Genomic DNA, 64,202 nt, shown 5'->3' with positions numbered 1-64,202 from the left:
AAGAGAGAAGGATTTGCCGGGGAAGAGAGAGGGAAGCGCCTGTGCTGGAGCAGAGGATCGATCGCCAGAGGGAGCTGGAGGTGGAGGTCTCTGAGCGCCGCAGCCGCCAGACACGGGACAGGGGGGAGAGAGGGGTCATCATTGACCAGAGAGAGACCCGGGAGCTGGAAGAGGATGGAAGGAGAGAACGTGAGTCAGTGAGGTACGAAAGGACAAGAGACACCAGAGCAGCAGCAGCAGCAGAAGCTGATGTGAAAATCCACAGAGAGATTCGTGAACTGGAGCCACGGGAGGAGCTCAGAAGGAGAGAACGTGACAGAGAAGTGGAAGAGAGGAGGGTTTGCAGGAGAAGAGACAGAGAAGAGCCCATTCTGGAGAGGAGGATCGATCACCAGAGGGAGCTGGAGCTGGAGGTCTCTGAGCGCCGCAGCCGCCAGACACGGGACAGAGAGGAAAGAGGGGTCACCATCGACCAGAGAGAGACACGGGAGCTGGAAGATGATGGAAGGAGAGAACGTGAGTCAGTGAGGTACGAAAGGACAAGAGACACCAGAGCAGCCGCAGCAGAAGCTGATGTGAAAATCCACAGAGAGATCCGTGAACTGGAGCCACGGGAGGAGCTCAGAAGGAGAGAACGTGAAAGGAGAAGTGGAAGAAGAGAGGAGTGTTTCTGCAGGCGAGAAGAAGAAGAACAGAGACGTAAGAAAGAGCCCATTCTGGAGCGGAGGATCGATCAACAACAGGAGCTGGAGGTGGAGGTCTCTGAGCGCCGCAGCCGCCAGACACGGGACAGAGAGGAAAGAGAGACCCGGGAGCTGGAAGAGGATGGAAGGAGAGAACGTGAGTCAGTGAGGTACGAAAGGACAAGAGACACCAGAGCAGCAGCAGCAGAAGCTGATGTGAAAATCCACAGAGAGATCCGTGAACTGGAGCCACGGGAGGAGCTCAGAAGGAGGGAACGTCCCCGTGAAGAGGAAGAGAGGAGGGTTTGCAGGAGAAGAGACAGAGAAGAGCCTGTGCTGGAGAGGAGGATCGATCAACAACAGGAGCTGGAGGTGGAGGTCTCTGAGCGCCGCAGCCGCCAGACACGGGACAGGGAGGAGAGAGGGGTCACCATCGACCGGAGAGAGACCCGCAATGAAACCACACTCGAGGTCCTCGAAGAAGAACAGGAGGTGGATGAAGGACGAAGCCTCTTCCAAACCGTGGAGGTGGACAACAGGGACCTCTTCCCCCCGGGAGAGGAAGGGCCCGTGAGCGACCTGAGGGTTCGCTACGTCCCCGCTGACCCCGCGGAGCGCCCGGAGGTGCGAGTGGTGCCCCAGCCCTGCGACCCCCAAACCATCGCCTACCTGGTCCACGTGATCCAGAACGGGAGAGACCCCAGCGCTGCCACCTACGAGATCGTCTGCCAGCAGCCCGGCGAGCCGGGCCGGCCCCTCTGCGTCAGGAAGTGCTTCGTGTCCGCCAAGCCACCGACCGTGCCCTGCGACAGGAGCCACCGCCCCGAGCCACCACCCCGGGGGGACCAGAGGGAACCTGGGGAGCTCCAAGTGCCGCCTTCCAGCTGCCAGGAAAACACAAGGGAGCTCGGTGGGGAGAGAGCCGGAGCGGGGGGGAAGGAAGGAGCTCCCCAGGCTGCTGCCCCCCAGCCCGAGGCTGTTAAAGGCGACCCTTGCAGGGCGAAGACCAAGGAGGTCCCCGACACGGAAAAGAATCAGCCCCAGGGAGATGGATCGAGAGCCACCAGGGAGAAGGTCCCCCAGGAGCCAGGATCCAGCTGCCAGGTGAGGGAGCACGAGGACAGGAAGGCCAAGAGTTGCCCACCTCTGCTCCAGGCTCCCGACGCCGACGGGAGCCGTCCCCGCGCGCCCCGGAGAGAAGGAACCGGCCGCGCCCGCCAGGACGTGGAGCTTCTCCCCCCGGAAAAGAGCTGCCAGGAGGAGACCTGCAAGAGGAGCCCCCGGCAAGGGGGGGATGCCCAACTGGCACGGGAGGAGGAGCCGCGTCCTGGCACCAAGCAGAGCCAGGGGACCCCCGGGCTGCCGAGCTCCCGGGAGGAACCGGGCGGTCCCGCGGGGGATGGAGCCAAAGCATCTTAGGGGGGGAAGCTGGTGGGGCTTCCCCGGGTCTTTTTGAGGATCGTCTGTGCCCTGTTTTGGTTCAGGATGTGATCGGCTCAGAAGGGTTCATGAGGTGCCTCGAGAGGGTGTCAAGTGGGTTTGGGGGGTTTTCCATGTAACAAATCCTCGAGTTACCTCCGGATCTGCTTCCCTGCGTGATGCTTCTCCACCAAAATACAGCATTTAGTCACTTTTTCTGCTCTAATTGGAGTCCTTGGGTCTCTCTGTCCTTGGGTCTCTCTGTCCTCTCTTCCACCCTGTGGTGGGACCACTCTGCACCTCCCTCTGCTCACGTCTCCCCATGGCTGGTTCTCACCAGCTTCTGCTCTGCAACGCCAAAAAAATCCCAGTAGCTCAACCATCCTCATTCTGGGGCCTGGAAGTCCTCAAAGCCGGGAAAAATCCCACTTTTGTGGACTATTACACCAAATCCAGCCGAGCAGAATCCCAGTTCCAGCCTCGGGGAGGGTTTGGAGCAGCCGAGTGATGTCGAGGTCACCTCAGGGTGGTGGTGGGTGGTGGGTGGGGGGTTCTTCTTCTTCTTCACGTTGATGTATTGCATGAAAAATCAGAATAAACAGCTGCTGACTGCACTGAGAGGTGCCAGCCTTCATCCTTCCACCGCTTTTCAAGGATCTGGGAGGGGCCACATGTTCCCGGGTGGGATCATCACACATTCCCGGGTGGGATGATCACATATTCCCGGGTGGGATCATCACATATTCCTGGTTCACATCACACGTTCCCGGTTCACATCACACATTCCTTGTGATCCCGGGTGCTTCCCGCAGGCGGGGGCCACTGGAAATCCCACCAAGCCCCTGCTATGAGCCCACATCCTCCTCCAAGCCGGTGCCAGAGGGATTCCCGAGGGTCCGTCCCAGCCCAGAGCACTCGGAGCCGCTCCCGGCGACGTCCCCTCGGCGCACGCGACGGTCACACGTCGGGGTGACAAACATACGGCAGCACAGATGGTGTGTCTGCGACCGGGGCCTGGCCTGGCCTGCAAACCCCCCCAGCAGCTGCCAGGAACGGCCCCGGATCCTCCCCCGGCCACGGCTCCTCCGGGATCTGCTCCTGCAGAGGAGGAAATGCCGCTTTCCTGCTCGGCTTTTGCCAAGGGGAGTTTGTAAAACGCGGGAGTTTTCCTGCCCTCGGCTCCCAGGTTTGGAAAACTCAGTCCAGGAGGGGCTGGGCTGTGGGAGGAGGTGCTTTTTTCCCTGTATGTGGGGGAAAGAAAAGAGTTGGGGGCAGAAAATCAGGGCTAGAAAGGAAAATATCTCGGACACGGTTCCTTGCTGCTTCCCACAGGAATTCCCAAAGAGCTGTCCCAGATCCCAGGACACATCCTGGCTCCTGTGTTACCTCTCTGCTCCAGGATCCCCTCGAAGCTCTGGGGGGGGAACAGATTTCCCTGTGATTCAGGGGGAGCTGAGCCCTGAGGACTGGAGGAAGGGACTGACAGGAACGTTCCCAAGGACCGGGGGGGGCGAAAACGGACGAGGAGGAGAAAAGCTGAGCGTGAATAACTGCGAGGAGCAAAACTGGGGAGAGCCCAAGGAGGGGCCCGGCACATTCCTGAGGCGAAGGCGGGAGCGTGGGCAGGCCCGGATCTGCCGTTAGGGCCGGGATTGCCCAACCGGGCTGGGGCTGGGCTGGGCTGGGCTGGGCGGGGGCCGCGCCCGGACACTCCCCGGGGCCCCGATCCCGCTCCGGATCCGTCACATCCCACCCGGCCGTGCCCAGAGAGGAGCCTCCTCCCAGCCCAGCCATGGTGAGCGAGCCGGGACCCCCGGGATGGGCACGGAGAGGGGGTTCCCCCCCTGGGGGGGGGACGGGGCAGCAGAGCAGCTTTTCCTGCCAGAGCCGGAGCGAGACGTGTTTGGCTCCGGAGAGAGCGGACGGTGCCAAGGCTGAGCTGGGCTCTGCTGGGGAAGGGGCCTGGGCGTGGGAAGGGGGCAGAGAGGAGGGCAGGGGGTCCCTGCGGGCGTGGGGACAGGGAGGGGGTCCCACAGGGCACGGCAGAGGAGTTTTTCCTGCAAAGAGCCCCCGAGCTGAGGCCAGACGGGTTTGGCTCTGGAGAGAGCAGGTGGGGCCAAGGCTGAGCTCGGGCTCCAAATCCTGAAGGAGAGGGAGCCTGGGCATGGGAAGAGTGGGCAGAGACAGAGGGCAGAGGGTCCCTGCAGGCTGGGGGGGTCTAAGGAGTGGCATTTGTGTTGTTCCCCTCCCTTTTCCCACTCTTTCCATGCCCATAACCAGGCTTGGGGCTCTGCCACCCCCCCCGAGCACTGGGAAGGGGGAAGAGGAACCAAGAGCTGAGGGTGGAAGGAAGTTGCACCTCTCAAATTAACCAAAAAAAGGCTGAATTGAGCCTCGGGAAGGGCAGGATGTGGCAGGGAGGCCCCGGGAGCCGAGATTGGGATGGGAAGGGCGGGATTCCCTCCCGGCTCTCCCTGCACTGCCCTTCCCTAGAAACTGGAGGCTCTGGAAGCGGGAAAAGCCCCACATTCCCTCCTCTCCTCTCCATCTCCTCGCCTTGCCCTGTCCATCCCCGCGGGAGGAGCCCCCGGCCAGCCCTGCTCCAGCCCCGCTCCAGCCCCGCTCCAGCCCTGCCCAGAGGGAGGAGATCCAGGAGGCCACTGGAATTTTTCTCTCCTGACTCAGTTTCTCCGGGGCTCAGGCGGGGCCGGGGGAGGGGAGAGGGGGTGGAACGGGTTTATCTCTCCAGAAAAGCAGCCTCGGCCAGGCCTGGTTGCGCCACAAGCTCTTCCCCGTCCAAAGCCACTCCTCCGATGGGAGCCGACACCCCCCGGGGGATTTTCCACCTGCCCCTCCCCGGGTCCTTCCCGTGCCAGGGCGGCGGAGAAGCGAATTCCAGGGAAAAATGCGGCCGGACAGGCTGGGCAGAGGAGGACCCCCCAGCCCTGCCCTGCTCCTGGGATGGATCCGGGGTGACACCCGGGGCTCCCAAATATGCCAGGGTGAACCTGGGGCTCCCAAATATGCCAGGGTGAACCGGGGCTCCCAACCCTGCCCTGCTCCCGGGATGGATCCAGGGTGACACCCGGGGCTCCCAACCCTGCCCTGCTCCCGGGATGGATCCGGGGTGACACCCGGGGCTCCCAACCCTGCCCTGGTTCCCGGGATGGACCTGGGGTGACACCCGGGGCTCCCAACCCTGCCCTGCTCCCGGGATGGATCCGGGGTGACACCCGGGGCTCCCAACCCTGCCCTGGTTCCCGGGATGGATCCGGGGTGACACCCGGGATGGATCCGGGGTGACACCCGGGGCTCCCAACCCTGCCCTGGTTCCCGGGATGGATCCGGGGTGACACCCGGGGCTCCCAACCCTGCCCTGGTTCCCGCAGCCCACGGAGACGGAGCGCTGCATCGAGTCCCTGCTGGCCGTGTTCCAGCGCTACGCCGGCCGGGAGGGGGACAACTGCACCCTGTCCAAGCGGGAATTCCTGGCCTTCATGAACACCGAGCTGGCCGCCTTCACGAAGGTGAGCAGCCCTGCCCGGGGGGGAGCAGATCCAGCTCGCCCCGAGGAGCTGGGGGTGTTCCCGTCCCCCTGGAATCTCCCAAGGTGGGATGAGGTTTGGAGGAGGAACCTGCTCTGGGGGGGGTGTCCCTGCTGAGCTTTGAGGTCCCTCCCGACCCGACCCATCCCGGGATCCCACGAGCTCACCGGGTGCAGTGTGGGGGGGTCCAGCCTCGGGGCAGGGGGCTCCATTCCCAGCTCTCTCGCAGAACCAGAAGGATCCAGGGGTCGTGGACAGGATGATGAAGAAGCTGGACCTGAACAGCGACGGGCAGCTGGACTTCCAGGAGTTCCTGAACCTCATCGGGGGCATCGCCGTGGCCTGTCACAACAGCCTGGTGGTGAAGGCCCCCGGCCCGTAGGGGGGCCCTGGGGGGGCCACATCTCCCCCTCCACTGTGAACATTCCCAGGCACAACTGGAAGCACCAAGACGGAGACATCCCCTTTCCTTCCTTCCTTCCTTCCTTTTTATGGATAAAATAAAAGGTTTTATATCCGAGTGTAAGGTTTTGTTTCAGCACCGGGAAAGCAGCCCCAGAGGGAGCAGGATCCCAGAATCCCTGAGGATGGAAAAGCCCTCCAAGGTCAGCAAGTCCCCCCTGTGCCCCATCCCCACCTTGGCCCCAGCCCAGAGCACTCAGTGCCACAGCCAGTCCTTCCCTGGACACCTCCAGGGCTGGGCACTCCCCCACCTCCCTGGGCAGCCCCTGCCAAGGCCTGAACACCCTTTCCAGGGGGAAATTCCTCCTCATGGCCAACCTGACCCTCCCCTGGCACAGCTTGAGGCCGTTTCCTCTTGTCCTGTGTCATCACCTGGGAGAAGATTCTGACCCTCACCCGGTTCCCCCCTCCTGTCAGGGAATTCCAGAGCCAGAAGGTCCCCCCTGAGCCTCCTTTTCTCCAGGATGAGCCCCCCCAGCTCCCTCAGGAGTTCTCCAGACCCTTCTCCTGCTGCTCCAGCCCCACCTTCTGGAAACTTCTCAACCTTCCAAGCATTCAAAGGAGGGGGAAGGGGGGAAAGGTGGGAAGAGGAAATTCAGTGTCACCTCCTGCGTCTCGGTAAAACCAACTGAGCTACAGAACTGGAAGATCAAGGTGGTTTAATTACTTTATTCATGAGTGAAGCTGATTAGTTTGAGAAATGTTACCAGGGCAACAAAACAAAGAGTCACCACGACCACAAATGTTGAGCCAATGCCATTTCCAAGGGGGGAGAACTGCCCTGGAGTTGGGATGGGCTTTGCACCGTCCCGGTTCCCGACAGTGCCACATTCCCAGAGCCATTCCTGGCTCTTCCAAGCAATTCTTTCAGGACCTAAAGGGTGTCAGAGGCAGCTGCTGCCTCTGGAGCAGTTTCCAACGTGCTCTGTGGTAACCAGGGCTCGGCAGAGCCACCCTTTCCCCTCTGGAAAAGATTTGCCACAGGACAACGGTCCAGAAAAACTTCCCATCAGCCGGTCTGGAAACAAGGAAAAGCTGCTACTACCTGGAAGCAGAGTCTCACTACAGCATTCCTGGGGGGGGAGATCAAGTGGGACAGCACAGGCAAGGCTATGGGGGAGAGATGAGGCTACAGGTGGGGATGGGGGAGTGGAATTTGCCCTCCCAGGCAGGAATTCCTAACGGAACTGCAGAGGGCTGATGCGCAGCCCGATGACGTCCTTGCCGATCTCCGTCACCTGAGGGACAAAAGGAGATGATTCACGGTCAAAAGCAGCTCCAAATCCCAACCCCAAGTGCAGCCCTTGGAGCCTCCTCAGCTGCTCTGGAGAACAGAATCCCAGCTGGGGTTGGAAGGGACCTCTGGAGATCACCCAGAGCAGGTGACACAGGGACACCTCCAGGTGGGGTTGGAATGTCCCCAGAGAGGAGGCTCCACACCCTCCCTGGGCAGCTGTTCCAGGGCTCTCCCACCCTCAGGTTTAGTTTAAGGCCATCACTCCTCGTCCTGGGCACCACTGGGAAGAGTCTGGGACCATCTGACACCCCTTGGAGATGTCTGAATGGATGGATGAGATCCCCTCTCACATGAGGAGTTTGTAGGGATATCTGAGATGTCTGTAAGGAGGGATGAGATCCCACCTCAGAGGAGAGATTTGTAGGGATATCTGAGATGTCTGTAAGGATGGATGAGATCCCACCTCAGAGGAGAGATTTGTAGGGATATCTGAGATGTCTGTAAGGATGGATGAGATCCCCTCTCAGGGGAGGGGTTTCTGTGGATATCTGAGGTATTTGGATGGATGAGATCCCCCCTCAGTCTTCTCTTCTCCAGACTAACCAGGCCCAGCTCCCACAGTCCCTCCTCAGGGAGATGCTCCAGGCCCCAAATCCCCTCTGAACACACCCAGCCCATCCCCACGAGCTCACCCCCAAATTCAGGCACCGTTTCAACCTCACGGTCCTCACAACGCCCCAAACTCTTCTCCCTCCCACGCCAAGACCTCTGACACGCCCCAACCCCACCGAGTCAGCCCAGGAGGGCACGGGAGGAGCCGTGGAAGGGAATTCCCGAGGGAAATGGGGACGCCCTCACCGTGGTGACGCGGCAGATCTGCCCGTGGAACTCGGGGCAGTAGCAGGCCCCGCTGAGAGGACACTTCTCCACGGGCTTCCCGCGGTAGATGGGTCTGTAGGAGGCGGCACAGATGTCGAAGGGGTTGTGCATGTCATAGTTGAGCTGGTGGGTGTCCGTGGGGTTCTTCTCACACGCCGACAGGATCTTGCGCGTCTGCGGGAACGGCGACCGCGGTGAGCGGGGCAGAGGCACGAGGAGACCCCAAAACGGGGTCTGTCCCACCAGGGGCTCCCCCCTGAGCACCTCCCGGACGTACCTGCTGGGCCACCTCGGGCTTGGGGCCCAGCTCCAGCAGCCTCCGGGCGAAAGTCGCCGCGGTCTTGAAGTTCTTGAGCTTGAAGAAGAGGTTGAGGGCGGTTCGGAGCACCAGGATCATGTGCACGGGCTGCAGGTTGGAGTGGGTGAAGTAGGCAGCCATCTGCAGGAGGGAGCAGGGAAAACAGGGATACAGCCACTGCCGGCAGCAGGGAGACTGGAAGTGCTGCAGGGAACCTGTCCCTGCTGGGGAAGGAGGGAAAACAGGGATACAACCCCTGCATTGGACAAACGGGGATACATCCACTGCCAGGCATGGGGATGACTGGAAGTGCTGCCAGGAACCTGTCCCTGCCAGGAAAGGAGGGAAAACAGGGATACAACCACTGCCAGGAGTGGGGAGGACTGGAAGTGCTGCAAGGAACCCATCCTTGCTGGGGAAGGAGGGAAAGAAGGGATACAACCCCTGCATGGGACAAACGGGGATCCAACCCCTGCCAGGGAAGGAGGGAAAACAGGGATCCAACCACTGCATGGGACAACCAGGGATCCAACCCCTGCCAGGCACGGGGATGACTGGAAGTGCTGCCAGGAACCCGTCCCCCCACATAACCAACCCCTGCTTTAAAGGTGGAAGGGGCAGGATTCCAGACTCCTGCTCCCCTTTTTAACCCCCCGTGAGGGTACACCCAGGCAGGGAAGGAATCCTGCACCTCACAAATCCGCTTCTGCTGCTCCAGGGTCTCCTTGGGCAGCTTCTTCCGCTCGATCTCCATGGAGAGCCCCACGATGTACTCCCGGCAAATGGCGATGAGCTGCTGGGCCTTGGGGAGAGGGACGGGCTCAGGAGCGGCCTCTTTACCACCACGGACACGGGGAGGGGGGGGTCTGTCCCTCACCTCGGCGATCTCCTGCTTGTTGTCCACCACCAGCAAGGGGACGCTGAGCAGGATGGAGCGGAACTTCTCCACGGCCTCCTCGAACTTGCCGGCGGTGGTGAGCTGGTAGCAGAGCTGCAGCCGCTGGATCAGGTCGTTGAGCTTCAGCCCCACGGCGGGGAGGGCGTTTTTCAGGCCGGCTTCTTTCCTGGGGACACCACAGAGGGAGGTTGGGGACACGGCAGGGTCACTGCCAGGCCGAGCAGGAACGCGCCGACCGCGACTCGTCCCGGTTTTCACGGGATCACCGAGGTTGGAAAAGACTTCCAAGGTCACTGAGTCCCCCCTGTGCCCCATCCCCACCTTGGCCCCCAGCCCAGAGCACTCAGTGCCACGGCCAGTCCTGCCCTGGGCACCTCCAGGGATGATGTACCAGACTTCCCAGCCGGCACCAACGTGGAGAAAGCTGGGGATTGTGTGTGGAGGCAATTGTGGAGGCAAAGATAAAACAGATCCAAACCAGGTCACCAGTTTGCCCTGGTGAGGCCCCACCTTGGGTGCTGCGTCCAGGGCTGGGCCCCTCAGGGCAGGAGAGACATTGAGGGGCTGGAGAGTGTTCAGGGAAGGGAACAGAGCTGGGGAAGGGGCTGGAGCAGCAGGAGAAGGGTCTGGAGAAGTCCTGAGGGAGCTGGGGGGGCTCAGCCTGGAGAAAAGGAGGTTCAGGGGGGACCTTCTGGCTCTGGAATTCCCTGACAGGAGGGGGGAGCCGGGGGGGGTCGGGCTCTGCTCCCAGGGAACAAGGGACAGGAGGAGGGGAAATGGCCTCAAGCTGTGCCAGGGGAGGGTCAGGTGGGGCATCAGGAGGAATTTCCCCCTGGAAAGGGTGTTCAGGCCTTGGCAGGGGCTGCCCAGGGAGGTGGGGGAGTGCCCAGCCCTGGAGGTGCCCAGGGCAGGCCTGGATGTGGCACTGAGTGCTCTGGGCTGGGGCCAAGGTGGGGATGGGGCACAGGGGGGACTCTCAGAGATCTTTTCCAACCTCACCAACTCCGTGATTTTTCTACAGTGGCTTCCAGGCTAGGCTGGAAAAACCAAGCTGTGGCTCCCCCTGCCCAGGAGCTGGGAGGTCCCTGGCACAGGGGAGGGGCCCAGAGGGGCTGCCCAGTGCTCACCAGTTGCGATGTGGGAACCCGTACATGGCCGGCAGGCTGGGCAGCGCCTGGTAGGTCGTCCGGCCCCGGGCAAAGGTCTGCAGGAACAGCTGCTTGTAGGGCCCAAAGTTGGTCACTCCCACCTGGTCATGGAGCAGCTGGAAGGGACACATGGATGTGCTGAGGGAAAGCTGGCACAGGCACCAGCGAGGCCTCCCCACGGCTCGTGTCACACCCGCACAGAACGAGGCACAAAGCGATGCCCAAAGGGGCACAAAACGAAGCTTCAGGGGCAAAAACTCGAGGGGAAAGGGAACAGTTTATCCCTGGAAAGCCCACAGGGAAACTTACTCTCATGGCTGTCTCAAAGGAGCCTGCCAGGATGTGGTCAACAGGCAGCTGGGAATTGTTGCACCACACCTGCAAGAAGGGAAGGGAAACACATGGAAGAGCAATTCCATGCCCTGCCCTCACCACCCCTCAAAAACTGGGCCCTGCCCTCACCACCCCTCAAACACTGGGCCCTGCCCTCACCACCCCTCAAAAACTGGGCCCTGCCCTCACCACCCCTCAGGGTCCCTGTAACAAAATCCCCACGTTGTGCTCACAAGGATTGAACCCCCCCCAAAAAAATATCACCAACACAGAGAATTTCTGGGAAAGGCAATCCAAGAGCTGCTTTGGCATTACCTGAGCTGGGCTGGTGCCCTTGGTGGGAGGCACAAAGAATCCATCCTCTGCTGCTCCTGCTGGCCCAGCGGGAACATCCTGGGGGAATGCACAGAGCAGGGATTAGTGGGGACGTTCCCAGCACCCAGATGGAATCAGAGCTGTGGGGACCAAGCCTGAAGAAGCCCAGAAGACACTTCCCCCACCTCCCTCACCAGCTGCCAGTGCCTTCCCAAGGAACCACCAAGGAGCCTCCTACCAGTTCAGGGGGAAGATCCAAATCTTCTTCCACTTCCCATCCACCTCCTTCTTCCTGCCCTTTCCCCAGACCTTCCTCTCCAAAGCCCTCTCCAGCATCCACAAAACCATCTGGAAGGAGGGGGAAAGGTCAGAGCCCCGACACAGGCACAGAGGCTTTTCCAAGGAAAGCTCTTGGATGCACCCACCTTCATCCAGCTGCAGCTCTGCATCTTCTCCCCAGCCCTCGGTGCCCACGGTGTCGATGTCGATGTCGGCGGCCAAAGCACCTCCTTTGCCTAAAAACAGGGGCAGGAGCCTCCATCAACTCATCCCTCAGGTGTTAAACAAAGAATTCCAGGAGGGCAGCACCCCCCCTTTAATGGTCCAGTCCCAGCTTGGGCTGAAAGGTCAAAGATTTCACACAATCCCAGAATCATCTGGGTGGGAAAAGACCTCCAAGATCCTCCAGTCCCCCCGTCAGGGAGGAGCTGAAGGTCCCCCCTGAGCTTTCCAAGTTTTCCAAGGACAAAGCCATACCTTTGCTAGCAATTGTCCCCTCGAAGAAGCCCTTGGAGACAGTCAGCAGTGGCCAGTTGGTGTCCAAAGGCATGACAGGAGCAGGAGGCTGCAGCAGCTTCGCGTTGGGATCGATGTCCGGGATCTGAGAGGGAAACAGGTAAAGCCACCTCAGGACAAACCCCTCCTGTGACCTGATGTGGAGATGGTTCCCCCCTCCCAGCCTGTCCCTCTGCCCCCAGACCCCACTGTCACCCTCCTGCCCAGCTCCAGAGCTCTCGAGGAGCTCTGATCAGCTCACGAACCGTCTCCTTCTCAGGGTCAAAGGTTTCCTTCAGGCTTTCAGCTTCCTCATCCAGACCGTGAGTGGCAGCTGTGAGATAGGCCAGGGACTCTGGAATTAGACACAGGGAACCCTTTAGGTTGGAAAAGGCCTCTAAGATCATCCAGTCCAACCTCTGACTCCTTTGATCACCACCCTGGAAACAACGTGAGCAACGTGTTCTCTGTCACCCAGAGACGTCCCCCAGCAGCACACACGGACACACAGGGGGGATCAGCAGGACATCAGGGGGTGGGATCACACCCCTAAGGTGTCCCTGGATTTAGGAGTGATCACTGGAATAAGGTCTGCAGCTGATTCAGGTCTCAGAGATGCTGCTCCAGCTTTTCTGCTCACCCAATTCAGCTCCTCGGGTGAGGGATCGTTCTGAGCCACCTCCAGAATTTATTGTTCATCCCAAAAGCTCCTCCCCGGCTCACAGGGACAGATTTGAGTCCGGAATTACTCACTTTGCCCACAGTTCTTCAGGATCCTCACTCTCTCTGCCACGTCCCCCAGGTACAAGGCGTTCTGGTAGTGCCCACTCATGTCCTTACGGATCTCGGCTACACCAAGAGCAAAAAGCCACAGTAACTTTGCTGCTCTTGGCCCTGCACCACAATTCCCTCTGGGAATGCTCCTGGGACCTCCTTTGCCACCACCCTGGCACTCACCAATCTTCATCATCTTCCTCAGCTTCTCCAGGTTGCCCGTGATGAGGTAGAGGAAGGAGAGCCTGTCGAAGTTCTTGGTGCGCTGGTAGCACATCTCCACGATCTGGTGGTTCCCCTGCAGCAAGGCCACCTCTCCCAGCTTCTCCCAGCAGTTCTTGTCATCCAGAGCTTTGGCTGCTTCCAGAGCAATCTAAGAGGAGAGCTGACACGGTCACCAAGGCCTGGCAGGCCGGAGTTTTCCCTGCAGGCTTCTGTTGATCACAAGGATCACCGCCTGAATCACAGCCCGGCACCTCAACCCTCAACTTCTTCTTCCTGCACCTCATCCCCAGCCCCACCACCCTCAGCTCCTTCTCCCCCAGGCTCCTCCTGCCCCCTGCACACAGAGAGGTCTGGCAGGGAGGTTGTGCCTCCCCCTCAGCACCACCAAGCACCCGCTCACCTCGATGTTGCCACACTCCAGGGCCAGGCTGAAACGGGTCTTCTCGTCCTTGACAAAGTGCAGGGCCACCTCTGGGTAGCCCTTCTTCTGCAGGTAGGCAATGATGGACTGGCCCACCAGCTTGGCATTCCTCACCATGTGCAGCACCTGCCCAGGAACAGCCCCGTGAGCACCTCCCCTTGGTCCTCGGGTTTGGGGGAGTGACAGGACAAGGGGGATGGATATTGGGAAGAAAGGTCGTCCCAGTATCCAACCCAGGGACACCTCCCACCAGCCCAGGCTGCTCCAGCCTGGCCTTGGACACTCCCAGGGATGGGGCAGCCACAGCTTCCCTGGGCAACCTGTGCCAGGGCCTCCCCACCCTCCCAGGGAAGGATTTACTGGAAAGATTTGCCCTGTGGTCTGTTCCCAGCAGGAGTTCTGGGAAGAACATCCCTCTGTCCTTCCCTCACACCGTTCCCTTTGCTGTGCCTTTTCCCTGAGAGTCCATCCCCTGCTGATCCGGGTTTTGGGGTGACCCTTCTCCATTCACAGATGCTCCATCCCCAGAAACTCCTCATATCCACACCTTTAAAATTCCCATTCCTTTCCCCCCCTCCCTGTGCCAAGTGATGCCTTTATATTTTACACCTTGGTTTGCGAGTTCCAGCTTCCAAGCAGGACATTTCATCGATGCTTCCATCAGGAATTGGAGTGACAGACAAAGGGGAATGACAGAGGGGAAATTCAGGTTGGATACTGGGAAGGAATTGTTCCCTGGGAGGGTGGGGAGGCCCTGGCACAGGTTGCCCAGAGAAGCTTTGGCTGCTCCATCCCTGGGAGTGTCCAAGGCCAGGTTGGAGCAGCCTGGATTAGTGGGAGGTGTCCCTGCCCGTGGCAGGGGTGGAGTGGGACGACCCTTCCGATCCCTTCCAACCCAACCATTCCGTGACCCCGTGACCCTGCGCCCCCTCACCTCATCGTACTTCCTGTTGATCAGGGCCAGCTTGAACTTGAACTCGGTGGGGTCGATGGTGAGGACGCGGGGCCGGCACTCCCTGTCCAGGCAGTACACGTTGTTCCCCTTCACCCGCGTCACGTAGATGGGCAGGTCCAGGGTGCGGATGATCCCGTGGTCCCTGGGCCAACACAGCACCCCCGTCACCCCCCGGCCGACCCGACCCCGTGTTCTCCCCCTCTGAGGAGACCCAGCACCGTGTGTGCTGTCCCAGCCTGTGCTGGGGGATGACATGGCCCCCTTGGCCCCAGACCCACCCCGTGGTCACGGCGTATTTGATGTGGTTGCTCGTGGTGTAGATGAAGACCCCGCTCTCGTCCCAGGCCCCGCTCTTGACTCGGATGTTCTCGTGGATGTTACAGAGCGACTCCAGCTTCCTGTTGCAGATCATGATGGCTGGAGAGGGAAGGAGAACAAAAGTCAGGCCGGGGGAACCCTCTGCTGTTAAACAGCTGAACTGTAGGATTGTGGAATGGTTTGGGCTGGAAGGACCTCGAAGACCGTCCAGTTCTGTGAAGAGATAAAATGGCAGGGCCTGCACTGCCAGTGCCTTCAGCTGCACCTTCACAGCTTCTCCTGGGCTGATCCCAGCAAAGGCAGAGGTCAGAGTGCCAAAGGGTGCGGGTGAAACACGGGTCACTCACCGTGCTTGGCCAGCAGGGCCACGTGGGACATGTCGGCCGACCAGATCACGTACTTCACCTTGGAGATCTTCACCGAGGCCAGAGTCCTGGGGGGGACAGCACTGCCATCAGGAGCTGAACACCCCCACCCCAGCAAGCTCCAGGACCAAGAACCCCCAGTGCCCAAGAGCCTGGACCCAACTTCAGATGCTCCAAAGCTGCTTTTTCCCGTCCCGGAGCTACAAAATCCTGAGGCAGAACTGGGGGTTTCTGCAGCAAAACCAACCTTTCTCTGTATCTGAGCAACAACAAATATGTTGGAGGGACAACTGACTTCCAACCCCAGGTTTCTGAGAGGCTTTAGGGACAGGAGGAGAGGAATCAGGGATTTCCAAGCAGCGTTTGCATCGCTGGATTCCCTCATCGCTTTCCCAGCAATGGAAAGGCAAGGCATAAAAACAGGGAAAGGAGGCAAATTCTGGGATACAATCAATCCATAATTTATCTGCAGACAACCCAGAACCTTCTGAAGCCTCCAAAGATGGCCAAAAGCACCAACCCTGTGCCTGTTCTTTGTGGCCAGGGTCCAAAGGAGCGCCGAGACACAAAACCTGAGGACACGAATCCAAACAAGCTGAGCTTGATTGAGTTTGGGCTTTCTGATGCCTCTCCCCTTTCCCAACACCCCATTCTGCAGTCCCAGGCTTTCCAAACATCTCCCTGTGATCCGTGGCACGATGCCTGTGGCATAAATTACTCCTTGGCTGTGTTTACTCTGCTCTTCCTAAACAGTTGTTGGCCGTGGTTTGGATCAGCCCGACGCAGCTGAGGCTGAATTCTGAGGGCATTAATGGCCACCACTTGTCCCCTGAGGGCTTCAAACTGCAGGATTAGGATATTAAAGCTTCCAACTGCAGGATTAGGGTCTGGAAGGCTCCCCCAGCAGGCAGGGTCTCACCGTTTCTGCTGCACGTCGAAGAGGGTGATGGAGTCGGTGTCGCGCAGCAGAAGGTTCCCGGTGCCAGCGTAGAAAATCTCATCACAGTTGGGCACCTGCACCTTCTTTGTGATCTCGTTCTTCAGGTTTTTGATGAGGATCTGCCAGTGGATGAGAGGGAAATTTTAACAAGGTGGGAGATTTCACGGTGGGATTCAGGATTGCTGGGGAGAGCACGAGATGTTTCTTCCCCTTCCTATAAATTTTACCAGGGTCGTGTTCCCACGACTGTCTTTCCCCCTCCTTCCTCCTGTCTTTCCCCCTCCTTCCTCCTGCTGCACTCCAGTGCAAATAAAGAGCTTTATTAAAAATCTAACCTGCATTTTCACAGAATCCCTGAGGTTGGAAAAGCCCTCCCAGCCCATGGATCCCCCTGTGCCCCATCCCCGCCTTGGCCCCAGCCCAGAGCACTCAGTGCCACAGCCAGTCCTGCCCTGGGCACCTCCAGGGCTGGGCACTCCCCCACCTCCCTGGGCAGCCCCTGCCAAGGCCTGAACACCCTTTCCAGGGGGAAATTCCTCCTGATGTCCAACCTGACCCTCCCCTGGCACAGCTTGAGGCCATTCCCTCTCCTCCTGCCCCTTGTTCCCTGGGGAACAGGGAGCAGAGCCCGACCCCCCCCGGCTCCCCCCTCTTGTCAGGGAATTCCAGACCCAGAAGGTCCCCCCTGAGCCTCCTTTCCTCCAGGATGAGCCCCCCCAGCTCCATCAGGACTTCTCCAGACCCTTCCCCAGCTCCATTCCCTTCTCTGGACATGCTCCAGCCCCTCCATGTCTCTCCTGCCCTGAGGGGCCCAGCCCTGGACACAGCACCCAAGGTGTCCCTCCCCAGTGCAATTTTTGCTGTTTCCCCATTCCCTTCCAGCTGCTGGAGTGCCCTGGGTGGCTTCCCAGTGCTTTGGTTGGATTTCCCTCCTGAACCCACCTGCTGCAGCGGCCTCCGAGCTCAGCTCTGCCCAGGAGTTCAGCAGCATTCCCACTCATCCCATTTCTCCACTAATCAGAGATCTCCCATAATCCCGTTAACCCAACACGTCCCAGTTTCCCACCAGCACCGTTCCCAAGCACCCCCCCCCGGTCAGGAGCTGAGCCCTCACCGAGTGCATCCGGTCGAGGACGGCGAAGCGGTTCCGAGCCACCCACACGGCCGTGAGCCCCGAGGAGCGCTTCCCTTCGGGAGCTGGGGGTGGCAAACAGGCAGGGAATGAACCTCTGCCAGGGAGGGAAACCTCTGCCGGGGAGGGAAACCTCTGGCAGGCTCTCCCTCCCAGCAGCACAGCAGCTCCCGGGCTCTTCCCAGCCCATCCCGGCCGCTGGAGCCGCTTCCGACCGACTCCTGTTCCACCCCGAGCTGTTCCCAGGAGTTGTTCCCTGCCCCGTGTCCTCCTGGCTCGTGGTGTGGGCAGTGCCAGCCTCGAGCCCGGCCAAGGAACAGGGGTTGGCACGGGAGGGGGCCGTGCTGGGGGACAGCAGGTCCGTCACACCAACGACCTGCCCCTCGTTGGCCGAAGGAGCGGCGAGAGCAGAGTCCGTGTGACCCCCCTGGCACTGCCCCTCCTGTGCCACCTCCATCCCAGGTCACTCCAACCTGGCCTTGGACACTCCCAGGGATCCAGGGGCAGCCACAGCTTCTCTGGGCAACCTGTGCCCCACCCTCACAAGGAGGAATTTCTTCCATGTATCCAACCCAAATCTCCTCTCTGTCGCTCTGAACCCACCCCCTTGTCCTGCCACTCCAGGCCCTTGTCCAAAGCCTCTCCCCACATTCCTTGGAGCCCCTTCAGGTCCTGCAAGGCCACAATCAGGTCACCCCAGAGCTGAACAATCCCAATTTTCCCAGCCTTTCCTGCCGGCAGAGCTGCTCCATCCCTCTGCTCAGCCCCTCTGCAGTGGCTCCAGCAGCTCCAGGGGCTCCCGGGGCTGTTCCCCAGCTCTGCTGGGGGGTCTCCCCTGAGGGGGCAGAGGGGGGGACCAGCCCAGGGCACGGGGGCTTGGGGGATTTACCCCTGACTGTAGATATTCATCAACCACTCAAATTTCGGGAAAATGCTCTTAAATTTCGCATTTTCACGAGGCTGAGACATTTTCTCCTCTGCAAGATGAATGTTTCAAGTGACACCAGCTGGGTGTCCCCAGACAAGTCAGGCTTTGAACACCTCCAACGAAATATCTGAAATACATTCAGCAGTATTTCAGCTGTAAAAACTTCCCAAAATGCCCCTTTTCTCCTTCCCTTTCTGAATCCACCTCTGACTGTGCCCAGCAGAGAAATATTCCCTTCACCAGCCCCTCAGGAGCCAATAAATCTCTGCCCAAGTGAGCTGCTTTCCAGCCCCACTCATCCATCACTCCCCCTCATTCCCAAATCTTTACTGCCCTGACGACAGAGGCAGGAGGGACCAGCTGGAGTTTCAGCTCCCAAATGGAATTCACACCAGTTATGAGAAAGAATGATTTGGGTTTGGTTTTTTTTTCCCTAAATCATGTTCTGACTTGTAAATTGCCCAAAACTGATGTGGAATTTGCCGAGAGGAAAAATGACTCCTGGCACTGTCACTTTTACAGCCACTTTTCAGAGGATAAAACCCCTCAGAACAAACCAAATCTGGTGGAAATCCATCTCTGGTTGACAAGCCAGGAAATCTCCTGCTGCGTGGAAAGGGGGGAAAACGGAAAGTTCCTAATCACCAAATTATAAAATATAGATTTGGAGCAGTAAAAGTTTGGGATGAACATGAATTTTTCAAGTCAGGCTGGGGGTGATGGAGTGGGCAGGGAGCTGCCAAACAACATGTGCTGCAGGGACACTGGGAAAAACAGAGGGGAGGAGGGAAGTGAGGGGGTTTTCTGTGTGAGACACACACACATAGAGCTGGAGAGAGGAGGAGGGGACAGGGATAACCCCCCGAGGAACACCCACCATCCGGATTTTGGGAGTCAGCATCCTTGGGAATGGTGTAGAGGTCGTAAGTGCTGTTCTCCAAGTTGCTGGCTCTCTGCAGAGAGGGGGGGAAAAGCTCATTTTGGGGAGGATTTCAGGGAATGACCATTCCCGAGGCGGGTCTGGGCAGCAGGGGGGACTCACAGTGCACAGCAGGACGGCGTTCTCGGCCGGGTTGTAGGACATGTTGAACACGGGGAACTTGGAACCACTGAGGGAGAGCCAGGAGAGAAAAAAAAAAGGGAAACTCTGAGTGGAACAAAGACATCTTCTGATAAATGGCCTTTGTCTTCCGAATGGAGCAAAGACCAGAAGAGCTCATCAAAATAATTGCCTCAGACCCCTCTGGAAACACCCCAAGAACATCAGCATTTCATGAACTAAAGAGCTGCCTCTTCACTTGGAAACTCATAACTAGCTAACTGAAAAGATTTGATCTAAGCAGAGGTAAAAACCAACCTAAACCCACTTTTTTTTTTAGGTTTTCTAAGTCCTTCAGAGGTACCTGAACACAACACCACGACCTGAGGGGCAACAAACACGGGACTGAGGATACTGGGACACCTCCTGGAAGAGGCTGAGCCACCTCTCACCTTCTGAGCTGCATGACAGCCACGTCCTTGGAGCTGTTGAAGTCCAGCTGGCGGAGGAAGCGGTCCTTGACGTAGTAGAGCATGTTCCCGTGCACGGCGTAGGCGGGGCGCTCCCGCTCCAGCTTGAACACGATCATGCCCCCGTCGTGGCCTGGGAGAAACACGTGGGAATTCATGGGAAGGAAAGCAAATCCCACCTGGACTTCCTCTGCCCCGAGGAGGAGAGGTTTCTCACCTGCAGCAAAGAGGTTGAGGTTGGGGTGAGCGGCCAACACCCAGAAGCGATCGTGGTCGCGCCGGAAGGTCTGGACGCCCGTCCTGCACGGGAGGAACGAGGGGATTGAGGATAAAAGGATAAAACTTTCCTTCCTGGGGATCAAAAAAGCTTCCTGCTGCCGGTGGCTGAGGGGCACTGACCGCTTGGACATGTCCCAGACCCGGATGCTCTTGTCCTCGGAGTTGCTGAGGATCAGCTCCTGCCGCGGGTGGAACACGGCGCACGAGACGTTGTTGTAGTGGCCCCGGCACGTGTCCACCTCCCAGGCCTTGGATTCTGACCAGAGGGGGGAAAGGAGGAGGAAAATCACTCCCAGACCTTCCTGAGCTGTCTCCAGCCACCAGCCCAGCTCAGCCCAGCCACTGATAACCCACAGGAGCGCCGAGGGTTGTGTTCTCTGGGGGGACTGAGCTGACGAGAGCACAAACGTTCCCCGTGGAGGCTCCTGGCTCTGGAATCATCTCCCTTCCTTACTCCATCACTGCACGTCCAGAACACTTCAGAGAGTCAACTTGTTTTACTCCTACAAGCTTCTGCTCAGAATCCCACAATCCCTGAGGATGGAAAAGCCCTCCCAGCCCATGGATCCCTCTGTGCCCCATCCCCACCTTGGCCCCAGCCCAGAGCACTCAGTGCCATGGCCAGTCCTGCCCTGGGCACCTCCAGGGCTGGGGACTCCCTCACCTCCCTGGGCAGCCCCTGTCAAGGCCTCAGCACCCTTTCCAGGAGGAAATTCCTCCTCATGGCCAACCTGACCCTCCCCTGGCACAGCCTGAGGCCGTTTCCCCTCCTCCTGTCCCTTGTTCCCTGGGAGCAGAGCCCGACCCCCCCCCGGCTCCCCCCTCCTGTCAGGGAATTCCAGAGCCAGAAGGTCCCCCCTGAGTCTCCTTTTCTCCAGGTTGAGCCCCCCCAGCTCCCTCAGGACTTCTCCAGACCCTTCTCCTGCTGCTCCAGCCCCTTCTCTGGACGTGCCCCAGCCCCTCCATGTCTCTCCTGTCCTGAGGGGCCCAGCCCTGGACACGGCACTCCAGGTGCCCCTCCCCGGTGTAAATCACCTCCAGGTTCAGCTCCAACCCAACCCTGAACTCAACCCAAGCCCCTTCTCCCCACGGGCTGCCCCAGAGAACCCTCTCACCGTTCATCCTCCAGATCTTCACCTGCCGGTCGTCGGCTCCCGACACGATCAGGGGCATGGTGGGGTGGAAGGCGGCCCAGTTCACCCCCCTGTCGTGGCCCTGCAGGGGAAAAAGGGGCCACCTGAAGCCATTTGGGGACAGAAAGGAACAAGCAATGGAAGGACAAAGCCACAAAGACTTGAGGCAGGTTTGCCACAGCGAGAGACGGCTCTTGCTGATTCCACAATCCACAGGATTTTAATTGTTGGACCACCAGAAGTCTGGTTTGAACTCTGCTTTCCTGATATTTTTAACTCTGGTTTCCTGATACTTTTCAGGGCTTTTGGAGGATCACAGAGATTCCCTGACACGGCTCTGCAGGGGCTGTGCTGCCCACCCAGGCTGGGGCTGTACCTCCAGGACGTGTTTCACCACCGCGTCCGTGGTCCCGAACAAATCCACGCCCGTGATCCCCCTGACATCCGACTCCACGGCTCCAGGGGACAGGTTCTTCTTCCTCAGGCCTTGTGGAGCAAAGGGGAAAAGGAGGCAGCATTAGGGGAAGCAAAGATTTTATTACCACAGAACCCCTGAGGTTGGAAAAGCCCTCCAGGATCAGAGTCCACCCTTTATGTCTCTAATTTAACAACCCAAACGCTCTCCTGGGCTGCTGTCACAGGTGAAAACCAGGAGCTCTCCTCATCCCTCACCCCCTCTGCTGAGGGGAGGAGGATTTTGGAATGTGACCTTTAAACTCATGGAGCTGAGGGCATCAAAACCCGCCACTGCTGCCAACAGTGCCCAGCACACACGGAGCTCCACGACGAGGATTATGGACACAACAGCACCAGACAAAACGGGAAATAACTCTTCCCAGGGGACTGCTGGAGCCAGAGCAGAATCCTGATAAGGACATAAGTCATCCTGGAGAAAAGCTGTGGGGTGGGATGATGTTTGGAACCCGTTCCTCGTCTCCCTGTCGGTTTTTGCACACGCCAGAGTTGTTGTCCGAGCGGAGCGACAGCTGAGTCAATAATCCAGCACATCCCTAAACCCCCTCACCACGGATCAGCCCAGGAAAAAACAGCCCTGTACCATCTCCAAACCAATTTGGCAGCTGGAACTCTGCTGAGAGGGAGGTTTTTGGGAGGATGGAGCAGCAAAGCTCGGTGGCTGAAGAGCTGTTACGCTCCCCGTGCTGGCAGAGCCGAGGGGGGACAGGTTTTAAATATCCAGGATATCCTGTCCCCTGGATATCCTGGCTGTTGACACAGCTGGCAGTGCCTGAGCCCGTGCCACGAGCACAGTATGTCCAACCAAAACTGCCACAGGATCTAGAACAATCCATGCTCTCCCATCACCAGCCCCCCACCAGTTCACATCACCCTTATTCCCAGCTTTTCCTCCAGGGATATTTCATTCCAGCACCCTGTGGCCTGGACAATAACTAAGAAACAGCCTCCTTTTCTCCAGGATGAGCCCCCCCAGCTGCTCCTCAGCAGGTGGACTCTCCAGACCCTTCCCAGCCCTTGCTGTGAGGTGGGCTTGGCCCCCTGGCAGCTCACCAGAGATATCCCAAACCCTCACGGTCTGATCCAGGCTGGCAGACACCACCAGGTCCTCCGAGGGGTGGAACTGGGCACACATCACGTAGTGGTTGTGCCCTGTGAGGACACTGCAGGAAAAAAAAAGGGCAGAAAAAGCCATTAAAGCTGAAAATACATCAATAAACATCTCAGTTTGCACCAACGGCAACGAGCTCGGGCTGGGGAAGGAGCAGGAAGAGCAGCACTGCCAAAAGCACCTGGAATCATGGGATGAGCTGGAATGAGCCTCAAAGGTCATTGAGATCATGGGCAGGGACACCTCCCACTATCTCAGGTTGCTCCAACCTGGCCTTGGACACTCCCAGGGATGGGGCAGCCACAGCTTCTCTGGGCAACCTGTGCCAGGGCCTCCCCACCCTCCCAGGGGACAATTCCTTCCCAATATCCCAACTAAATTTCCCCTCTTTCACTTTGAATTCTTTGCCCCTCGTCCTGATAAAGGATCCCTCTCCAACATCCCTTCTCCAGCAGGGATTGTTCTCCCTGAAAACCCCAAATCCCACCCCAAAACCAGGCTGTTCTTTTTTAAAAAGCAGCCCCTTGGTCTCACCAGACACAGGTCCTGGACTGCCAGTTCCACACCCGGATGGTCTGGTCATCGGAAGCGCTCAGGATCCAGGGGTATTCCTAAAAAACCCCAAAGGATTCTGTGTGCCAAGCAGTCCACACCCCCAGCATTCCCTCTCCACCATCCCCAGGAATTCCAGAATCCTCAAGGTTGGAAAAGACTCCCAAGCTCATCGAGTCCAACCTGTGACCCGTCCCCACCTCGGCCCCGAGAGCCACATCCAACCATTCCTTGGACACTCCCAGGGATCCAGGGGCAGCCACAGCTCCTCTGGGCAACCTGTGCCAGGGCCTCCCCACCCTCCCAGGGAAGGATTTCTCCCCAGTATCCCATCTAACCCTTCCCTCTGTCACTCTGAAGCCATTCCCCCTTGTCCTGGCCCTTGGGAAAGTCCCTCTCCATCCTCCTTTAGCACCAAATCCATCCCAGGGAAGGGCTCCCTGTCCCACCCAGGGAGCAGGAGGACTCACATGGTGGAAGAAGGTGGTCCTGATGTAATCCAGGTGCCCCAGCAGCGTGAAGAGGCAGCGGCGCAGTTTGTAATTCCAGACCTGGAATCACAGAGTCGTGGGATCCCCTGAGCTGGAAGGATCCTCCAAGTCCAGCCCCACAGCACAGGAGCAGAACGATGACAGTCCCACCTCCTTCTGGGATTTTTTTTCTCTCCATTCCCACGTTTCAGATCGATTTTTTCATCTTAAAAGTTGTTTTTAATTCGAGTTACAACAAAACTTTACTCTCGTGCCCCTGAAACAGGCGAATCACGACTCCCAAACTTATCCTTACCATCTTTTCCTACAATATCCTGAGCTGGAAGGGACCCACAAGGATCATCCAAGTCCAACCAGTTTCTTTGCCCCTTCCCTTCCCTGGGTGGCACCTTTTAGAGACCAAGAGCCCAAAAAGGAAATATTTTACCTTTATTTTGTAATCGTCACCTCCAGACACAAACAGGGGCTGCTGTTTGTGGAAATCAATTCCTCGGACGGGTCCTGCAAGCGGGAAAAGCAATGGGATGGTTGGAGCAATCCCTGCACCCCTCACAGGCCACAGTTTGTCCTTCTCCTCCCTCCTGCTACTCCTGAGAAACCCAGAGCTTCAAAGCACAGCAAAAAGTTGTGTAACAGCCTGAAATTCCATCCCCGAACCCTTCCTTGCGTAGAATCCTGGAATATCCTGAGTTGGAAGGGACCCACAAGGATCCAAGTCCAACTCCTGGCCCTGCACAGACACCCCAACAATCCCATCGTGGCCCTGAGAGCTTTGTCCAAACACTCTGGCAGGTTTGGGGTTGTGACCGTCCCTGGGGAGCCTGTTTAGTGCCAACCACCCTCTGAGGGATGAACCTTTTCCCAGTATCCAGCTGGGATATCCCCTGCCACAGCTCCAGATGTTCCTCCAGGCCCTGTCACTGCTCACACAGAGCAGAGATCGGAGCTGCCCCCCTTGAGGAAGCTGCAGACCCCCGAGACCCACCCCCAAAATTCATTCCTTTCCACCAGGGTGTTCCTGCAACCACCACAGAGCCCCCAGATCCGTATCTGGAGCTTCATCTTCCCACCAGGAACAAACCTCCCACCCCACTCCTCGTGTCTGCGGCGCCAGCAAACCGTCCACAGGGAAAACAGGGCTAATCCCCTGGGATCAGAGGCCTCAGGAACCTCCAGCTGAGGCCAGTTCCTCCTCCTGCAACCCCAACACCCCTCCCCAGGCAGCTCCCACCCTCCTGCCACCCCACCGACCGTCGTGCTCGTCGAACTTGTCGATGAGGGTGCACATGCGATAGTCCCACAGCTGGATGACCCCATTGTGGAGGCTGGTGAGGATCCAGGGCCGCTTGGGGTGGAAGCTGAGCCCTGCGGAGACACACGGGGAGCTGAGGGACCAGGGGATGCCCAGGGGAGCTGCCTCCTGCCCCGCTCAGGGACCCCAGGGCTGGGTGGGACCTCGTGGCTCAGCCCCCCGTTGATCCCCCGGCGCAGCCCCGCTGGCACTGAATCATTGATGGATTAATTAGAGAACCAGGGAACGCTCTGGGTTGGGAGGGACCTTAAAGACCATCCTGCCATGGGCAGGGACACCTTCCACCAGACCAGGCTGGTTCAACCCGGCCGTGAACGCGGCCAGGGACGGGGCAGCCACAAGGATGGATTTAGGTTGGGAAAGCCCTCCAAGGTCACCGAGTCCCCCCCGTGCCCCATCCCCACCTTGGCCCCAGCCCAGAGCACTCAGTGCCACAGCCAGTCCTGCCCTGGGCACCTCCAGGGCTGGGCACTCCCCCACCTCCTGGGCAGCCCCTGCCAAGGCCTGAACACCCTTTCCAGGGGGAAATTCCTCCTCATGGCCAACCTGAGCCTCCCCTGGCACAGCTTGAGGCCGTTTCCCCTCCTCCTGTCCCTTGTTCCCTGGGAGCAGAGCCCGACCCCCCCCGGCTCCCCCCTCCTGTCAGGGAATTCCAGAGCCAGAAGGTCCCCCCTGAGCCTCCTTTTCTCCGGGATGAGCCCCCCCAGCTCCCTCAGGAGTTCTCCAGACCCTTCTCCAGCTCCGTTCCCTTCCCTGGACACGCTCCAGCCCCTCAATGTCCCTCCCTGGGTCGAAGGGCCCGGCCGGGACCCCGCACTCCCCGTTCCCTCCCCGGACCCCGCACTCCCCGTTCCCTCCCTGGGCCGAGGGGCTCAGCCCGGACCCCGCACTCCCCGTTCCCTCCCCTCCGTCCCCGCCCGCGCCGCCATCGCGGCCCCGCTCCCGCTCCCTCGGCCCGACCCGGCCCGTGTCCCACCCGCCCCTTTTCGAACACGTATAACACACACACACACACAACACACATCCGACATCCACCCCCGTTACCTTTCACCCGCGCCGACTTGGTCTCGAACTTGGTGAGCATCGCCCGGCCCGGCCCCGCGGCCGCCGCTCCACGTCAGCGCCCCGGAACCGCCTCGGCCGCGGCCGCTTCCCCTTCCCGCTCCACCCCCGCTCCCGGCGGAAAGGGAAGCGCCGGGAACCCGAGCCGAGGGGCAGGGGCAGGCCCGGGACCCGCCGGGGATGGAGGCAGCGCCGGGCCGGGGCCGCGGCTCCCTCGGGCTCCGCTGGGCGCTGCTCGTGGCCGCGCTGGCGGCGGGTGAGGGGGGACCGGGGGGACCGGGGGGGCCTCTGGGAGCCGGGGAGGGGCTGGGACCGTCACCCCCCGAAATTTGGGGCACGGGGAGAGCCTGGGGTGTGTCCTGTGAGCTGGGGAGGGGCTGGGACCGTCACCCCCCGAAATTTGGGGCACGGGGAGAGCCTGGGGTGTGTCCTCTGGGAGCCGGGGAGGGGCTGGGACCATCACCCCCCGAAATTTGGGGCACGGGGAGAGCCTGGGGTGTGTCCTCTGGGAGCCGGGGAGGGGCTCAGATTCACCCCCCTGACCCCATTGGGTGCCCCCTCCAAGCTGGGGAGGGGCTTCTGTCCCGACTCGACCCCTTTGGGTGCCCCCTCTGAGCTGGGGAGGGGCTCAGATTCACCCCCCCGACCCCTTTGGGTGTCCCTTCGGAGCTGGGGAGGGGCTCAGATTCACCCCCCCGACCCCTTTGGGTGTCCCTTCGGAGCTGGGGAGGGGCTCAGATTCACCCCCCCGACCCCTTTGGGTGTCCCTTCGGAGCTGGGGAGGGGCTCCTGTTCCCCCCCCCGACCCCTTTGGGTGCCCCCTCCGAACTGGGAAGGGGCTCAGATTCACCACCACCACCCTATGAGCCCCCGGGGTGCCCCCTGTCTGCTGGGGGGGGTTCAAACCCCATCCCACCCCCTCTGGAGCATCCCCTGAGCCGGGGCCGGGTCTCCTCCGCAGGTTCCTGCCGCGGGAATTCCGTGGAGAGGAAGATCTACATCCCCCTGAACAGGACGGCCCCGTGCGTGCGGCTCCTCAACGCCACGCACCAGATCGGCTGCCAGTGTGAGCCGGGGGGCCTGGGCTGGGCCTGGGGGGGTCTGACCGTGGGGGGGGGCTGAGGAACCCTCCTGGTGCCCCTTGTCCCCAGCACCTCTTAATCCTGCTCATAATGAACCGTGGAGTGGTTGGGGTTGGAAGGGACATTAAAGATCACCCCAATTCCACCCCATTCCATCCCTCCCGCGAGCCCAGGTTGCTCAGAGCTCCATCCAGCCTGGCCTGGGACATTCCCAGGGATGGGGCAGCCACAGCTTCTCTGGGCAAGCTCTGCTAACCCAGGGTCCAAGGTCCTCTGGCTCCTCTGCCACCCTTGGCCTGATCCCAGTGTTGGGACAGGAGTTCCCAGCAGTTCGTGGGTGTGGACAAAGGGCTTGGTTTTATCAGCAGCGTCCTCTGGAAGTGGTTTGTCCATCTTTACTCTGGAAGTGGTTTGTCCATCTTTACTCTGGAAGTGGTTTGTCCATCTTTACAGAATCCCAGAGTAGGATTGGGGTTGGAAGGGACCTCTGAGGGTCACCCAGAGCAGGTGACACAAGGACACATCCAGGGGAGGCTGGAATGTCTCCAGAGAGGAGACTCCACACCCTCCCTGGGCAACCTGTTCCACCCTCCATGGAAAGAAGCTCTTCCTCATTTTGAGGTGGAACTCCTGGAGGTTTAGTTTCTGGACATCACTCCTTGTCCTGGGAGGAGTCTGGCACTGTCCCCTTGGCTTAGGAGCAGCACTAAGCTGGGCCTGGGCTCCTGCTGTCCTTCCCATTTCCTTCAGTCACGGGACACTCGGTGCTTGGATGGCTGAAGGTCCTTTGAGGAGCTCAAACAAAAGGTGCTTTCAAAGCCTGAGAGGTCATTTCTTCACCTCTGCTGGATTTTCCCAGCTAAAAGCGCCGTGTCCTGCTCAGCCATTCCCAAATTCCTTCCTCCAGCCCCCTCCTAATCCCAGGAGCTGCCCTTCCCTAAAGCCCTGTGCACACTGCCCTGCCCTGCTTTCCAGGGTGGTTTTTTGGGGGGGTGTGAAGGAAACAAATGCCCTGAAGGGCACGTTGTCACCCCACAGCCTCCATCAGCGGGGACACGGGGGTGATCCACGTGGTGGAGAAGGAGGAGGATCTGCAGTGGGTCCTGGCCGATGGTCCTCACCCACCCTACATGATCCTGCTGGATGGGAATCTCTTCAACAGGTCAGTCAGCACCTGCTTTTATCCCCCCAGGGAGCCCAGGGGCCTCTGATCTGGTGATTAAATGTCATTTTCTGACTGACAGGTGACGGAACCAGCTCTGACTGCAGCCAGTTCTTGTGAGGTTGAACCATTAGTGGTTTTTTGCTGGGCTTTAGTGACTTTTCCTTCTTGCCTTTGCTGTGAAAAGAGCTCTGCTGTGTGTGAACCCTCACACCCTGTTCCCCTCTACATTAAATAGCAGTCCATAATTTAATTACAGCCCTGGCACTGCAGCCCATTAAACCCCAGCACGGAGTGGTCCCTCCCCTCCCTGGGCAGGGCAGGAAGGACGGGGCTGAAGTTTTCTCCTTGTTGCTTTTTTTTTGCACAATGAGATAAAAACCAAAGGTTCCTTTGATCACAGGCTCGGCTGTAATTCACCATCACCATCACTCTGTCTGGGATTGCAGCTCTTCCTCAAGGAATCCCTGATTCCTGGGCTGTTTTCTCTCCTCCAGGAAGGTGTTGCTGCAGCTCAAGGGAACCTCCCGGGTGTCCGGCCTTGCCGTGGCCGCTGCCAAACCCAGCCCTGCCCAGGGGTTCTCCCCTGGCTTGAAGTGCCCCAACGATGGGTTTGGTGAGGAGATGTTCCACCTTCATCCCTGCTGGGGGGAGGGAGGGAGGTGCCTTTTCCTTGGATGCTCCGAGGAAGCGCAGAGGATCTCAGGGGAGCTGGAATGGCAGAGACACTTTGATCCCTTTGGGATTCTTCCAGCACAGGATGGGCTCAGAAAAGGGATGGGTCTGAGGGGTGGGCTGCCAGATGGTGAAAAACGTGGTTGGGGTGGTTGGAATGTCACATCCAGAGGCTCAGCTGGACATCAGGGCCCAGTGGTGACCCTCAGGGGCCGAACTGGGACCAGTGTCGTCATCAATGACACAAACAGAGGGGCTTGGAGCAGCCTGGGCTGGTGGGAGGTGTCCTTGCCCGTGGCAGAGGGTTGGAACTGTGCAAGCCCAGAGTCCCTGAGCTCAGTTCCCCTCCTGCAGGCTCAGGTGTGCCCGTTCTCTCTGTTCCCAGGTGTGTATTCCCAGGATTACGGCCCCGAGTTCGCCCACTGCAACACCACCGTGTGGAACCCCCTGGGCAGTGGCATCTCCTACGAGGACTTTGACTTCCCCATTTTCCTTCTGGAAGATGCCAACGAGACCCAAGTCATCAAACAGGTACCTCAGCAGGCAGGGGGAGAGAGAGGAGAGAGGGGCTGGAGTTCTGCTCCCCGGGGTGAAAGCGCCACAAATCCCGTTTCCTGCGCCTCAAAAACGCCGAGCTGAGCCGTGCTTCTCCTTCCCCCCCAGTGTTACCTGGATCACAACGTACCCAGGGATGGCTCTGCCCCCCAGTACCCCCTGTGTGCCATGCAGCTCTTCTCCCACATGCACGCCGTGACCAGCACCGTGACCTGCATGAGGCGCAGCTCCCTCCAGAGCACCTTCAGCATCAACCCAGGTGAGACCCCCCATCCTCAGCACGTGGGGCTCCAAATCCCTGGGGAATTACAGCTTTCCCTGGAGCCAGGACTCCCCTGGAGCCAGGACTCCCCTGGAGCCAGGACTTCCCTGGTGCAAAGCAGAGTTTTTTGCTCGTTGACTTAAACTCCGGGTTGAGAAAAAAAACCCCCTCGTTTCTCACTTGTCACTGCTGTGATCCCAACTCCAGGAATGTTTCTCTTTCTGCTTCCCAGAGATCGTGTGTGACCCTCTCCTCGACTACAACGTGTGGAGCACTTTGCAACCCATCAATTCCTCTGGAAAAGTGGACCCTGAGAAGGAAGTTATCATGGTGGCCACACGAGTAGGTACCTCTTAATCTTGCTCTGTGGAGCTCGGGCTGGGAGAATTCTGGGAATCTGGGAGTTCCCAGTCTCGTGGGAATGTTTTTGTCGTGTATTTTGGTTTCTTGCCATGTTCCAAACCTTCTGGCTGCTGTGTTCTCGGGATCCAGCAGTGGCTCCATCCCTTGGGGCAGCGGAGGGACATCCACAGTTCGGGTCTTTCCATCTTGTTGTGGGAGACTTTTTCCAGCATTTTCTTCGCTGGTGGAAGCAGACGAGGAGAAACAGTCCGTGGCAAAGCTCTGAGGCCTCAAGGCTCAAATTTTGGGGAAATATAGGTTGGATATATGGAAGGAATTCCTCCTGTGTGGGTGGGGAGGCCCTGGCACAGGTTGCCCAGAGAAACTGTGGCTGCCCCATCCCTGGAAGTGTCCAAGGCCAGGTTGGACGGGGCTTGGAGCAACTTGGGATAGTGGGAAGTGTCCCTGCCCATGGCAGGGGGTGGCACTGGATGATCTTTCAGGTCCCTTCCAACCCAACCACCCCATAAATCCCTGCCTGCCACAGCAGCACGATGGTCATTTCAAGCTCCACCATCCCCTCGGTCCTTCCCTTCCCGGCGGGACGAGTGGGATCAGGGAGAGACAGAGAGTGCTGGATCTGCTTTCCCAGCCCAGAATCCCTGTGTGTTTGTGCTTGCAGATTGACAGCCACTCCTTCTTCTGGAACATTGCCCCCGGGGCCGAGGGCGCCGTGTCCTCCTTCGTCACCCACCTGGCCGCGGCCGAAGCCCTTCACAAAGCCCCCGACGCCCCTCTGCTCCCCAGGAACGTCATGTTCACCTTCTTCCAAGGGGTGAGAGCAGCAGGATCACTCCACCTACCCCCCCTGAGACCCCAAATCAGCCCCTGGCTGCTGCTCCCCCTGTCCCTGCTCTTTGGGTTGGGATTGTTCATCTCCCTCCCCGGGCTGTGGTTCCCTCTGCTCCAACGGGGTCCTGGTTGCTCTGGGAGGACATGACAGGAGCAGATGGAGCTTCCACTGGGGCAGGAATGGGCTGCATCCTCCTGGATGCATCACCCAAACTTTGCTCTCCCTCCTGTCTCCTCCTTTCTGTTCCCTCCCTTGCTGGGGATGAACTTCCAGGCTGGAAATTCTGAAGCAGAGCCCAGAAAAGGCAAAATTAAAAATATATGGGAGAGAAATGCGGCTCCTTCCTGGGAGCCCAGAGCTGGAAGTGGCAGCTGTGGAGAAGCAGAACGAGCTGGAGGAGGGACTGATGGCCAACAGCTGATGTTCCCCTCAAGGCATCAGCTCTGATGAGTCCTTTGTGCAGCTCTTCCCGTGCCAGGGCCATGTGATTCCCCCTCATTCACCCTCCTCGGCACATCCATCCCCAATTTCCCTGGAGGAGAGAGGCATCCAGGCTGTGGATGTATCCAGGAGGAGGGATGAGAAGAGCTGGCTGTAAATTAGGGAAGGGGGAGGCTGGTGGCTCCTGACTTCCCTGCCCTGCTCCAGTTTTCCAAGGGCACCTCGTCCTCCCCCAGCCACTCTCAGCCTTCCCAACCCTTTTTTCCAGGGAAGGAGACACCACTCCTTTCAGGAAAGCTTTGGATGCTCAATTCCTGGAATGGGGGGTTCTCCCTTTTCCCTGGTTTGTTGTCTCCCTTGTCAAAAACAATTGGGATTGTTCAGCCTGGAGAAGAGGAGCTTCAGGGAGACCTCAGTGGGACTTCCAGGACCTCAAGGAGACAACAGAAAACATGGGAAGAGATTATTTCTGAGGGTCTGGAGTGACAGGAAAAAAGGGAATGGCTTCAAACTGACAGAGGGCAGAGTTAGATGGGATATTGGGAAGAAATTCCTCCCTGGGAGGGTGGGGAGGCCCTGGCACGGGTTGCCAAGAGAAGCTGTGGCTGCTCCATCCCTGGAAGTGTCCCAGGCCAGGTTGGAGCAACCTGGGCTAGTGGAAGGTGTCCCTCCCCTGGGGATGAGGTGATCCTTAAGGTCCTTCCATCCCAAACCATTCCATGACCCCATGTTTTCATTCCCAGCAGGATTAAGAGGGCAGAAAGTCCTCACTGAGGTGGTTTTGCCTCTGTGCCTTTCTTGTGGAATTCAACACCCTTCTCCTGTTTTTTTCTCTTTCCCCTCCTTTTTGCCCTTTTGCTCCATCCCCTTCCTACAAATCCCTTTGGTTTTGGTGCCTTTGGTGTGTCCCAGGCTGTCCAAACCTCTGGAATTACCAGTTGGCCCCCAAACTCTTGGGTCGGTTCCACCTCAGCCCCTCGGATGTTGCTGGTGGAGGTGCCTCCACCCTCAGATGGGATTCAGGATTTGGGATTTTTCCGGATTTTTCCGGATTTTTCTTTTTCTCCTGCAGGAGACCTTTGACTACATTGGCAGCTCCAGGATGGTCTATGACATGGAGCAGGACAAGTTCCCTCTGCGCTTGGACAACATCCACTCCTTCGTGGAGCTGAATCAGGTGTGGCAAAAGTTTGGGGGCCTTTCATTGCCTGGGTGTGAATTCCCCCTGGATTTCCCTGCTCTGGGATGTCCAGCCTCGTGTTTTAAGGTGGTTTTCCTTGCAGGTGGCCCTCAGGAATGGCTCCATCCTCTGGATGCACACGGACCCCGTCTCACGGATGAACCGGTCCGTGGACGCGCAGGTGAGGGAGAAACCGTGGAATGTCCTGAGCTGGAAGGGGCCCACGAGGATCAGGGAGTCCAGTTCCTGGCCCTGCACAGCCCCAGCAATCCCACCGTGTCCCTGAGAGCTCCAGGTGCTCCCTGAGCTCTGGCTTCCCTGTGGGACCTGTCCCAGCTCCCGACCACCCTCTGCGGGAAGAACCTTCCCCTCGTATCTGACCCCTGGCACGACTCCACGGCCAAAACTCCGGGATCTCGAGCGGGGTTTCAACCTTCCCAGAGAAACCCCGTCCCAAAGAGCAGCAGCACAGGGCAGGTTTTCCTCCTTGCAGGTCAGGAACCTGCTGGCCACCCTGAGCAGGAGCAGCGCGGGCTCGGCCGTGACCCTGCAGGAGGCCGGATTTTCCCAGCCCCTCCCTCCATCCTCCTTCCAGCGCTTCCTCCGGGCTCGCCACATCCCCGGGGTGGTCCTGACTGACCACAGGACAGCCTTCCAGAACAGGTAGGGGCTCCCAGAGGACCCCTGGGACGCTGGAGGGGGGGTGTGAGCGGGAGAAGCTCCGTGTCCGACGAGCGCGGCAGAATCGTTCTGACAGGCGAGAGAAATCCGGTTTGATGTGGAAAATGTTCCCCCACAGCTGGCTGGGAGCCAGAGGTGAGCAAATGGCAGCAGAGCGTTGCAGGAGCCTCAGCTGTTCTTCCAGAAGCTGCCTTTTTTTTTTTTTTTTTGGTTATTTTTGGTTTTTTTTTTTTATTTATTATTTAGCTTTTTGTTTGCGCTGGCAGAAAGCCCCAGGCCTTGGAAAGGGCACTTGGGTTCACCCCACACGACCCTGTTCCTCAGGGATCCCCTGCTCCTCTTCAGCTCTGGGGTGGGAATGGGGGGTACAGGACAGGGGTTGGGTCTCTCCTCTCTTCCCAAATGCTTGAAATTATCCCATTCCCTTCCTGGAGTCCTGGAATGGTTTGTGTTGGGAGGGACCTTCAGGATCATCCAGTTCCACCCCCCTTTTTTTTTGGGTCGCCTTCCACTGTCCCAGGTTGCTCCAAGCCCTGTCCAGCCTGGCCTGGGACACTTCCAGGGATGGGGAATCCATGGAATAACCTGTACCAGGGTCTCCCCACCCTCACAGGAAAGAATTCCTTCCTGATACCCACCCTAAATTCCCCTATTTCAGTGTGATCCCACCCCCCTTGTCCTGCCACCCCAGTTCCTGAGGAACATCCCTCTCCAGCTTCCCTGCAGCCCCTTCAGACCCTGGAAGGGGCTCTGAGGTCTCCACACAACCTCCCCCTCTCCATCTTTTATCCTTCTCTGCTATTTCTGGGAGTCTCTGTAGAAATCCCTGGGAAGGAGCTTCCCTTTCCCCCCTAACCCTGCCCGGAGCAGGTGGAGGAAAACACAACTCAGTGCTGGGGGATCCATTTTTTAGGGATCCCAGGGAGTGCCAGGGACACAGTGTGTCAACCCCCAGTAGGGAATCACTTGGAATTCCTTGGATGAGGCATTAACAGATCCCTGCTGGCCTTGCCTCAGTTTCCCTCCCTGTTTCACAGCTCAGGCTCAGCCCCACCTAAAATTCCAGTCACAGCCTGGAAATGGCTCGGAGAAGCTCAGATGGGAGAAGCTGTGGAAGGGCCAAGTTAATTAGAAATCCTCATTAAGGGCTTTCAGGAGTGAGTGGCAGGGCTGGAGCTTCGCTCCCGGGAGGCTCCGCTTTGGACACGCTCGGAATTGAATTCCATGCCCTGTGGTTTCTCCCTGCCTTTCCCCAAATCCCTGCTTCTCTCCCTCTTTTCAGATACTACCAGAGCATGTATGACACTCCAGAGAACATTGGGATGCAGTATCCCGAGGGGCTGAGCCCTGAGGAGACCCTGGAATACGTCACGGACACAGCCAAGGTTCCTGCTGGACCCGGGGTGGATGGGGAGGGGCAGGAGGGAGCAGGGACGTGGGGAGAGGGGGGAAATGTTTGGAAAAAGGGCTGGAAGAAGGTGGGGAGGGATGTGGGAAGGGGCAGGAAGAAGCAGGGACTGGGGAGAGGTGGGAAAAGCTGGAAGGAGGGCAGGAAGGAGCCGGGAGGGCTCTGGGCAGTGCCCAGGGGCCCCGGAGCGTTGGGGTGGATTTGGGATGGATCCTGGCTCCCTCCCGGAGCCCCTTTCCCTGGATCTGCCTGGCTGGATTGACACGGATCCCTGTCCCCTCACAGGCCCTGGCAGAAGTGGCCACCGTGGTGGCCCGAGCCCTTTATGGCCTGGCTGGAGGGACCAACAGCACCTCTGCCATCCAGGCCGACCCCAAAACGGTAGGAGCACGTGGAGCCCTGTCCCTGGAACCTCCCAGGAGCCCTCACGTCCCTCCCTTCTGTCCCTGTCCGTGTGTGTTTCCACAGCATCCTGTCCTGCATCCCCCCCTCCCCTTTTCCCTGTTTTCCCCCTGAGCAGAGTGAAAACCCCTCCCTCGTTTCCTGGGGCAGAACCGAAGCTCCCTCATCCCCAAAGAAAAGGTGGAATTGCCACCTGGGCCACGGGGATCAGCCAAGGAATCCCTGGGGCTGGAATCCCACCCGGTTTTCCTAGCTCTGTCTGGAATTCTGGGCAGCTGGGCCGGGGTCTGTCCTTGGCTGTGCTTGGGGAACATCCCTCAGCAGGAGGGGCTCGGGGCAGAGCTGCTCAGATGTTCTTTTCTCTCCCCTGCACAAACCAATCCCGTGTCCTCCCAGGTCACCCGGATGCTTTACGGCTTCCTGATCAAAATGAACAATTCCTGGTTTCAGTCCATCATCAAACCAGACCTCAAAGGAATTCTGGGTGAGAACAGCACAGGGAAGGAGAGCAGGGAGGGGGTTCGACCCCCGATGTTCCCTGGTGGGTTCTTGCTGGTTTTCCACCCCCCCAATCCCGTTTTTCCTGCCGTTCCAGGGGATGTTCCCCAGCACTACGTGGCAGTTTCCAGCCCTGTGAACACGACCTACCTGGTGCAGTTTGTCCTGGCCAACCTGACGGGCACGGTGGTGAACCTCACCAAGGAGGAGTGTCTGAGCCCCGAGAAGAACCCCCACACTGAGAGGGAGGTGGGTGCACATCCCCCCGGGAATGGGCACATCCATGGGGCTGCTTCAGGGATGGGTTTTATTGCCTGGGAGAACAGGGAAGCTCCTCCCTGAGGAGACATCTCAGTGCCCGAGGGCAGGGGAGGAACGGGCACGACCTGAGCCCGGGTGGGCAAAGAGGAACCTGGGTGGGACCAGCCAAGGGGTGGCCACAGGAGCAGAGGGGCTGGAGCAGCAGGAGAAGGGGCTGGAGAGCTCCTGAGGGAGCTGGGGGGGCTCAGCCTGGAGAAAAGGAGGCTCAGGGGGGACCTTCTGGCTCTGGAATTCCCTGACAGGAGGGGGGAGCCGGGGGGGGTTGGGCTCTGCTCCCAGGGAACAAGGGACAGGAGGAGGGGGAACGGCCTCAAGCTGTGCCAGGGGAGGGTCAGGTTGGCCATGAGGAGGAATTTCCCCCTGGAAAGGGTGTTCAGGCCTTGGCAGGGGCTGCCCAGGGAGGTGGGGGAGTGCCCAGCCCTGGAGGTGCCCAGGGAAGGCCCTCAGTGGGGTGGGGGTGGTCACAGGGGGGACTGGATGACCTCGAAGGTCTTTCCCACCCTGCCAGAAGGATCCTTTCCCAGCCAAGCCCCTTTTCCCTGCCCCAACCCCCCGGGGAACATTCCAGAAGTCGGGAATGGCCACTGACTGTGCCTCCCTCCCCGTGTGGCAGCTGTTTGAGTACTGGTGGGTGCAGGGCCCCCTGCAGCCCAACTCGTCGGCCCGGGCCCCGCGCTGTGTGCGCTCGGGCGCGCGGCTCAGCAAGGCCCTGTCCCCCGCCTTCGAGCTGCGCCAGTGGGCGTCCCGGGAGTTCTCCACCTGGACTGAGAGCCGCTGGAAGGACATCCGGGCCCGCATCTTCCTGGTGGCCAGCAGGGAGCTGGAGGTGGGGCTGCCACGGGGACCGGGGAGGGGGGAGAGGGGGGGCACTCGGGGGAGCTGGGGGGTGATGGCACAGCCTGGCAGGTGGTGTCACTGTCAGGTGATGGCACTGTCAGATGGTGTCATACCCTGTCAGGTGATGTCACTGTCAGGTGATGGCACTGTCAGGTGATGGCACACCCTGGCAGGTGATGTCACTGGCAGGTGATGTCACCCCTTGTCAGATGATGTCCCACCCTATCAGATGATGTCACTGTCACGTGATGTCACTGTCGGGTGATGTCACTGTCAGATGATGTCACTCCCTGTCAGATGATGTCACTGTCAGGTGATGTCACTGTCAGGTGATGTCACACCCTATTGTGTGATGTCACTGTCAGATGATGTCACTCCCTGTCAGATGATGTCACTGTCACGTGATGTCACTGTCAGGTGATGTCATTGTCAGGTGATGTCCCCCTCAGGTGATGTCCCTGTCAGATGATGTCCCCCCCTCAGGTGATATCACCCTGTCAGGTGATGTCACTGCCAGGTGATGTCCCCCCATCAGGTGATGTCCCCCCCTCAGGAGATGTCCCCCTCAGGTGATGTCCCCCCCTCAGGAGATGTCCCCCATCAGGTGATGTCCCCCCCTCAGGTGATGTCCCCCCCTCAGGTGATGTCACTGCCAGGTGATGTCCCCCCCTCAGGTGATGTCACCCTGTCAGGTGATGTCCCCCCCTCAGGTGATGTCCCCCCCTCAGGAGATGTCCCCCATCAGGTGATGTCACTGCCAGGTGATGTCCCCCCCTCAGGTGATGTCCCCCAGGCCCTGGGTGGCTCTCAGGGGTGGTTGGATCTCCGGGTGCTCCTCAATCCCCCTTGGAGCTGCAGCTCCGTGTGTGACCACAGCCCCGGGGGTTCCCTTCCCTCCCCAGATGCTCACCCTGCTGCTGGGAATCTCCATCCTGGTCCTGTCCCTGCTCACCACCTACTTCATCAACGCCAAGGCCGACGTGCTCTTCAGCCTCCCGCGGGAGCCCGGGGCCGTGGCCTACTGAGCTGCTCCTGGGGCTGGAAAACTCCTGGAGTGCAGCTGCCAGGGCTGAGCCAGCGCTGGGATGGCCCTCCCTCTGCAGAAGGTTCCCTCCAGAACCTTCCACGTGTTCCCAGGGCTGAGCCCTGAGAGACTTCCCCAGGAAAAGGCACCGACCGAGCCCCGAAGGAACTTCGGGACAAATTCCCAGAGTTTGTTTGATTTGTCCTTGGAGCAGCCTGAGGATGGTCCTGGATGCTGCTGGGAGCACCCTGGGATGGATTTCTTCCCTGAGCCAAGCCAAGGGTGGGAAGGATGAAGGTGTTTCCTCCTGGAGCAGTGGAATTCCGAGGTGTCCAGCAGCCCCAGGATGTCCCCCAGGAGCCGTGGAAGGTCCATCCCAAGGTGTCCTCAGCAGGTGATCAGATGTAAAACAACCTCTTTTCTTTTAATGGTGCAATATTTTCTGGGCTTTGTACATATATAAATAGTTCCCTTTAATTAAAAAACGGCCACTTCCAAATGAACCCACCCTTGACCTGCTTTGTCTTCAGTCCCTCCCCAAAATCATCCCAGTGGGCAGTTTGTGGGTGTGGGAGCGTTTGGGGGAGGCAGAGGGTTTTCTGGGATGTGCTTTTCCTTCCCTGGGGTGAGTTTTTTGTGATGTTTTCTTACATATCTAAATCTCTTACACACCTAAATGAAAATGCTTCATCCAGGACGGAGCAGCTTTGAGGAGAGACCTTGGGATTGGGGAGGGCTTGGACTTCCATGGTCCTTGTGGGATCCAGCTCAGGATATCCCATAACCCAGCACTGATCAGCAAGTTGGGTCAATTAAAGGGTTCCTGGTCATTCAAAGCATCTCCTTCCCGCTCTGCTCCGTCCTGCCTTTCATTCTGGACCCCGGGGAATTACAGGAATTAGTTTTCCTCCTTTTTCCCCCCCTCCTTACAAACAGAAAGGGACCCTTTTCCCCCTGGCAGCCCCTGCTCTGTCCCTCTGGAGCAGCTCCAGCAGCTCCGTGTCCTCCCTGGGCTGGGCCTCCTCCAGCTGCTGCTCCTGGATGGATCCCGGGGGTTCTCCCGGTCCAGGGGCAGCACCAGCTCGTGCACTCAGGGCCTGAAGGTGCCAGAGCTGCCAAAGAGCCCTTGGACAGAGCTCAAAGCTGTCCAGCACCTCCCAAGTGTCAGGAAGAACCGGTTGGACCGGGAATGATGTGGAGCCACCTCCAAACGGAGCAGCCCTGGAAGGAGTTCAAGCTCCGGGGCTTTGGAGGGACGTGCCAGCGTCTGAAAGAGGCAGGAGAGGCCTTTTCCCAGCACCTGGACCCGGCTGGGAGCCTCTTCTGGAGGAGGGTTTGCATAATTTCCCTTGCAAAGTTCCCTAATTCCCGGAGCAAACGGGCTCTGGGTGAGGGGAGGGTGGGGAGCAGCTTTGGGGGACGAGGAGTGTCTGTGAGCAGCAGTGAGATCCAGGGGGATCCCAGGGGAATTAGGGCACTGCCAGAGGCACATCTGGGATGTTCTGTCCAGCTCTGGGGGACGAGGAGTGTCCGTGAGCAGCAGTGAGATCCAGGGGGATCCCAGGGGAATTAGGGCACTGCCAGAGGCACATCTGGGATGTTCTGTCCAGCTCTGGGGGACGAGGAGTGTCCGTGAGCAGCAATGGGATCCAGGGGGATCCCAGGGGAATTAGGGCACTGCCAGAGGCACATCTGGGATGTTCTGTCCAGCTCTGGGGGACGAGGAGTGTCCGTGAGCAGCAATGGGATCCAGGGGGATCCCAGGGGAATTAGGGCTCTGCCAGAGGCACATCTGGGATGTTCTGTCCAGCTCTGGGGGACGAGGCGTGTCCGTGAGCAGCAGTGAGATCCAGGGGGATCCCAGGGGAATTAGGAAGGGCACTGCCAGAGGCACATGTGGGATGTTGTGTCCAGCTCTGGGGGACGAGGCGTGTCCGTGAGCAGCAGTGGGATCCAGGGGGGAATTAGGAAGGGCTCTGCCAGAGGCACATCTGGGATGTCGTGTCCAGCTCTGGGGGACGAGGCGTGTCCGTGAGCAGCAGTGGGATCCAGGGGGATCCCAGGGGGAATTAGGGCTCTGCCAGAGGCACATCTGGGATGTCGTGTCCAGCTCTGGGAGGTTTGGAGTCCCCAGCCCTGGAGGTGTCCGAGGAGTGCTCTGGGCTGGGTCAGGAGTTGGATTCCCTGATCCTGGAGGTCTTTTCCGACCTCTGGGATTCTGGGACTCAGCTGCTCCTCAGAGCTCCGTTTGCCCTGTAAAGATAAAAATAAACCCACGTATTTAAGGACACCCAAACGAGCTCCCCCGTTAACGTGCTCGTTCCCCAGAGCTCATTAGCATTAGGGACGCTCTAATTAATGCCCATCATCTCGGGGGTGAGGACGGGAGGGTGTCAGGGGACGTGTAACAGTGAGGTCGGTGCAGCTGCTGGGCTGGGCTGGGCAGGACGGGGACACAGAGAGGGTGGGGAGGCCCTGGCACAGGGTTTCCAGGGAATTCGTGGCTGCCCCATCCCTGGAAGTGTCCAAGGGCAGGTTGGGGGGTCCCCCATGTTCCCTCCCCTGCTCCAGAGTGGCCTGAAAAAAATCAGGGAAGAAAGGCAAGAAAGGCTGAGCAGCCAAAGGCAGATTCCCCCCGGGGAGATGGAGCCCGGGAGAGGCCAAAAACCAAGTGATGCAACTCGTGGCAGGTCTCGCCGGGCTGCTCCTCCCCACGCCCCGAGGAGGGCCGGGAGCTCTCTGGGAGCTCTCCCGCCGCTCCTCGGGCTGGGATTCGCTCCCGAGGGGAAAGGCTGCCTGTCCCTGCCTCCTCCTGGCAGGACATGAACCCCCCCCGGGCTCTGCTGCAGCCCTCGGGTCACCCCGAGCCCCCTCCAGCTCCAGCGCAGCCCGGCTGTGGTTTTTGGGCAGCTGGCGGGGGCTGTCCCCGCCCCGGAGCCCTCGGGCATCTCGCTGAGACATCCCCCCCTTCCTCCTCCTCCTCCTCCTCCTCCTGGTGCACATCGTCTGCAAACATCGCTTTCCTCCCCTCCCTCTTCCCGGGATTTCTGCACAAAAAGAAGATGCCACCGACCCTCCTGACCCCCTGAACTCCCGGGGGGGGCCGAGGGCTGGGGCTGCAGCTGCCCCCGTGCCCCGAGGGGGGGACATATGGGGGTGACAGTCCCCCAGACGGGGAGGAAGGAGAGGAAATGGGTGTCTTCTTGGTGCTCGGCCTTCCCCGCTCCTGGGAACTCGGTGGCTCCGGAATATTAAGAGGCAGGAAAGTTAATTAATACCCAGAACAAAGCCAGGGCTGTTTTGGCTTCTGGGAGAAGGAAACAGTGGAGACAGGAAGGGGAAAACTGGTGTCTTCTTCAGTGGTGTCTTATCAGCAGCTAAAATCGAGGTGAAGCCCGGGGTGGGGGGGGAAGGGAGTCATTTTTTGGAGGGTTTGTGGCAAAGGGCAGGAGGGTGTTGGGAGAGCCATGGGAACAGCTCCCCTGTGCTGAGGGGCTGGGGGGGCTGTCTGGGAGCAGCACAAGGTCCAGCTGAAGGAACAAAGGCAGCTCAGGAGCAGGAGAGGAGCGAGCCAGGGCCTTGGCTGGCACCCAGCAGGAATCTGAGTCCAACATGTGTTTGAAATCAGGGGCTGAACTGCTACAAATGGGAGCAGAGGAATTGCCAGCTTGGATCGTGCCCAGGGTCCATCCTTTCCACTGCCCTTGGCACCACCGGGGACGAGCACCCGGCTCTGGGAGAGGCACCAAAGCCCCCGGAGCGACCCCGTGTCCCAAATCCACCCCACGGGGGGATCCCTGGGCTCCTCATTCCCGCTGCAAAGTCCACAGGAACATCCAGAGGGATCTCACCGTCCCAAATCCACCCCACGGGGGGATCCCTGGGCTCCTCATTCCCGCTGCAAATCCGCTCTCCCTCGTCCACAGGAACATCCAGAGGGATCTCGCCGTCCCCCCCCGTCTGTCTGTCCGTCCAGCCGCGGGAATTCCTGGGGGAAAACAGCCCAGCCGGGGAAAGAGGGAGGTGATTTGGGGACAAACTGAGCTTGTCCTTCCCCCCTTTGCCCCGCGCAGCTCCCGGGGCCTCCCCCCGTGCCCTCCAGCGGAGGAAGAGGAGGGTGAGGAGGAGGAAGGGGCGGAGGACGGGGCTCGGGCTCTCTCTGCCGCCCAGGTGATGCTTCCCCAGCGCCAGCAGAGGTGCCGGGGGCTAATCAAGATCGACGTCGGAACAAAACAGCGGCTCGGCAGCTCGGAGCCAGCGGGAAGGGGGAAGCAGATGGGCTGGAGGAGGCAGGAGCTGCTCTAAATGGATTGATGGAGGGGCCTTTGAGGGAGATGGATTGGAGACGGAGCCGCTGGAGGAAAGGGCCGGGGTGGCCACGCTGTGAATGGGGCAGGGGCCCAGGGACGGGCGGGGAAGGGAGAAAGGCCCGCAGATAACAGATGGATGGACACAAAGACTGGAAGGGAAGAGGGGGACAGATGGACAAGCAATAGAGAGAGTCGGGAGGAGAGAGGGATCTGGACATAATTAGATTGGATCTGATTATGACAGACTCGATTAGAGCAATATTATGATCAGGAGCTTCTGTCGCTATTTGGCTTTTAGGGGGGAACAAAAGCCAGGGGAGGGGGGACGAGCAGAGGCGCAGGGAACGGGGCAGGATGAAAGGGAAAAAAGGGAAGGGGCTCCTTGTGAAAGCTGTCAGGGGTGGTGGTGACAGATTGTGTGGTTATGGAGCACCGGGGCCGTCTGTCGCCGACAGAAACCTGCCCGGAAAACAGACAAAAGGGGCTCCCAGAGCCCGGGGCTCCGGCCCTGCCCGGGGCTGAGCACTCCAGGAGCTCCCTGGGAGGAGTAACCAGGGCTGGGTGTGCACACACCCCTTCCTCAGACCCCCCCTGCCCGCCTGAGGGTGCGAGCACACGGGTGAACACGCGTGGGGACACACGGGGGGCACGGCCTGGCCCTGCACACGCGGGTGCCAGCCCTGAATTCCTGCCCCCAAAAGCCTCCAGTCCCGGCTTTCACACTCTGGGGGGGCCCAGTTGGGGGGTTCAGGACCTGAAGGGGCTACAAGAGACGTGGGAGAGACTTTGGAGGAGTCCAGGACAAGGGGGCGGGTTCAGAGGTTTGGGTGGATATTGGGAAGGAATCCTGGCTGGGAAGGTGGGGAGGCCCCGGCACAGGTTATTATTCCATGGCTGCCCCATCCCTGGGAGTGTCCAAGGCCAGGTTGGAGCAACCTGGGCTGGTGGGAAGTGTCCCTGCCCATGGCAGGGGGTGGAACGAGGGGAGATTTAAGGTCCCCTCCCACCCAAACCGTTCTGACACTCTGACAGAGGATCACCACCCCAAGTGAAGGTTCACAAGCTGCCCCGGTGCTTCTCCACAGAATCCCAGAATCCCCGAGGCTGGAAAAGCCCTCCCAGCCCCTGGATCCCCCCTGTGCCCCATCCCCACCTCGTCACTCAGTGCCACGTCCAGTCCTCCTGCAGAGGGACCTTCCTGGAGGGGTGGGGGCACAGCCCCCAGTGGGTGACGGCCCCAGAGCAGGGGCAGGAGCTGCAGAGCCCCCAGGGATTGATCCTTCCAGGGTCTCTGGGCTGTGCCCGGGATCTCCATCCAGGTCTCCCCCCCCCGTGGGCTGGAAGTGCAGCCCCTCCCCGTGTCCCATCCCAGCAGCTCGAGGGTTAAACCTGCCCAGACAGGGCCGCTGGTCCCCGGTGGCTTCGCACAATATGTCACCTCCTCTCCTGCCAAATGCTGCCTCTTCCAGCCTCCCTCCAAACCTCTCCCTGCGCACACAGGAGCTGCTCAGGGTCCCCCCAGCCCCTGCAGCTGATCCCTGAGCCCCCCGGGGTCCCAAAATCACAGGATCCTGCAATGGTTGGGGTTGGAATGGACCTCAAGGAGCGTTTTGTTCCAACCCACCTCCCACCAGACCGGGTTGCTCCGACCTTGGACACTTCCAGGGGTGGAGCATCCACAACTTCCCCAGGCACCTCGTGCCACCACCCTCCCAGGGCAGGATTCCTCCCCGATATCCAGTCCAAGCCTCTGCTCTGGCAGTTTGAAGCCCTTTCCCCCTGTCCTGTCCCTCCATGTCCGGGTCGAGGTGGACAAGCCCCGGGGGGCTTCACCCCCTTGGATGGAAACACCACCAAGGCCCCCCCTGGGTCCCTCAACCTCGCAGGTAAAACTGAAACCAGAGACAGGTGTGAAAACCTCGGCTCTGCTTCCCACAGGTGCCCCCCAACCTCTTCCTTCTTGCCCCCCTGTGTTGAAATGCAGGCCCAGGAATCCCGAGGAAAGAGGGATTTCTGCAGGCTCCAGTTCAGGGGCTCCTGCCAGCGAGAAACCAGGTTGGTTTTGACGTGGAAAACCAGTTTCTTCCAACCAGGAGCACTCGGAAGGGAAGGACAAAGCCAGAGGGTAAAATAGGTGAATATTTCCAAAGGATTTCGAGCTGTGGGCTCCCCATCCCTGGGAGAAACTCACTGGACTGGAGACGAGCTGGAGGGAGCTGAAACCTTCCCGTTAATTTGGCCGAGGCTGAGCCCGGTATCCCAGCGGGAAAGCTCTGGAAGCGGCTCCAATCCTTCCCCCTCTCTTCCCGGCAGGATGCCCGGAGCAGCCCGGGATCAGCTGCGGGGAGAGGGGGGGCCCTGCTGGCGGCCTGGCAGGGGGAGCAGAGCCGGGCCCGGGGGTGGGCAGGGAACAAACACCGACAGCCCTTCCCGCTCCTCCGGGAGCCCCGGGAAGGAGGGAGGAGGGGGATGCGCCTGCCCGCGAGGGGGGCGTTTGGGGTGGGATGTGCCCCGGGAGGTTTGGGAAGGAGGGGGGATTTGGGATGTGCGAGGGATCGGGAGGTTTGGGAAGAGGGGCGTTCGGGATGTGCGGGGGGGGCTGGTGGGTTTGGGAAAGGGGGGGATTGGGGAAGGGGAAGATTTGGGATGTGCAGCGGGCTGGGAGGTTTGGGAAGGGGAGGATTTGGGATGTGCAGGGCGCTGGGAGGTTTGGGAAAGGGAGGATTTGGGATGTGCAGCGGGCTGGGAGGTTTGGGAAGGGAAGGATTTGGGATGTGCAGCGGGCTGGGAGGTTTGGGAAGGGAAGGATTTGGGATGTGCAGCGGGCTGGGAGGTTTGGGAAGGGGAGGATTTGGGATGTGCAGGGCTCTGGGAGGTTTGGGAAGGGGAGGATTTGGGATGTGCAGGGCTCTGGGAGGTTTGGGAAGGGGAGGATTTGGGATGTGCAGGGCTCTGGGAGGTTTGGGAAGGGGAGGATTTGGGATGTGCAGGGCGCCGGGAGAAGGGGCTGGGGGGGTGTGGGGGTGTGTTCCCTGTGGAGAGCGGGGATTTGCGCTGGATGCGCTGGATGCGCTGGATGCGCTGGATGCGGGACGTGCGGCGCATCCCGGGCGGGATCCAGGCGGGATCCAGGCGCGCCTCGGGCTCGGGGCGGACTCTCCCGTCGCCGCGAGCTCATTAAGGGAATATTGTCTCCTAATCGGTGCCATAGCAATGGCGAGGAGGCTCCGGAGCCGCCACCTGATCCCTCCGCCTCGGCAAACTCCGGGACCATCTGCCGAGCCGTGCCAGGCGCTGGAGCCCACCCAGGCGCCCGTGCCCATCACCTGGGCCTCGCCTGCTGTGCGGGGAGGGCACCGGCCCCCGGGGCTGCCGGGGGGGGCACGAGGAGGAGACAAAGGTGGGAGAGCCCAGCGAAGGCGCTGGGAGGTGAGGGAGGCCCCCAAATCGTGGGGGTGACACGAGGATTTAGGGGCAGTGGGGATGAACCGGGGCAGGTTTTCTCCAGGCGGAGTTTTGACGGGAGAATTCGAGCGGGGTGAGAGGCAGAGGCCGAGGGATCGTCGTCTCCTGCTCCAAGTGTTTCGAAGCAGTCCCCGCGTCCTCCGGGGGGATTTTCCTCCCCTTTCCTCCTCTTTCCCTCGGTTCCCTCACCAAACTTGGCTCAGGTGGATTTTCCAGCAGCTCGCAGGCGGGACCTGCGGGATGGGGGCTGTCCCTGGTCCGGGCGCCCACCCGGGCTCAGCCACCCCCAGGGGCACCCAGGGCATCCTCGGGGAGCTCCACACGGACACGCGGACACGCGGACACAGGGACACGCAGCCCCGTCACACCCACGGCCCCGGGGGCTGCGCGCCGCCGGGATCCACTGGGAATGATCCCCCTTCTCCCGGCGCCGCTCCCGCCTCCCCTGTCCCCGTCCCGTCCCCTCTCGCCGCCCCCCTTTATGAAATATGCAGGGGGAACAGATGTCGCCTTCTCCCGGAGCACCCCCGCCCTCCTCCCTCCCTCCCGCCCATCCCACCACCCCACCCACCCTCCCGGACCGCAGCCAACCTCCCCCTCCCTCCCCTCCCCTCCCCTCCCCTCCCGGGGCTCCCCCCTCGCCCCCAGCCAATGGCAGCCCCTCGCCCGCCCTAAATATTGATGAGGGGGGAGCGGCCGAGCGGCCAATGAGACTCTCGGGGTCGGGCCCGGCGAGCGAGGCCGGGCTGGATAAATAGGGTTTGGGGAACATGCCCCCGTGGAGGCTCCGAAGCCACGCTCCTGCCCGGGCCGGACCATGGCCGGGCCCCGAGGCTGCCGGGATTCTCCCTGATTTTCCCCCCAAATCCACCCCGCGGAGCAGAGAGAGCGCCCAGGGAAACTTTCTCCCCCCTCGATGGATGGATGAGCCAAGGGGTTCCTCCCTCCTTGGATTACCGGAGCTTCATCCCGCTGGAGAGCTGGACCTTGGGAATGGTCATCGGGCTGGGGGTAAGGGGGCTGTCCCGGGGGCGGGCGGCTCTGGAATGGGGGAGGGATGGAGAGTTAAACAGCACAATCCATGTGGGAATGTGGCCCTGCACTCCCGGGAAGGGGCTTGACCCGGGCGGCAGGTTTAGCACCCAAACCCGCTCGGCACTGGCACGGGAGGACTCGGAGCAGGAAAAAGGAAAGGAACCTCCGTCCAGGTGGCCTGAAAGTGGGGCCCGGACGCACTTTGCGTGGCCAGGGAGTTTCCAAGGAGAATCGTCGGGAAAATTGTCGCCTCAGGGGCCGGAAGTGGAAGGAAAAGGGTGAGAGAGGAGGTGGGAAGCTCCCACTGCCCCTCGGGGGTCTGAGCGCTGGGGGGGCTTTGCTGAAGGCAGGACTGCAGCAAGTGCAGGTTAAAGAAGTTCTTGCAGTAGATGAAGTCAGGAAGGTGGCAATTTGCAGCTTATCCAGACGAAAGAGGGGGGAAAGAGCCACTTGGAGCACAAGCCTCCCGTGCCAAGGAAAAGCTTTGGCGGGACTGGACTAACCCAGCGAAGGAGGAGCGGGAGAAGGAGTTTATTTGAGTCCGGGATTGAAACTGGGCTTCAGGGGGTCTGGGGTCTCCTGCCGACATCCTGAGCCCCCCGGGTGGCCCCCCTGCCCCACTTTTGGGTGTCTGATGCGCCCTCAATTCCCTCCCGAGGATGCAGAGCCGGGCACAGCGACACGTCCCACGGGCTGTGCCCAGGGGGGTGGTGGCTCCCGGGCTGTCCCTGCTCCGGGTCACCGTCCTGTCTGCCCGCGGAGCTTCCAGGATGAAGCGTCCTGCTCCTTCCTCGCTGCTGGGGTCCTGGGGATGGATCAGGCGTCCCGGGGATGGATCAGGCGTCCCGGGGATGGATCAGGCGCCCCGGGGATGGATCAGGCGTCCCGGGGATGGATCAGGCGTCCCGGGGATGGATCAGGTGTCCCGGGGATGGATCAGGTGCCCTGGTTTGTCTCCCTCCCCGCGCTGGGGGGATGGAGCCGGGAGGCAGCGGAGCCGCTCCGCGTTTTCCCGCCGGGGTGTCTCATCCCCACCCGGATTGAACCTCTGGCTGAGGCAGCACCGGGGGCTGCAGAGCAAGAGGAGAAAAGGTCTGTCGTGGGAGTGGGGTGGGAAAGAGGGAGGCAGAGGAGCCGGGAGGCAGCGCAGGAGACCAAATTCCCGGTGCCTCGGAGCGGCGGGGAGAGCGCTGGAGGAGAACAGGAGTGTGATGCTGGATGTCCAGCCCCTGGATACCCGCGGCCCAGGAGGTGGGAGATGTGTCTGTGCGTGTGCAGGAACCTGTGTGTTCGTGTCGGTGAGCAAAGACCCCACCAGACACATTCTGGGGGGCTCAGGGGGCCCTGCAGACAGTTCTGCACAGGCTGACGGGGCTCCTCGCGATTTTCGGGCATTGCTGCTGCAAAAACTCACATCCTGCAAGTCTTTTAAGGCAGGACAGGGACTATTTCTCCCCTGCCCCTGTTGGTTTTGTTCCATTTCCCGGCTGCGGCGGCTCAGCACAAGTTTCCCTGAGAGAGGTCGCGGCTCGTCCATCCCTTCCCACCCCGGCAGCGTTTCCCCATCCCAAGTTCGTCCCCCTTCCCCTTTCCCAGCGGGAAGATGCTCCTGCGGCAGGACCTGCCTTTCCCGGCCCTGCTCCCGGGGCGCTGGAGGCGTCTGTGCGGGCACGGGGAAGGCAGCGGGGAGGAGGAGGAGGAGGAGGAGGAAGAAGGGGAGCAGAGGCAGAATTCCCGGCCAGCGGCGCAGCATCCCGGGGGGAGCATCCCGGGGGGAGCATCCCGGGGGGAACATCCCGGGGGGAGCATCCCGGGGGGAGCATCCCGGGGGGAGCATCCCGGGGGGAGCATCCCGGGGGGAACATCCCGGGGGGAGCATCCCGGGGGGAGCATCCCGGGGGGAACATCCCGGCGCCTCTGCGGCCGCCCGAGGCCGAGCAGCTGCGGAGGGTTCCATATGTCGGGGGCGGCAGATCCGTGACATACGGGCTCATTTAGCGCACAATGACCCCCCCCCCTCCCTTTCCCCTCGCCCCTGCGGGCTGGTTTTTTCCCCTTCCCTCATCCACCACCTGCCATCCCTCCGGCTCCCACCTTCTCCCGGAGCCTCCGCGCCGGCTCCTTCTCCAGCTCCCGCGTCCGGGGAGCCGCGGGACGAGGGGATGAGACCCCCCCTCCGTGCTTGTGTTTTCCAGAGCACCCGGGAGGAGTCGGGCTCTGACACCTGAGGGCTCCCGGCCCGCGGCAGGAGGACACCCGGCCGTTCGTTTATTCGCTTTTTATGCCTCCCCCCGCCCTCCCCGCGCCGTTTGTCGCCGAAGTTGTCGCCCGGCCAGCGAGCCCCCGGGGGGAAATGTCCCGATTCCCTCGCGTGTGATGAGGAGGAGGAGGAGGGGGAGAGCAGCACCCGGGGGGTCTCCGCCGTGAGAGCCGCAGCCGAGATCGGTGCCCCGTCCCCGCCGCGTCCGCCCGCCCGTCCGTCCGTCCGTCCCCACGAAGATGATGCTCAACTCCGACCAGACGGAGCTCGACCTCCCCCCGCCGCGCTCCGAGGCCGAACCCGCCTTCGGCGGCGGCTGCGGGGGCAGCGCGGAGGGCGCGGGGGGGGTCGGGCCGTGCCCCCCGGCCCCGGGGGAGCCCCTGAAGAAGGAGCTGCAGCACCTGAGCCGGGAGGAGCGGCGGCGCCGGCGCCGGGCCACGGCCAAGTACCGGACAGCCCACGCCACGCGCGAGAGGATCCGCGTGGAGGCTTTTAACATGGCCTTCGCCGAGCTGAGGAAGCTGCTGCCCACCCTGCCCCCCGACAAGAAGCTCTCCAAGATCGAGATCCTGCGCTTGGCCATCTGCTACATCTCCTACCTGAACCATGTACTGGATGTCTGAGCGTCCCAGCCCGCGTCTGTCTGTCTGTCCGTGTGTCACATCTCCTACCTGAACCATGTACTGGATGTCTGAGAGCCCCAGCCCGCGTCTGTCTGTCTGTCCGTGTGTCACATCTGCTACATCTCCTACCTGAACCACGTGCTGGACGTCTGAGAGCCCCAGCCCGCGTCTGTCTGTCTGTCCGTGTGTCACATCTGCTACATCTCCTACCTGAACCATGTACTGGATGTCTGAGCGTCCCAGCCCGCGTCTGTCTGTCTGTCCGTGTGTCACATCTGCTACATCTCCTGCCTGAACCACGTGCTGGACGTCTGAGTGTCCCAGCCCGCGTCTGTCTGTCTGTCCGTGTGTCACATCTCCTGCCTGAACCATGTACTGGATGTCTGAGAGCCCCAGCTCACATCTGTCTGTCTGTCCGTGTGTCACATCTCCTGCCTGAACCATGTACTGGATGTCTGAGAGCCCCAGCTCAAATCTGTCTGTCTGTCCGTGTGTCAGTTCTGCTGCATCTCCTGCCTGAACCATGTGCTGGACGTCTGAGCCACCTGGTCCATGTCCGTCTGTCCGTCCGCCACATCCCCTGCCTGAACTTGTGTCGGGAACTTCCGAGCCCAGAGCTCGAGTCCGTCTGTCCCTCCACGACCTGAACCCCCCGTCAGGCACCCCAAACACTGTGCTGTGTCTGTCTGTCTGTCCAAACGAGCCCCCGGCCATCTGCTCTCCCCCTGCCCCACCCACGGTCTGGATTTCCCCGCCACCGACCCCACGTCCGTCTGTCCTTCCACCCTGCCCCAGTCCAGGGGATGTCTGGCCTGTCAGATGTCCGTCTGTCCTTCCACCCTGCCCCAGTCCAGGGGATGTCTGGACGGTCAGATGTCCGTCTGTCCTTCCACCCTGCCCCAGTCCAGGGGATGTCTGGCCGGTCAGATGTCCGTCTGGCCGGTCAGATGTCCGTCTGGCCGGTCAGATGTCCGTCTGTCCCTCTGGATCTGCTGCCTGGCCCGGGGGGTCTCCGAGGTGTCCCACCCCCATGCCAGGCTGGAGCAGCCCCTGGGGGCATTCCCAGCCCCTCATTTGGGCTCCCCAAAACCCACCATTCCACTCCCCAGTCCCACCAGTAGGGCACTGGTGTGGCCCCTCCCTCTCCCAGCGTGGGGGGGGAACTGCACTTTACCGGGGCCGGGATGGGAAGGAAGCAGGAACGGCCCCTTCTCCCGGTTTCCAGCAGCTTCCAGCAGCTTCCAGCAGCTTCCAGCAGCCAGGAATCTCCCCTGACCCCCCCCCCCCCCTCAAAGACGGAGCAGCACTTGGGGAAAAGGAAGGGAGAGGGAAGGGAAAGCGGAGCCGAGCTGAGGGTGGGAAAACTCGTTGCAGGAGTGAATGTTTTGCCTCGTTTTTGGGGCTGTTTGGGCGGTTTGAGGGTTAATTTTGCACTGGCAGTGGCAGGAGCACGAGCAGGAGCCCCAGGAGGGGGGACCGGGACCGCTGGCTGTGCTTGGACACAACATTCCAGGTCAGGAGCAGAGCCTGGGAATGGGGATGGGGATGGGGATGGGAATGGGGGGCAGTTCCCGGGGAACGGGATGGGGCTGCTCCTCCTCCAGCCTCGTCTCCGGCCGGGCAGGGATGGGGATTTTGGGAGGCCAGAGGTGGAACTGCTGCAGTGTGAGGGGCAGGGAACTCCACAGACCCCCAGAGCTGGAACAAACGGGCCTGGGGCCGCCTGGGACCCCCTTCCCGGGGTTTTGGGCGCTGCCAGAGCTGGGTGTCCCAGCCCCACAAGGCCCCAACTGGGATTCCCAGGATTTCACACCTTTCCTGGCTCCATCCCACCCCTCTCTGCCTCCAGTTCCCAGCACCACCTCGCTCCATACCTCATTTTTCCCCCTCCCCACGGAAGCAGGGAGAAGGATCTCTACCTCTGTCTGGCTTGTCAGTGAATGTTGGATCCCGGAGGGCTGGAGCAGCTGATTCCAGAGGGCTGGAACAGCCACATCCCAGAGGGCTGGAGCAGCAGATCCCAGATCTGGCTCCCCCATCACCCCAGAGCAGAGCAGATGAGCCCACCCCTCCCCTCCCCTCCCCACAGTCTCTGTGCCACGAGGATATTTATTGAATTAATTTATTGAGAAATGTTATTATTATTATTATTATTATTAATTATTATTATTTATTTGCTGTGTTGTCGTGCACTTTTGGGAAAGGAAAAGGAGGAAAACGAGTGTAAAAAAAAAAAATATCAAGATCACGTCGGGAAACCCTCCAGGCCACCCTCGGATTCCCCGTGTTCGGCTGCTCGGACTGTGCAAGGATTTATTATTTATGAGTTCACAGGGAAGGCGGGGGGGGGAACCAATTAAATCGCCAGCACAAGAGAGATCTTGAACTCGCAGCGCTCAGCTTCACGTTTTCTGCCCTTTTTTCTTTTTAATTTTCAGCCCGTGTTTCACCATCTCTGTCAGGTTCGCTCGGGGGGAGGGCGGTGGGAGGATGTGCCCTCCCGGCACTCCAAGTCCCGCACCTTCGCCTTTCCCAGCCCTGCTGGAGCCCGGTTTGGCTTCGCCGGGACCGGCAGCAGAGGGATGAGGATGCCCAGTCCCCCCTCAGCACCTCCAAACCCCGACAAACCCCCCCCCGTCTCCCGCAAATCCCCCGGAATATCGGGGTGGCCCCGAGCGCGGCGACCCCCGCGGGTCCCTCCGGCGGCTCTACCCCGTCCCCCGGGCCGCCCACCCCCGGAGCCCCCCCGAGCCGTGCCGGGGGTGGCTGGGGGGAGATCGCGGCTCCTTTGTCCGCGCCGGTGCCGCCCGTCCCCCGGGGCGCGGCTGCAGCTGCTTCCCGACCCGCTCCCAATTTCGCCGTGTAATCGATTGGCCTCGGCTGCGGGGACGAGCCGGGGGGAAACGACAACCGGGGGGCAGGGAGAGAGGGGAGGGAGGGCGAGACGGGGCTGAAGGGGCCAGAGGGGCACGGGAGGGGACCCCGGCGCTGCTTTTTGCCCCAGCTCGTGGTTTGAGGATCGAGAATGGTTTGGGTGGAAGGGACCTTAAAGATGTTGTGGGCAGGGACACCTTCCACCAGCCCAGGTTTGCTCCAACCTGGCCTTGGGCACTTCCAGGGATGGGGCAGCCACAGCTTCCCTGGGCAACCTGTGCCAGGGCCTCCCCACCCTCCCAGGGAGGAATTTCTTCCCAATATCCAACCTGAATTTCCCCTCTGTCATTCCCCCTTTGTCTGTCACTCCGATTCCCGATGAATGTCCCCACCCCCTGTACCCAGACCCAGCTCTTCTCCCAACCCCTCCAACTCCAACCTCCCCACGTGGATCATCCCCGTCCCACCCCTCCGGCTCCGGGAGGGAATATTCGGGTCAGGGCAGCACCAGCTCCGTGGCAGTGACTCCCAAACCTCTCTGGGGCCCGTTGTCCCCTCTGCCAGCCCCGGCCCTGACATATGGTCCTCATTGTGCCTCTCACAATGGAAACACTCGACACTAATTTGGATGCTGGCTCCGGCCTCGCAGCCCGGCTCCGACAGATTGGGGGTCCCTCGATGTGCTTTGTGCTCCAAAAGGCAGCTCTGCCTTCTCCTCTGCCTCCCACCGTGTCCTCCTACACACTTCCCAACTCCCTATTCCCTTCTTCCCAGCTCTCCATCCCGGGCTCCTGGGACGCTGCTCCCACAGGTCGGTGCGTGCACGAGGAATGTGGCGCTTCCCGGGGGAAAATCCCCCTGGAAAACGGGTCCTGGAGGTGAGAGAAACAGCACAAAAGCTGCTCAGCTGCCTCTGCCCGGCGGCGTTTCCGTGTCCCTGCCCGGGGATGACACGGAGGGGACGGTTCTTGGCCCGTTTTCCACGTCCTTTCCTCTCCCTAAAAGGAGCAGCCGAGGCAGGATGGGACCCCCTGGCTTGGGAAGGGGGAAGGACACCCCTCGTTTCAGCACCGACCGAGGCCGGGTCGGGGCCCTGCGCGTGTCCCTGTCCCCCTGGATGTCACAGTGTCACCTCCCCGTCCCCCTGGGTGTCATGGTGTCACCTCCCCGTCCCCCTGGATGTCCCGGTGTCACCTCCCTGTCCCCAGCCCAGGGCCCTGCGCGTGTCCCCGTCCCCCTGGATGTCCCGGTGTCACCTCCCCGTCCCCCTGGGTGTCGCGGTGTCACCTCCCCGTCCCCCTGGGTGTCGCGGTGTCACCTCCCCGTCCCCCTGGGTGTCACGGTGTCACCTCCCTGTCCCCAGCCCAGGGCCCTGTGTGTGTCCCCGTCCCCCTGGATGTCACAGTGTCACCTCCCCGTCCCCCTGGATGTCGCGGTGTCACGTCCCCGTCCCCCTGGGTGTCGCGGTGTCACCTCCCTGTCCCCAGCCCCGGGCCCTGCGTGTGTCCCCGTCCCCCTGGATGTCACAGTGTCACCTCCCCGTCCCCCTGGGTGTCGCGGTGTCACCTCCCTGTCCCCAGCCCGCCGCCGAGGCAGCAGTGCCATCTGCTGGGTCCCCACACGCTCAGCCCAGACCCCTGTCACCCTCCCCGGGTTGGGGACCCCCATCCCTGCCCCCCGGGGAGGGGACCCCCGTGCCCAGAGCGGGGTGAGGAGGGAGGGGACGGTCCCCGTAAATCACCGGGTGGAACAAAGCGGCCCTTCCCAGCCGGCCGGGAGGCTCCAGCAGCCCCAGCTGGCCGGGAAGGAGCTCCCGGCGCCCATTAATCACTGCCGGGGCCGGAATGGGAGCGAGGGGACAGCTGCTGGGGAATGGGGGGGGCAAGGGGGACCCACACCCGGCGGACACCCCCGAACTGGGGGTCGCGAGCACCCGAATTTGGCCACAGCTCCTGCGCCCCCGGGGTTACACCCCAAGGCTGCTCCAGGGATCGAGCCCATCGAGCCACGGGAAAAGGGGGGCGGGGGGGACCGGCCCTGCCCAATCGTCCCCCCGATCATCGCCCCCAGCCCCATCGCTCCCCGCGCCACCGCCCCCTGCCCCATAACCCCCGCCCCATAACCCCTGCCCCATAACCCCTGCCCCATAATTCCCCTCTGATCGCCAATCGCCCCCAGCCCCATCGCTCCTCGCGTCATCGCCCCCCGCCCCATAACCTCTGCCCCATAACCCCTGCCCCATAATTCCCCTCTGATCGCCCATCGCCCCCCGCCCCATCGTTCTCCGCCCCGCCGCCCCTCTCCCTCCGCCCCACAATTCCCACCCCACAATTCCCACCCCACAATTCCCGTCCCATAATTCCCATCCCATTATCCCCGCCCCCTCTGCCCCCCGGCCCGTCGTTCTCCGCCCCATAATCCCCCCGCCCCATAATCTCCACCCCATAATCCCCCCGCCCCGTCGCCCCCCGCCCCATAATCCCACCCCGCCGGCCCCGCCCCTTCCCCTCTCCCCCCTCCTCGCCCCCTCCCCACAAGCCCCGCCCCCTCTCCCCCCTCCCCATTCACTCCAAACAATCCATTTAAATCCAGCCAATGGACGCGCTCCGGGCCGGCAGCGCCGCTCGCCATTGGCCAGCGCCCGGGGGGTGGGCGGGGCCTGGCCGTTCCCAGCCCCGCTCATTGATAGAACGCGGCTGTTCCGGGCGCGGGACGCGCTCCCGCCGCGCTCCCCACGCGTGGGACCGTCCCGACCCCCCCCAACCACCTCCGGGACCCTGCTGTGTGTGTGTGGGGCTCCCTTGGATTGGGAATACTCCTGTCTGGAGCAAACGGGGGTGCTGTGCCTCCCTCTGTGTGCGCGTGGGACTCCCGCGAGTGGCCCGTGACGGCTCCTTCCCACGAGCCCTGCCGGGCGAGGGGATCGCGCTGCTCCAAAGCACCTGGGCCTGGGCCCCCCTCCCGTAAAGCCCCCCACCCCTACGGCTCCCTGTTCTCCCGTCCCTCCCTGCAAAGGGGTGGTCTCCAGGTGTGTCCCCCCTCACCCCATCCCTCCTCGCTCCCTCTGCATCCCAAAGGAGCGGGGCTGGGGGCAGCTGACAAATGGGGCAGGGGGGCTTCCAGGCGCTCCCGCCCAACCCGGTGCTGCTGGAGCAGGGAGAGGGTCAGGGCTGACCCCCCCCCCATCCCCTCCCCGGCACTGGGAAGCTGCCACTTGCGTGCCCGAGATGCCCCGACCCCGAGGGGCTTGGCCGGATCCTCCACTGGGCACCCCGACCCCGAGGGGCATCGCTGGACCCCCACCCCGGGCGACCCCCGGGAGCTGGACCCCGTTTTCATGGGTGGGGGGCACCCGGCGGAGTTCACAGCCCCCACCCCAAAACAGCCTGGCCTGGCACAAAGGTGGGAGCGGGTGGGCTGTGCCCCCCCCGGGCTAAGACCCCTTTGAGAGGGGGTGTCTTTGCCAGGGCACAGCTCTGCCCTTCCCACCCTCAGGTGCGGAGCGGGACGTGCCCCCACGAGGGCTCCGCGGGCTCTGCGTGACCCCCCCCGAGTGGGGGACACTCAAGGGGGGCCTCAACCCTCAGCCCCACCCACCCGCTCACCCCCCCTCCAAGAAACGGGGACCCCCCCGGGGGCACCCCCAGCGCATCCTCACCCCGAACGCCCCGGCCGCGGGTTCGAGGGCCGGGGAAGCGGGTGGGACCCCCGGGGCGGGTGCAGAGGGTGGGACCCCGCGGGGCGGGGACCCCCCCCCGGCAGGATGGTGGGGAGGAAGCCGGGGGGCCTCTGTGTGTGTGTCCCCCCCCTCCCCGGCAGACAATGGCCCCGGAGGGGCGCCGGGAGCGCGGAGCGCAGACAATGGGCGGGCGCGGGGGAGCGGCCGGGAACGGGGGGGGCTCCGGGAGCGGCGGGGCTGGAGGGGGGGGCGCTCCGCTGGGGATCGGGGTTTCCTCCGCCTCCTCCTCCTCCTCTTCCTCCTCCTCCTCCTCCGCCGCCGCCGCCGCCGCCGCAGGAGCCCCGGGATTTCGGTGCGGGGGGGACGCGCACAAAGGTGCGGCGGCGATGGTGAGTGCGGGGGGCACCGGGGGGGCACCGGGGGGGCACCGAGGGGGACTCCGGGGTGCGGAGCCGCCCCGGCGCGGGGCGGGGGGAGCGGGGCCGGCTCGGGGCCGGGCTCGGCGCGTCCCTGCGGGAAGGGCCCCGGGAGCCGGGGACTTTCCTGGCCCGGCGGCTGCTCGGCGAGCCCCGCGCCCGGGCTGGCGCCGCGGGTCGTGCGGGGCGGGGAGGGGGGGTCCCGGGGCGGGGGGGGCACTGGCGGTGCCCCCGGGGATGGCCCCGCTCCCCCCGGGTGCTGCCGCTTCCCTTGCGCGGGGCTCCCGGGGAGTCTCCCCGGTGGGCGATGCGGAGGGACCGCGACCCACCCCCCGGGACCCCCCCGGCTGCTCAGGCACGATGTCACGGTACCCACCGAGCCCTTTGTGCCCTGCCCGGCTCAGCCCGGCGCTGCCCCCCTGCCCATCACCCCCGCGCGGGGGCACCTGCGGGGTGTCCCCTCCGTGTCCCCTCCGTGTCCCCTCCGTGTCCCCCCCGCCACCTGCCCGGTGCCAGGGCGCGGTGGCAGCGCCGAGGATGGCGAGGGGAGAGCGGCCGCTGTTCCTGCCAGGGCTGGGGGTCCCGCGGGGCAGGGTCTGCCCGCTGCCCCCCGGCTCTGGCCGCTGCCCCCCGGCTCTGCCCGCTGCCCCCCGGCTCTGCCCGTGCCCCCCGGCTCTGCCCTCGCCCCCCGGCTCTGCCCGTGCCCCCCGGCTCTGCCCGTGCCTCCACCTGCTCGGAGCACAGCCCCGGCCGGATCCTGAGCCGGTTTATCTTGGTCCGGTCCTGGCAGAGCCCGGAGCCAACAGGGAGTTCCCTTCTCCTCCACACCACGTCGGCCCTGCCGCTCTGTCTGGGGCTTTATTTTTTTTCCTTGGGAGAGGGCGTAGAGGCTCTTTTTTACCACCCCCACTCCCCCAGGCCTCGGTGGAGGTTAAAAAAAAAACCACACAAAAAAAAAAGAAGAATAAGAATTAAATATTATCTTCACGGAGCCTCTGGGGACGGCTGGTGCTTAATCACAGCAATTGGGGATTGTGCTGGGACCGAGCTGGGCTCCGAGGCAGCCTCAGTCAGATGTGATCCCCGTGTTTCTCCCGTGTATTCCCGGTGTCTTTGTGCCGGGGGGGGGGAAGCTCGGGATGAGATTGGATGATTTAATTAGCAGCCGAGCCGCCGGTGGCTCCCTGCCTGGCCGGGGCACCGTGGGGTGGCCGGTTTGGGGTGAGGGTCACCGTGTGCCACGGGCAGCCCCCTTTGTGGGAACGGGGCCGGGGCACCCCCCGTGCTCCGTCTGGGCTCCCTCCAGCCTTTGGAATGATCCAATGTGGTTCCTTGTTTTCACCAGCTCGCAGACAATGGGGCCGGAGGGGGGCTGGGAAGGGGGGGAGAGCCCATCTCCCGGCGTCTGGGCAGCGCTGGGTCGGCCCCACGTCTTGGGTCTGGCTTGATTTTTAGATTTCAGTTGTGTTTTCCGAGGGCTGGAGCGGGTGGCAGATCCTTTATGGCTTTATTGTCCGGCCGGGATCCTCGGGAAGGGGCCTCGGAGGAAACCAGGGACCATCCCTGCCCTTCCCGGGCTGTTCCCGGGCACCACGGAGCCAAAGCCGGACCCCAGAGAGGGATTCCAGCCCTGGCACCTCCAAGGGCAACTGTGGTGATGGGTGAACACGGTCCCCTCGCTCCTTGATCCCGGACAGATCCCGTCTCTGCTGCTTTTCCCAGATCCGAGGCACGGAAAATGCTGCCTGGTGGGATTTGGGAGGGTTGTCAGGCACCTGGAAACGATGGAGCAGAGCTGTGAGGGATCTAAAAGCGCGGCCCTTGGTGCTCTGGGGGTCCTTTTGGGGTGGGAATGGGCCTTTTTGGGGTAGGAATGGGCCTTTTGGGGCCCAGAGTTTGGGAGGCTGCTCTTGGAGAACAGGCTGAATTCCAAGGCCATGGATCTCCAGGAGCACAGCCCCTGGTGCCTCCTGGGCTCCTCCTGCCCCAGCATCCCGTGGTGCCCCTTGGGAGCAGCCTGGGACTCCTCCCTGGGCCTCCTCCTGCCTCCTGGGCTCTCCGAAAGGTTTGTCCCACCTGGAAGTGCCACTGGTGTGGTGGGAGCAGGAGGGGGCCGGGGAGGTGGGATCTGGGCAGTGGGAAAGGCTGCTGCTCGTCTCCATGGAGACATCCCCTCCCCGAGAGCTTGGGATGAGGTGGATGGAGGAGTCAGGGATGTGGGATGTGGGCTGAGACCTGTGCCAGGCGTGGAGCCCTGGGAAGGGAGGCATGGATCGGGTGGGATCAGTGTGGGATCCCCTGGTGTGGGATCCATTGGTGTAGGATCCATTGGTGTAGGATCCATTAGTGTGGGATCCCTCAGTGTCGAATCCCTCAGTGTCAGATCCCTCTGTGTGGGATCCATTGGTGTGGGATCCGTTGGTGTAGGATCCATTGGTGTGGGATCCGTTGGTGTAGGATCCATTGGTGTAGGATCCCTCTGTGTGGGTTCCCTTGGTGTAGGATCCCTCTGTGTGGGATCCCTTGGTGTAGGATCCCTCTGTGTGGGATCCATTGGTGTTGGATCCCTCTGTGTGGGATCCATTGGTGTTGGATCCCTCTGTGTGGGATCCATTGGTGTAGGATCCCTCTGTGTGGGATCCATTGGTGTAGGATCCCTCTGTGTGGGATCCATTGGTGTTGGATCCCTCTGTGTGGGATCCATTGGTGTAGGATCCCTCTGTGTGGGATCCATTGGTGTCGGATCCCTCAGTGTCGAATCCCTCGGTGTCGGATCCCTCAGTGCACACTTTGCATCCCAAGCACCTTTCCCCCTTTTCATCCAGCCCCGTTCCCGAGCAAATCCCTGCCTGTTGCCCCTTCCCTTTCCCCCCATGGTTCCAGATCCCACTTTTCCCCGTGCCAGGGGCAGGCAGTGCATCCCCAGCACTCCCAGCGGGGTCCCAGTGCCGGGAGCAGGGCTGGGCTTCGGCCCCCAGTGGGAATTCCGTGGGAATTCCGTGGGAATTCCGTGGGAATTCCCGGCCGGAGGAGCCGCGGCGGGGCCGGAGCAGCTCCGGGGATTGGCCCTTCCTTTGGATATTGTGACAATCCCGGGTGACCCTAATTGGAGGTGGCACTTTGGAAGGGATATTAAACCTCCTGCCTCCGAGCCGACGCTGAGCGACCGGAGAGCAGAATGAGCCCCCGGGGGGGCTGGGATTGAGCCACTCGGGCTTCCCAGGGGCCTTTCCCGCCTCCCTCCGGAGCGCCAACGGACCAAAACGCTGGGAGTCCGTGGATTCCCGCCGGCAGGGGCTTTTCCAGGGGCGGGAAGGGCCCTCCCAGCCCGGCTTGGGGGGACTCAGCCACGGGAAGCAGCCTCGGGGTCGAGGGACCTGCCCTGAGCTCCCGGTGAAACTGCAGCTCCCAGGGGTGGGTGGGCCAAGGAAAAGGGAGGAAAATTGGGATTTGAGCTTCGGGAGGGGTGAGTGAGGGGGGAGGGAGGTGACTTGCCTTGGAGGCCTCTCCCTGGTTCCCTGCTGGGTGGTTGGGGCTTGGATAGATGTGGGATCTGTTTTGAGCCCACAGCTCCTGCCTGGGGAGCCCATCTGCCCCCTCATCCAAGCAGGAGCTCCCATGGGGCTTCTCCTCACCAGTCACAGAATTCCTGAGGTTGGAAAAGCCCTCCTGGGTCACCGAGTGCCCCCTGTGCCCCATCCCCACCTTGGCCCCAGCCCAGAGCACTCAGTGCCACAGCCAGTCCTTCCCTGGGCACCTCCAGGGCTGGGCACTCCCCCACCTCCCTGGGCAGCCCCTGCCAAGGCCTGAACACCCTTTCCAGGGGGAAATTCCTCCTCATGGCCAACCTGACCCTCCCCTGGCACAGCTTGAGGCCGTTTCCCCTCCTCCTGTCCCTTGTTCCCTTCCAACGCCCCCCGACGACCTTTCCCTTGGAGAAAAACCACGAAGTTCCGTGAGGTCCCACCCCCCTCCTGCTCCTTGGGCACCCACCTCCTGATATCCCCAATGTCCCCAATGTCCCCAGTGATGTCCCCAGTGTCTGGGAAGCAGCCACAGCCCCGTCCCCCCCCCCCGAGTCCTCAGGAGCTGGAGGGGGGAGCCCGGCGGGGGCTTCCCGGGGAAGGTGCCCATTGTGTGGAGGCACCAGGGCGTGTTGGGGTAGCCAAGCAAACAAATGTGCTGCTGCTGCTGCTGCTGCTGCTGCTGCTCCGCTCAGCAGGCCTGGTTTGGCCGTTCCCAGGCCGGTTTTGGTGTCACCAGCACAGCCATTGCCCCTCAGGGGTCCCTGGGACCCCCGTGGTGGGACAGGACATCAGCGCTGGTGAGGCCACCCCTGGAGTGCCGTGTCCAGCTCTGGGCCCTCAGCTCAGGAAGGACATGGAGGGGCTGGAGCAGGGCCAGGGAAGAGCAGCCAGGCTGGGGAAGGGGCTGGAGCACAATTCCCATGAGGAGAGGCTGAGGGAGCTGGGGGGGCTCAGCCTGGAGAGGAAGAGGCTCAGGGGAGACCTCCCCACTCTGCACAACTCCTGACAGGAGGGGGGAGCCGGGGGGGGTCGGGCTCTGCTCCCAGGGAACAAGGGACAGGAGGAGGGGAAACGGCCTCAAGCTGTGCCAGGGGAGGGTCAGGTTGGCCATGAGGAGGAATTTCCCCCTGGAAAGGGTGTTCAGGCCTTGGCAGGGGCTGCCCGGGGAGGTGGGGGAGTGCCCAGCCCTGGAGGTGCCCAGGGAAGGCTTGGCTGTGGCACTGAGTGCTCTGGGCTGGGGCCAAGGTGGGGATGGGGCACAGGGGGATCCATGGGCTGGGAGGGCTTTTCCAGCCTCAGGGATTCTGGGATTCTGTCTAGGAGAACACCTGGGTGGCTCCTCCTGCTCCCTGGCAGTGGGGAGGCAGCTCTGGCCAGGCCCTGCTCACACTCCTCTCGGATCCACATCCCGGGTTCCTGCCCTAATGCCAGCGCTCAGGGAACTGTCCTGGATTTGCAGGTGCTGGGAGAAGAGCACCGGGGGTGTAAATGGCAGTGGGTGCTCCCTGCTCCCTTCCCAAACCCTCTTGGCCAGGAGAATTGCTCAGCCACTGGATTCTCCCTCTGCCCTTTGCTCCAAGAGGATTTTTCTCCAGGATGCCTCATGTCTGGCTCTCAGTCCCGAGGGGAGCAAGGCAGGAGAGGATTCCCCTCAGGATTCGCCCTGGAGCTGTTTGAAACCAGCCTTTTCATCTCCAAAACGCTTGGATCTATTTTTTTATTATTTTATATTATTTTTTTGGGGGGAGAGCATTTGAATACAAAAAGCCAGTGGGTGTTTGAGGTTGGGGACTCAAAGGCAGCGGCTTTTCCGAGCTTTGAACCGGCCCCATCCCCAGGAACCATCATCCAGCCTGGGCTTGAAAGACGTCGGGAGAGGGCAAAAAACCCTCGGCTCCCCCTGGGCAGGGTTTGTTCTGACGCTCCATAATCACCTGGCTGCTAAAAATGGGAGTTCTCCTCCTCGTTTGCATCCGGCTCCGGCTCCCGGCGCTCCCTCGGCGGCTCCCTGGGCCCGGGAAGGCGAAGCTGCTTCTCCTGGAGACACCAGGAATCCCTTCCCAGCCTCTCCAGCGGAGTGCCCCGTGCTGCTCAACCGGCTTTGCCCAGCTCTGCCGGCCAGACCATCCCTTTTTCCCTGCTGGAGCAGCCAGACAAGCACCGAGGAGCTCCTGCTTCCAGGGGCAGGATGGCTGCCTGAATTCCCAATTATCCTTGGAAAACTGCTGGGATGGGGGTGATTCCCCCGCCAGCCCCTGGGGAGGAAGTTGGTTCGGGCAGGACGGAGGGTCCAGCCTTGGTCCGGGTGTGGAAATCCACGGATCACGCTGGAAAAATCCATCTACCCCACTGGAAAAGCCTGGGAAAGCCCCCCGAGGCCTCCCCCCCAGCCTGTGGCGTGTCACCAGCTTGGGAAGGACAAGCCAAGCTCCCCCAGCTCCTCACTCGCTCCCAGCTGGAATCAGTGCCTGGTTCTCCCTCGGAATGGATCGACCTCCATCCCCCCACTATGGATCTGGAGAGCCCCTGGATCTCCCCCCCCCCACCAGCACAGCCAGGGGGACCCCTGGATCAGAGGGGAGAATTCCAGAGGGGTTGGAATGTGGGACTGTGGTGGCCAAGGGGCCTCAAATCCCTGGGCCGGTGCCGTGAGACACTTGGATGTCTGGAAAATCCCAACTTCCTTTCAGCTGCTCGCTCATGGTTCCTTTCAGCTGCTCGCTGGTGGTGGTGACACCGGGCAGGTTTGGGGGTGTCCTGATGTCCCCAGGCCACTGGCACGGCCATGGGAACCCCTGGATTCCAGGGGGGGAATTCCAGTGTGGTGGCCGAGTGGTGTTAAATCCCTGGGAAATCGGGATACCTGGAAAATCCCGGAGTTAATTTGGCTGATCCCTCAGGGTGGCAATGCCAGGGGTTGTCCTGAGGTCCCCACACCACCAGCACAGCCCCAGGGCACCCCTGGCTCGGGGGTGACACGGGGCTGCTGCCCATGGGATTGTGGTGCCCGAGGGGCGTCAAATCCCTGCAAAACCCCAAATCCCTGGAAAACCCCAAATTTCATTGGACTGGTCGATCAGGGAGCTGGCCTCGGGCAGTTTTTAGGGCCGCAGGGGTGTGTAGGGGGGAATCCATCCCACCCTCACCTTCCTCCCCTGCTCTTCCCAGGTGCTCCCGAGGCGACATTCCCGGCGGGATGCGGGCATTCCTGATCTCCCTCTCTCTCTCCGCAGCTCCACCGCGGCCCCCCGGCGCTGCCGCCCGTGCCGTGAGCCCCCCCCTCGATGCCCACCCCCCCTCGGGTGCCCACCAGCTGGATGCCGACCCCTCCGGAGGCTCCGGGTGCTCCCAGTGCCTCGGAGAGCAGCGGGACGGGGGTCGGTGCCCGCCTGCAGCCGCCTCGCCCGGACCCCCCGCGCTGCCCCTCGGGTGAGTGAGAGACCCCCGACCCCCCCCCAAATCCCAGTACCGGCCTCTTACTGGTGTCACTGGGGCCGGAGCTGGGCGGAGGCGGCTCCAGGCATTGTTCCCGGCAGAAACCCGATCCCTGCCCGCAAACAAAGCCCGGGAAAGGGGGGGGCGAGGGGGGGGCACAGGGGGGTCTTTTCTCTCCTGGCCCCTTCCCCCAGCGCTCGCTGGGAATGCCGGGACGCGCTCCCGGCGCCGTTCCCATCTCCCGGACAACGCCGGGGGGGGGACGTGGTGGCTTTTGTTTCCATAGTGATAAATGTGGGAGCATCCAGCGTCTGGGACAAAAGAATCCATCCTCTCAGCCCCCCCCCCTTTTCGCCTCCTTGACCCCGGCTCCCACTCCTGGAGGCCTCGGAAAAGAGGCCAAAAGACATTTGGGGGGTTGTTTGGTGGGAATGGCATTTCCCTGGAAACCCGGGGTGGCTCCCAAACACGGCTGGGCCCCCAGCACGAGGGGTTCGGGGCTCTGGGGGTGCCCCCCCAGCACCTCGGGGGGGTGGCAGGAGGATTTGCAGGACGCTCCAACGGGATCCAACATTCCTGGGTTGGATCAGGCAGCCCTGGAGGTCCCACGTGTCCAAATTCCCTCCCTGGAGGGGGGACACAGTCCCCAAAGTGACAAACCAGGGCACTTTGGGGGTCCCCAAAGGCAGTGGGATGAGCTGGAATGGGACCCCAGGTCCTCCTGCATCCCACAGATTCCCGGTGCCTTGTGCCTGGGATCTGGGAACGGGGTTGTTTTCCCATCCCATGGAACCAGACATGGGTGGGCACCACACGTGGGATTTACACCCGAGTGGGTCAGGAGCTCCCTGCTGTCCCTGGATCCCCTGGAGAGCTGCATCCC

The 64,202-nt window shown here is 61.5% G+C and overlaps 6 protein-coding genes and 1 long non-coding RNA gene across 9 annotated transcripts in view; 5 read left to right on the top strand and 2 right to left on the bottom strand.

The window, feature by feature from the left end:
• Positions 1-53: 53 nt before the first annotated feature.
• Positions 54-2,622, top strand: LOC113991144 (misshapen-like kinase 1; the record flags this gene model as incomplete). Its single annotated transcript, XM_039390360.1, has 2 exons — positions 54-498; positions 823-2,622. Coding segments are annotated over 2 exons (1,725 nt in total), but the record flags the coding sequence as incomplete, so codon positions are not given.
• A 1,130-nt stretch (positions 2,623-3,752) lies between these two features.
• On the top strand, positions 3,753-6,167 carry S100A11 (S100 calcium binding protein A11). The gene is made up of 3 exons (XM_027727239.2): positions 3,753-3,897; positions 5,492-5,629; positions 5,877-6,167. Exons 1-3 carry the CDS (start codon positions 3,895-3,897, stop codon positions 6,027-6,029), a joined length of 294 nt encoding a protein of 97 aa, XP_027583040.1. The 5' UTR covers positions 3,753-3,894; the 3' UTR covers positions 6,030-6,167.
• Positions 6,168-6,756: 589 nt separating this feature from the next.
• Positions 6,757-26,171, bottom strand: COPA (COPI coat complex subunit alpha). Its single transcript, XM_027727397.2, has 33 exons — positions 25,955-26,171; positions 24,850-24,963; positions 24,026-24,099; positions 23,578-23,658; positions 23,090-23,166; positions 22,498-22,607; positions 21,347-21,456; positions 20,953-21,052; positions 19,958-20,093; positions 19,776-19,858; positions 19,541-19,691; positions 19,092-19,158; positions 18,927-19,002; positions 17,104-17,186; positions 15,969-16,108; positions 15,032-15,117; positions 14,645-14,783; positions 14,346-14,508; positions 13,391-13,537; positions 12,949-13,138; positions 12,745-12,840; positions 12,258-12,346; positions 11,974-12,097; positions 11,643-11,732; positions 11,456-11,565; positions 11,218-11,295; positions 10,879-10,947; positions 10,549-10,685; positions 9,401-9,587; positions 9,215-9,325; positions 8,503-8,664; positions 8,205-8,399; positions 6,757-7,347 (listed from the first exon to the last, which is right to left on the bottom strand). The coding sequence occupies exons 1-33, from the start codon at positions 25,992-25,994 to the stop codon at positions 7,288-7,290; spliced, it is 3,675 nt and encodes a 1,224-aa protein (XP_027583198.1). The 5' UTR covers positions 25,995-26,171; the 3' UTR covers positions 6,757-7,287.
• Positions 26,088-38,198, top strand: NCSTN (nicastrin). Its single transcript, XM_027727398.2, has 17 exons — positions 26,088-26,228; positions 26,934-27,038; positions 28,093-28,216; positions 28,714-28,832; positions 29,277-29,422; positions 29,555-29,705; positions 29,941-30,050; positions 30,733-30,885; positions 32,417-32,521; positions 32,628-32,705; positions 33,018-33,187; positions 34,488-34,590; positions 34,899-34,994; positions 35,412-35,499; positions 35,611-35,762; positions 36,448-36,660; positions 37,574-38,198. Exons 1-17 carry the CDS (start codon positions 26,153-26,155, stop codon positions 37,694-37,696), a joined length of 2,112 nt encoding a protein of 703 aa, XP_027583199.1. The 5' UTR covers positions 26,088-26,152; the 3' UTR covers positions 37,697-38,198.
• Positions 38,199-46,228: 8,030 nt separating this feature from the next.
• On the top strand, positions 46,229-50,617 carry NHLH1 (nescient helix-loop-helix 1). Its single transcript, XM_039390363.1, has 2 exons — positions 46,229-46,481; positions 48,701-50,617. The coding sequence occupies exon 2, from the start codon at positions 49,005-49,007 to the stop codon at positions 49,386-49,388; it is 384 nt and encodes a 127-aa protein (XP_039246297.1). The 5' UTR covers positions 46,229-46,481; positions 48,701-49,004; the 3' UTR covers positions 49,389-50,617.
• Positions 50,618-56,297: 5,680 nt separating this feature from the next.
• The window catches only part of VANGL2 (VANGL planar cell polarity protein 2), a 16,608-nt gene continuing 8,703 nt past the window's right edge, over positions 56,298-64,202 (top strand). The window contains exons 1-2 of one of the 2 annotated variants that reach the window (XM_039390361.1): positions 56,298-56,330; positions 63,118-63,313. The gene's annotated coding sequence lies outside the window, so the exon portion shown is untranslated. Of the gene's footprint in view, positions 56,331-62,601; positions 63,314-64,202 lie in introns of those variants that run through there. The other variant, XM_027727402.2, reaches the window with a different exon arrangement.
• LOC113991266 lies at positions 61,584-63,549 on the bottom strand. 2 transcript variants are annotated; one of them, XR_005566876.1, is made up of 2 exons: positions 63,365-63,549; positions 61,584-62,024 (listed from the first exon to the last, which is right to left on the bottom strand). It is a non-coding gene; the product is annotated as an uncharacterized LOC113991266 (long non-coding RNA). The 2 variants fall into 2 exon arrangements; XR_005566877.1 differs by lacking the exon at positions 63,365-63,549 and adding an exon at positions 62,748-63,153.

The sequence above is a fragment of the Pipra filicauda genome, unplaced genomic scaffold (assembly GCF_003945595.2).
Source record: "Pipra filicauda isolate LSUMZ 115617 unplaced genomic scaffold, ASM394559v2 scaffold812_size110788_pilon, whole genome shotgun sequence".
In the NCBI taxonomy this organism is placed as follows: domain Eukaryota; kingdom Metazoa; phylum Chordata; class Aves; order Passeriformes; family Pipridae; genus Pipra; species Pipra filicauda.
This window is presented reverse-complemented; position numbering and strand designations above follow the sequence as displayed.

What these genes read in the sequence shown, in the direction of transcription:
- NHLH1 (XM_039390363.1), top strand. Translation starts at nt 49,005, where the DNA reads ATGATGCTCAACTCCGACCAGACGGAGCTCGACCTCCCCCCGCCGCGC.
- S100A11 (XM_027727239.2), top strand. An exon ending in AGCTGGCCGCCTTCACGAAG is followed by an intron (nt 5,630 to 5,876) that starts GTGAGCAGCCCT and finishes GCTCTCTCGCAG; the next exon opens with AACCAGAAGGATCCAGGGGT.
- NCSTN (XM_027727398.2), top strand. Translation starts at nt 26,153, where the DNA reads ATGGAGGCAGCGCCGGGCCGGGGCCGCGGCTCCCTCGGGCTCCGCTGG. An exon ending in CGTGGCCGCGCTGGCGGCGG is followed by an intron (nt 26,229 to 26,933) that starts GTGAGGGGGGAC and finishes TCTCCTCCGCAG; the next exon opens with GTTCCTGCCGCGGGAATTCC. An exon ending in ACCGGTCCGTGGACGCGCAG is followed by an intron (nt 32,706 to 33,017) that starts GTGAGGGAGAAA and finishes TCCTCCTTGCAG; the next exon opens with GTCAGGAACCTGCTGGCCAC.
- COPA (XM_027727397.2), bottom strand. Translation starts at nt 25,994, where the DNA reads ATGCTCACCAAGTTCGAGACCAAGTCGGCGCGGGTGAAAG. An exon ending in GCTGTCATGCAGCTCAGAAG is followed by an intron (nt 19,159 to 19,540) that starts GTGAGAGGTGGC and finishes GCTCTCCCTCAG; the next exon opens with TGGTTCCAAGTTCCCCGTGT. An exon ending in ACAAGCAGGAGATCGCCGAG is followed by an intron (nt 9,326 to 9,400) that starts GTGAGGGACAGA and finishes CCTCTCCCCAAG; the next exon opens with GCCCAGCAGCTCATCGCCAT.